The sequence below is a fragment of the Protopterus annectens genome, chromosome 1.part1, assembly GCF_019279795.1.
Source record: "Protopterus annectens isolate FY-2018-M chromosome 1.part1, PAN1.0, whole genome shotgun sequence".
NCBI lineage: Eukaryota > Metazoa > Chordata > Ceratodontiformes > Protopteridae > Protopterus > Protopterus annectens.
In genome coordinates this window covers 1203492176-1203564264 of record NC_056726.1, presented here as the reverse complement: position 1 = coordinate 1203564264, position 72089 = coordinate 1203492176, and positions in this window count along the sequence as shown.

Here is a 72089-nt window from a genome sequence, read left to right as displayed (position 1 = left end):
ATGTTTCAGTGCTACCTTCTCTTGTTTACTTACATTTATATACCTGCTATGTTGGAGATGTTTCAGTGCTACCTTCTCTTGCTTAGTTACATTTACATACCTGTTATGTTGGAGATGTTTCAGTGCTACCTTCTTTGTTTAGTTACATTTACATACCTGTTATTTTGGAGATGTTTCAGTGCTGCCTTCTCTTGTTTAGTTACATTTACATACCTGTTATGTTGGAGATGTTTTAGTGCTGCCTTTTCTTGTTTAGTTACATTTACATACCTGTTATGTTGGAGATGTTTCAGTGCTACCTTCTCTTGTTTAGTTACATTTACATACCTGTTATGTTGGAGATGTTTCAGTGCTACCTTCTCGTTTAGTTACATTTATATACCTGTTATGTTGGAGATGTTTCACTGCTACCTTCTCTTGTTTAGTTACATTTCCATACCTGTTATGTTGGAGATGTTTCAGTGCTGCCTTCTCTTGTTTAGTTACATTTACATACCTGTTATGTTGGAGATGTTTCAGTGCTACCTTCTCTTGTTTAGTTAGATTTACATACCTGTTATGCTGGAGATGTTTCAGTGCTACCTTCTCTTGTTTAGTTAGATTTACATGCCTATTATGTTGGAGATGTTTCAGTGCTACCTTCTCTTGTTTAATTACATTTACATGCCTGTTATGTTGGAGATGTTTCAGTGCTACATTCTCTCCTTTAGTTACATTTACATACCTGTTATGTTGGAGATGTTTCAGTGCTGCCTTCTCTTGTTTAGTTACATTTACATACCTGTTATGCTGGAGATGTTTCAGTGCTACCTTCTCTTGTTTAGTTACATTTACATACCTGTTATGTTGGAGATGTTTCAGTGCTACCTTCTCTTGTTTAGTTAGATTTACATGCCTGTTATGTTGGAAATGTTTCAGTGCTACCTTCTCTTGTTTAATTACATTTACATGCCTGCTATGTTGGAGATGTTTCAGTGCTACATTCTCTTGTTTAGTTAAATTTACATACCTGTTATGTAGGAAATGTTTCAGTGCTACCTTCTCATTTAGTTACATTTATATACCTGTTATGTTGGAGATGTTTCACTGCTACCTTCTCTTGTTTAGTTACATTTCCATACCTGTTATGTTGGAGATGTTTCAGTGCTACTTTCTCTTGTTTAGTTACATTTACATACCTGTTATGTTGGAGAAGTTTCAGTGCTACCTTCTCTTGTTTAGTTAGATTTACATACCTGTTATGTTGGAGACGTTTCAGTGCTACCTTCTCTTGTTTAGTTAGAGTTACATACCTGTTATGTTGGAGACGTTTCAGTGCTACCTTCTCTTGTTTAGTTACATTTACATACCTGTTATGTTGGAGATGTTTCAGTGCTACCTTCTCTTGTTTACTTACATTTATATACCTGCTATGTTGGAGATGTTTCAGTGCTACCTTCTCTTGCTTAGTTACATTTACATACCTGTTATGTTGGAGATGTTTCAGTGCTACCTTCTTTTGTTTAGTTACATTTACATACCTGTTATTTTGGAGATGTTTCAGTGCTGCCTTCTCTTGTTTAGTTACATTTACATACCTGTTATGTTGGAGATGTTTTAGTGCTGCCTTTTCTTGTTTAGTTACATTTACATACCTGTTATGTTGGAGATGTTTCAGTGCTACCTTCTCTTGTTTAGTTACATTTACATACCTGTTATGTTGGAGATGTTTCAGTGCTACCTTCTCGTTTAGTTACATTTATATACCTGTTATGTTGGAGATGTTTCACTGCTACCTTCTCTTGTTTAGTTACATTTCCATACCTGTTATGTTGGAGATGTTTCAGTGCTGCCTTCTCTTGTTTAGTTACATTTACATACCTGTTATGTTGGAGATGTTTCAGTGCTACCTTCTCTTGTTTAGTTAGATTTACATACCTGTTATGCTGGAGATGTTTCAGTGCTACCTTCTCTTGTTTAGTTAGATTTACATGCCTATTATGTTGGAGATGTTTCAGTGCTACCTTCTCTTGTTTAATTACGTTTACATGCCTGTTATGTTGGAGATGTTTCAGTGCTACATTCTCTCCTTTAGTTACATTTACATACCTGTTATGTTGGAGATGTTTCAGTGCTGCCTTCTCTTGTTTAGTTACATTTACATACCTGTTATGCTGGAGATGTTTCAGTGCTACCTTCTCTTGTTTAGTTACATTTACATACCTGTTATGTTGGAGATGTTTCAGTGCTACCTTCTCTTGTTTAGTTAGATTTACATGCCTGTTATGTTGGAAATGTTTCAGTGCTACCTTCTCTTGTTTAATTACATTTACATGCCTGCTATGTTGGAGATGTTTCAGTGCTACATTCTCTTGTTTAGTTAAATTTACATACCTGTTATGTTGGAGATGTTTCAGTGCTGCCTTCTCCTGTTTAGTTACATTTACATACCTGTTATGCTGGAGATGTTTCAGTGCTACCTTCTCTTGTTTAGTTACATTTACATACCTGTTATGTTGGAGATGTTTCAGTGCTACCTTCTCTTGTTTAGTTACATTTACATACCTGTTATGTTGGAGATGTTTCAGTGCTGCCTTCTCTTGTTTAGTTACATTTACATACCTGTTATGTTGGAGATGTTTCAGTGCTACCTTCTCTTGTTCATTTAAATTTACATACCTGTTATGTTGGAGATGTGTCAGTGCTACCTTCTCATCTTTAGTTACATTTACATACCTGTTATGTTGGAGATGTTTCAGTGCTACCTTCTCTTGTTTAGTTACATTTACATACCTGTTATTTTGGAGATGTTTCAGTGCTACCTTCTCTTGTTTAGTTACATTTACATACCTGTTATGTTGGAGATGTTTCAGTGCTGCCTTCTCTTGTTTAGTTACATTTACATACCTGTTATGTTGGAGATGTTTCAGTGCTGCCTTCTCTTGTTTAGTTACATTTACATACCTGTTATGTTGGAGATGTTTCAGTTCTACCTTCTCATGTTTAGTTACATTTACATACCTGTTATGTTGGAGATGTTTCAGTGCTACCTTCGCTTGTTTAGCTAGATTTACATACCTGTTATGTTGGAGATATTTCAGTGCTACCTTCTCTTGTTTAGATAGATTTACATACCTGTTATGTTTGGAGATGTTTCAGTGCTACCTTCTCTTGTTTAGTAAGATTTACATGCCTATTATGTTGGAGATGTTTCAGTGCTACCTTCTCTTGTTTAGTTACATTTACATACCTGTTATTTTGGAGATGTTTCAGTGCTACCTTCTCTTGTTTAGTTACATTTACATACCTGTTATGTTGGAGATTTTTCAGTGCTACCTTCTCTTGTTTAGTTACATTTCCATACCTGTTATGTTGGAGATGTTTCAGTGCTGCCTTCTCTTGTTTAGTTACATTTACATACCTGTTATGTTGGAGATGTTTCAGTGCTACCTTCTCTTGTTCATTTACATTTACATACCTGTTATGTTGGAGATGTGTCAGTGCTACCTTCTCATCTTTAGTTACATTTACATACCTGTTATGTTGGAGATGTTTCAGTGCAACCTTATCTTGTTTAGCTAGATTTACATACCTGTTATGTTTGGAGATGTTTCAGTGCTACCTTCTCTTGTTTAGTTAGATTTACATGCCTATTATGTTGGAGATATTTCAGTGCTACCTTCTCTTGTTTAATTACATTTACATGCCTGTTATGTTGGAGATGTTTCAGTGCAACATTCTCTTGTTTAGTTACATTTACATACCTGTTATGTTGGAGATGTTTCAGTGCTGCCTTCTCTTGTTTAGTTACATTTACATACCTGTTATGCTGGAGATGTTTCAGTGCTACCTTCTCTTGTTTAGTTACATTTACATACCTGTTATGTTGGAGATTTTTCAGTGCTACCTTCTCTTGTTTAGTTACATTTACATACCTGTTATGTTGGAGATGTGTGAGTGCTACCTTCTCTTGTTTAGTTACACTTACATACCTCTTATGTTGGAGATGTTTCAGTGCTACCTTCTCTTGTTTAGTTACATTTACATACCTGTTATGTTGGAGATTTTTCAGTGCTACCTTCTCTTGTTTAGTTAGATTTACATGCCTGTTATGTTGGAGATGTGTCAGTGCTACCTTCTCTTGTTTAGTTACATTTACATACCTGTTATGTTGGAGATGTTTCAGTGCTACCTTCTCTTGTTTAGTTACATTTACATACCTGTTATGTTGGAGATTTTTCAGTGCTACCTTCTCTTGTTTTGTTACATTTACATACCTGTTATGCTGGAGATGTTTCAGTGCTACCTTCTCTTGTTTAATTACATTTACATGCCTGCTATGTTGGAGATGTTTCAGTGCTACATTCTCTTGTTTAGTTAAATTTACATACCAGTTATGTTGGAGATGTTTCAGTGCTGCCTTCTCCTGTTTAGTTACATTTACATACCTGTTATGCTGGAGATGTTTCAGTGCTACCTTCTCTTGTTTAGTTACATTTAAATACTTGTTATGTTGGAGATGTTTCAGTGCTGCCTTCTCTTGTTTAGTTACATTTACATACCTGTTATGTTGGAGATGTGTCAGTGCTACCTTCTCTTGTTTAGTTACATTTACATACCTGTTATATTGGAAATTTTTCAGTGTACCTTCTCTTGTTTAGTTACATTTACATACCTGTTATATTGGAGATGTTTCAGTGCTACCTTCTCTTGTTTAGTTACATTTACATACCTGTTATGTTGGAGATGCTTCAGTGCTACCTTCTCTTGTTTAATTACATTTACATGCCTGTTATGTTGGAGATGTTTCAGTGCTACCTTCTCTTATTTAGTTACATTTACATACCTGTTATGTTGGAGATGTTTCAGTGCTACCTTCTCTTGTTCAGTTACATTTACATACCTGTTATGTTGGGGATGTTCCAGTGGTACCTTCTCTTGTTTACTTACATTTACATACCTGTTATGTCGGAGATGTTTCAGTGCTACCTTTTCTTGTTTACTTACATTTACATACCTGTTATGTTGGAAATGTTTCAGTGCTACCTTCTCTTGTTTACTTACATTTACATACCTGTTATGTTGGAGATGTTTCAGTGCTACCCTCTCGTTTACTTACATTTACATACCTGTTATGTTGCTCTTTATTCCTAGACATATATTTCATCTTCACATATTTTTCCAAAAGCTTCTAAGATGGGATGATTTACAGGTGTATAATTACTAGGCTTTTTATATTGATGAATATTACTAACCATGTCCATGGGAAATGTCAATTTCAGCATAACATTCCTAAGAAAAACTTTTAAGTCAATCAATGTGTCTGGTAAATCAGGTGACTGCGCTGGTATAAATGAAAGTACCTTCTCTAGAACTGAGATCTCTGTTTTCTCTAATTGTCTATGCAATATATTCCAAACAATATATTGATTTAGTTCTGCTGCCACATCCTTTTCAAGGTTGGATACTCCATGTTGTCCAACTGCTCCTTCCTTTTCATCCTGTTTCGACTCCTGGATCGAAATGTTTGTCTCCCTCTTTCTTGTCGAATTGGTAGTGGAAAAATTGGATATGTTTGTTGTCCATTATTGGTGGTATCTTTCCTTCTCACTACTGGTTGGCCAGGTGGTATATCACTGGACTGCTGTGTTTCAGGATTAGGTTGACTTCCATTACTCATTGTCATTTGAAGTGATAGATCAATATTCTCTTGCATTATAGGAACAGGATTTTGTACATCACTATCTGGAACTTTATTATATGTTCCCACTGGTTTAACAGTCAAAATTCTCTCTTATTTTGAGACTCTGAACTACGTTCATTCTCATTTACATTTGCATTCTGTTCAGGTCTATTATTTCTCTGAGGTCTAGGCCATGAAAAGACATTACCACCCTTAAAATCGGCTATGTCTCTATCTAAGTTCTTCCTTTTTTGTTCTGTTAATCTACGTTCATACACACTCACATTATCCATGGCAGTTCCCATAAATTTATCAACATGTATAGCTGGAAATTGGGTATATAGTGCTTCTTGCTGCTGTTCTATGCTCTGTATAAGTTCTAGTTCATGAGGTTTAAAGAACTCATTCATGAGCTTCAAGTAGCTAAAGCTTGTTTCCATGTTAATCTTCTGCCACTGGCTTAGTAGCTCAGGGTATTGTGCCCCATATGTTGGCATTTTTAGTATTCGTAAGCCACGAGGTATTACTTTATAGTGTATACATGCTTCAAAATGGAATCTTTGTAGCTGTAATCTTTTAAGCTTAAATACATCATTCTCAATTGTATTTACAAGCATTCTCAGTTTGTAATAATCAACATTAACATCTTCTTGATAGGATGATGTATCAATCGATTTACATTCCACCATCAGAGGATTAGTAGTATTATTTAACATACCCAATAGTCTTGGATGTTGTTTATTCTCTCTCGACCTTAATGGATTATAATCCAGTTCAACATTACTTTCAGCATTTAGTTCCGCCATGCTCCTACTGATTATAACAAGTACAAAAACAGAATAATCCAAGAAAGAATGTTCCCTAGTAGGCAAACAGTCTCTGTTGTACTATGTAGACAAAGCAAAAAACAGCAATGGTACACTGAAGCACGACTTGTATCACCATTCAGTAAAATAAAATCACATTTATTTTTAGATAGGTAAGCACTTTCACCACCAAATGTGGCTTCATCAGACCATTTACAAATAAAAATGCATAAACAGCCAAACTTTTCCATTTATATATAACACCTCACCCTCATTAAATTCAAATATGTGGTGGAACAAGGAAGTACAGGAGAGTATACAGAGAAAGAGGTTGGTAAAGAAGAAGTGGGATTGCCAGAGAGATGAAGAAAGTAGACAGGAGTATTAGGAGATGAGGTGCATGGCAAAGAGAGAGGTGGCGAAGGCTAAGGATAAGGCGTATGAAGAGTTGTATGAAAGGTTGGACACTAAGGAGGGAGAAAAGGACCTGTACCGATTGGCTAGACAGAGGGACCGAGCTAGGAAATATGTGCAGCAGGTAAAGATGATAAAGGATAATGAGGGAAACATACTCACAAGTGAGGAGAGTGTGTTGAGCAGATGGAAAGAGTACTTTGAGGGGTTGATGAATGAAGAGAATGAGAGGGAGAGAAGGTTGGATGATGTGGGGATAGTGAATCATGAAGTGCAGTGGATTAGCAAGGAGGAAGTAAGGATAGCTATGAAGAGGATGAAGAATGGAAAGGCTGTTGGTTCAGATGACATATCTGTGGAAGCATGGAGGTGTTTAGGTGAAATGGCAGTGGAGTTTTTAACCAGATTGCTTTATGAAATTTTAGAAAGTGAGAGGATGCCTGAGGAATGGAGAAAAAGTGTTTTGGTACCGATTTTTAAGAAGCTGTAGTAACTACAGAGGGATTAAATTGATCAGTCACAGCATGAAGTTATGGGAAAGAGTAGTGGAAGCTAGGTTAAGAAGGGACGTGAAGATTACTGCTCAGCAGTATGGTTTCATGCCAGGAAAGAGCACTACAGATGCGATGTTTGCTCTGAGAGTGTTGATGGAGAAGTACAGAGAAGGTCAGAAGGAGTTGCATTGTGTTTTTGTAGACTTAGAGAAAGCATATGGCAGGGTGCCTAGAGAGGAGTTGTGGTACTGTATGAGGAAGTTGGGAGTGTCAGAGAAGTATGTACGAGGGTAGTGTGACAGCAGTGAGGTCTGCGGTAGGAGTGATGGATGTGTTTAAGGTGGAGATGGGATTACATCAAGGATCAGATCTGAGCCCTTTCTTATTTGCAATGGTGATGGACAGGTTGACAGACGAGATCAGACAGGAGTCCCTGTGGACTATGATGTTTGCAGATGACATTGTGATCTGTAGTAAGAGTAGGGAACAGGTGAAGGAGATCCTGGAGAGATGGAGATATGCTCTAGAGAGAAGAGGAATGAAGGTCAGCAGGACTAAAAACAAGTAATCTCCGTGGTATCCCCAAACTCTCAAAACAACCACTAAAGTGTAGTAGGTCTAAAAACAAAACAGTGTAAGAAACTTCTCTGTGTGGAAGATTTTCAGTCCATATATTTCTAGTTAATCACTGTATATTAATCAGATCAGACAATAGTAGTAGAAGTAGTGAACGTAAACTTGTCAAGTCAAAAAGTAATAATAGAAAATATATAATTCTACAGCATTACTAAGTATTCGAAAGTAATCCAAGCAAGGCAGGCAGTCTGTTTCCAGTCGAAAATCCTTTATTAAGTACACAGACAAGCGATCCAAGTAAAACAAAAATAGAGTAATAATTTCCTCACAAGCTTTCTAAATATATATATACTTTTTATCAGGCATGGGAGTGGTTTATTGTGCTGTAAAACAAAGTGTTATTGGTACACATGTTAAATTCACATCCCTTCCCCATCAGTGTGACGTTTGAGCTGGTCCTGCCCTACCTAGTAGCTGTCATAATAATATATAGCCCTAATGTACTTTAATGGTACATCTTATTTAACCAAATTATTAAGTAGATTATTAAGTCTGTGATTTTATACAAGGCAATATACTACATGGCTAGAAATATATCAACCTTAGTTCATTTTGCGATCAAAAATGATATATAAATATATACATATACATTTTGCATGTAAAAATCAGTTTCTATTTTCATAACCTATTGTTAACAAAGATCGCTTTCGTCCTTCTAGACTTCTTCAGGTCGGTGTACAAGAACCCTAAAAACCTATATAATTGTATAATTAGTTAGTATTGTTATTACCATCATTTTGAATAAAGTGGAAAAAAGAGAACCAGAAACAATATATATAAAAAAATATATATATATATATATATATATGTATGATGATGGAAACAAAATATACACTTAAATTTCAAATGATTTAAAATGGTATTTAAAACCAATTTGTAGAAGAAAATAAAACAAAATACAATTAGTCATGTAAACAATGTGGCAATTTTCTAAGTTCCAGTGCACTTTTAATTGAACAGTAGTAGTTTAGTCCAGGCTTTCTAAAAGAGTTCAGCTTTAATTGCCACATAATTTCATGTTTCTCCAGAATATTCAGGATGTCTCCTTCAAGATCATCCATGTCTATGCGATCCAGGATCTGGAACTTAAAACCTGTGTGTCTTTTATGAAGAGAAAGGTGTTTGGCTAGTGCACTATTTTTACATCCAGAGCGGATTTCTGACAGATGACATGAAATCCTTCGCGTGAGTTTATTTACAGTCTTGCCCAGATAGAATGCATCACATTCACTGCACTGTGCCCTGTAAATTACTTTTTTAATGTTACAGTCACCCCCTGCACTGGTTTTAATGATCTTCTTTAAATAAGGGCAATAAAAACTATCACCTTGCTGTATAAATTTACAAAATGTACAATTAGTTTCACATCTTTTAGTGCTTTTCTCACATGGTCTAGGTTTAAATTCAACAAAACTTCTAATATTCCTGGCCTTCCTATAAACAAATGATGGGGCTTCACCTAAGATGTTAATCAGAAAAGGGTTTCCTGTGACAATGTCCCAGTTTTCTTCAATAATATTTTTGGTACTGTGATAATCCAAAGTGTATGTCAGGATGCAGCTATTTTTGCATTTGTTATTCTCTGTGGGATTACTATAGCAATAACCCACGCCTGGGTGTGGGTAATGCTGGATTTACCCACGGTTGGCGTGGTTTGGTCCTGAGGGCGAAGCCCGAGGGACCAAACAAAGACAACCGTGGGTAAATCCAGCATTACCCACACCCAGAAGTGGTTATTATTATTAATGACATTATTTAAGAAAATAAATAATTAGTTTTCTTAAATAATGGCATTGTATAATGCCTCTTTGCTGCCCTTCCACAGCTGTCTGGTGTTCCGCGGCAGTTCTGATGTACTGCGCATGCCTCGCAGTACATCAGAGTTGGGCAAAAGCAACGGAGAACGCAAGATCTCCGTTGCTTTTTACTGTCTCGCTATGTTAAATTGGTTTAACATAGCGAGACAGCTTTAAAATAAGCAACGGAGATCTCCATTGCTTATTTTAAAGCTGTCTCGCTATGTTAAACCCATTTAACATAGCGAGACAGGTTAAAAAAAAAAAGCAACGGAGATCTGCGTTGCTTTTTTTAAACCTGTGTCGCTATGTTAAACTCATTTAACATAGCAAGACAGTTTTATAACGGAAAAAGTCCGGGCGACCGGACCTTTTTCCGTTAGTATATTGAGGGATTTACAACGGGCACGCTGGTTGGGCTGGCCAGTCAGCGTGCACGTTTTTTAGGAGGCATTGTATAATTAACATTTTTCTACTGGGGAGGTTGAGTGAAGATGCTTCAGTCCTTTTCAGTTCTATAATGGGTTCCAGGATTTTTTTTAACATCTGACTTTCATAGCCTCTCACTAGAAAATCATTCTCTAAGTTGTTCAGGTTTCTCAAAAATGGTTCCATCTCTGTGGTAATTCGAGCTAATCTATAGCCTTGGGATTTCACTACATTATACTTGTTTTTTGTAGGATGTAGACTTTTACTGTGGAGTAATAAGTTAACCCTCATTGGTTTTCTGAATAGATCAGTGGTGATTCTGTTATTGTTGGTGTCCTTGGAAATCTGCATATCTAAGAAAGTGGTTGAAGTACAGCTATGGGAAGAGGTAAACTTAAGGAAGGGGTTGTTTGATTGAGGTAAGTGATAAAATCTCCAAGCTGCAAGGTGTCACCTTCCCACACAATAAAGATATCGTCAATAAAACGTAAATAGCATGTGATATGCTGCATGTAGACTGTGTTGTTTAACACAAAGTCCTCCTCCCATTTGCCCAGGGCTATGTTAGCTATGCTGGGAACCATGGCAGCCCACATTGCTATACCAGTTTTTTGTTTGTAGTGTTTGCCATTGAAAGTAAAGAAATTGAAGTTCAGTACAAGATTAATGAGCTTGCTTAACTTTTGCAGTTGTGCCTGTGTACCCTGATTATGTTTCTTAAAAGACTCCATAGCTGCTGTTATACAGTAATTGTGAGGGAGCACTGTGTACAAGGTTTCCACATCAATAGTTACCAAAATACTGTCAGCTTCCACTGTAATGTTTTTTATTTTCTTCAAAAAATCCATTGAATCTCTTATGTATGACTTATTCTTTTCTGCTAGAGGTTTCAGCAAGTAATCAAGGTAAATGGCTATGGCTTCAGTAAGGGAACCTCCACTTGCTACCACCGGTTTATAAGGTGGGTCTTCTCTGTTCTTGTGTGGCTTTGGTATTCCAAAAAAGTAAGGCAAACGTGGGCATGGGCTCCATAAATAATTATAAAGATTTTCAGTGATAAGTTTTTCTTCCCATAATGTGGTGAGATTAGTGTTCCATAAATCATATGCTCTTTTTATGTCATCCATGGCAAATAACTCATAAAATCTGTTATCCTCCAGCATGTTCTCTATCTTTTGGTTGTAGATAGTGGTATCAGTCACAAGTATACCTCCTCCCTTGTCTGCCTTCATTACACGCCTGGATTTATCATTGCCTAGCTCAAGTAATGCTTTTCTTTCTCCCTGTGTTAAGTTATAAAGTTTTTTCTTTGGAGGTTTTTTAAGCAGTTTCCTGATATCCATCTCACATTTCACTTTGAAAGCAGCTAGTGTTTGATGTAGTGGTGGACAATAGCTGCTAGGCCTTTTTATAGTTTCATCAATAGGCTTATTTTCAGTGTCATTACTTTTGCCATGAAACTGTACCCTTAAGTTGAGCTTCCTCACAAACATTTTAAGGTCTATCAGTACTTGAGCAGCCTCACTCCTGCAGCTTTGTACAAAAGTAAGTCCTTTGGACAACACACTTTTTTCCTCTTCAGTCAGTGCTTTAACAGAGTGGTTCCAGATAAGTGGAGCACCTGTTATTGTGGTACCTGTTGTTGTTGTTGTTACTGTACCTGTTATTGTGGCTGTTTCCTCTGTCTGAGCCTGGGACCCGGGTTGTAGTCAGGGTTCCAGTCGGGATTGCCCAGGTATTGTATTTCCCTCACCCCTGTCCACTGTTTGGTTCTCCTGTCTCCCTGGGAGTTTGTGGATAGAGTATGAGACCTCTGGAATTCCTCCTCTGCTTTCTGGAATCTCGGTGGGTTGTAGTAGTATTCCTCACTGTGGCTGTGGTATGGGGGGACCTGGTAAGAGGGACAAGCTCTGGGGCTCTGGTGGTGGTCATCGTTCTTGTCCTGGTACTGGTGCTGGCTTTGGTATTCGTGTGGTGGTTGATGTCTGTGCTGTCGATATTGGTCTTTCCGAAGAAATTGGTCTCTGTGATGGTGCTGCTGCTCCTGGTAGCTGGATTGTCTGTGGTCCCGGTTGTCCTGGTAGTCCTGTAATTCGTCCTGTAGAACTCTTTGTCGGTTCTGGTTGCCGCTGTGGCTTAAGTTCCTGTCCTGATCCTTCTGTGATGTCAAAGGCTTCTGCGGAGTGTTGATAGCCAGAGGGGATTGGGATTGTGGGGAATGAGATGTTGGAGGGGCAGTCTCCTGGTGGTCCTGTATTGTGCCCCTGTCTGGTTTTGTGCGAGGATCTCCACTGGGAAAATCCCGTTGAAGTCTGCTGGCATGGTTATATTTTCCCTTATATCCCCTGTAATAACTAAAACCTTGTTTGTTGTTGGTTCTCCTGTTGTTGTTGATATTATTATTGTACCTCCTAGTAAGTCTCCCAGGATCATCTTTGTCCAGTTGATCTCATTTCATTTTATTAATCTTTCTTTCTTTAATGGACTGCTCATATCCTCTCACTCTTTCTTTAAGTAGCTCAAATTTAGCATCTAGGTCATTGTGGTTCTCATTTTCCAATGTAGTTTTTAAAGATGTGATGTCAGCCTTTGTAGCTTCCTGCACACTAAGGTTGTTCCTTACTAGCAGACAAATAAGTTTGTAGCTGGCATCCTCTAAAATATCTTGCCATTCCTTAGAAAGTGAATCATCCATATTTTTCCACATTGGTCTTTTGTTCAATCTAAGTCCCCGGGGTAGTCTCTTCTTATCTATGCTTTGTTGTAAATAAATGTGTTCCCAGTAGAGAAAGTATAATGTATAACCTGACTTAGACTGTGCTAACTTAAAGGGTATGTAGAGACATCCATGGGAACAGGATGTAGTAATTGCCTTGGAGCAGGATATGACATCGTAGGATGTGATGTTGCAACACAGAAATGATGCTCTCTATAAATGTGAGTGATGCATTTTAAATAACATTTTAACGTCTGAGGAAGCGACTTGAATGTCGCGAAAGCGCTTACGTACAAATAAAAAGGTATTTTTTATAAGTGAACCGTTATTCATTGCCTACTAGCGTTGAAGTTGTAAATTCATTGCTGGACATTGAGCACTGCTTTTGCCTCACGGCTTGGTTCTATAGCTGGCATTAGTTGCTACGTTTGACTTGGGGATATTACGCACTTTGGATTTGTTTGCTACACGATCTGGCGACCTGGTAAACCTGGTATCCATTATCATTTTCTGTTTGGGACATTACTTCTGCTGTTTCCTGTTTGTTTGGGTGCATTTTTTGGTCATTTTTCTTGCTGCGGGGATGGATACCACTCTCAACAATTGCTCTACTGGATTGAAAAACGGCAGTTCAGGTACGAGCCTTACAAAAGAACCGAGAGGTTTACAATGTGATTTGAGTGGAGAGAATGTTGATGGAGTTACCAACACACGACGTGCGACTGGCAGAGGATCCATAGATGGTTTTTCTCTTTTCTTTGAAAGTACAGAGAACCCATTGCTATCAGCGGATGACTTACCTGTCAACATTGAGGACACGGGAATGGAGAACGCAGTATTGGTAAGACAATTAAAGAGAAACATTGAGAACGACTTATTTAAATATAAACGTCTTGTCTTACAGAGACAGCATCTGGAGGCCAGTTTATTTTTTAATGTGATACCGCGTGGCCTCCGCATTCTAAATATGCCCACTTATGGGGATTCTCACCCCGATTTACTTGCTAAATGGCAACTAATTAATTTGCAAGCCAGCAGGGCTCATATGAATTTAATAATTGAATATTTTAAACCAATTGAAGATGATCTCATGACGACCATCAGTCAACATGAGAGTCGTTTAGCTGACATTATAGGCACTGATTTAACTAACGTGTTTTTATATGAACTTATGGATAAGGTCTCTAGGTTCAGTAATGTCCTGTTAAATCAGAAAAAGAAAAAACTGAGCAGGGACAAACAAGATTTTAGGTTAAATCATGTATTTGTATGGCCTAGAGCCATCAACACTGATACCTCCAGTAACATGCCACCTGGACGACGAATGGTTGAACAAACAGGTGCAGCACGCAATGAAATCACAGGAGATGACAGTGAAAAGATCATTGCTGCCACCAACCCAATTGGGCAAGGAGGCCCCTCTGTTTCAGGAAATAACAGCAACCCTACAGCAGTAGTTGGGTCTGAGGAGACTGAGACAGTTGTGACTGGAAGGGTTTCCACTGTGGACAGCACGCCCCACTCTGTGACGTCTGTGTACTTTACCCCTGCGCAGGCTCCGGTTGTGGATACACTGACCAATACCAATCGAGGAGCGCCAACGGTCAGAAGAAAGATACATCTGGAGAGGTTACATACTACGGACAAGCGGGATTTTCCGGAAGTTCCCCTGCCCATACGGACAGGGAGGAAACGATCTCTCGATTATGGAACAGAGAGGGAACCGAAGAGGAGAGACAATCAGGTGGAGACATCTGTTTTCACATGGAAGAGATGGACAAATCAACATTAGTTTGGAATATTTCCAAACACTGTCTGACGAGAAATGAAATAAGGGTCCTTGAGAGAGGCCTCACCTTCATTCCAAGCACGAAATTGGACATCAGTGATATTATGATATCCCTGAGACTTTTTGTTAGAAATGTGGGCCTAAAGCTGATGTTTGACCCGCAGAGTTCTACAAATGAACATTGTTTTAAGAGAAAGAGTCTGTATAACCCTCCTTTAACCTCTTGCCTTGACACCTTCATCAAAGGCATTGAGAATCAACTATATCAAGGATTGGGTTATGATTCCATCAAAAGTGAAGAGAATTTATCTAATACTGAGAAAGAAGCATTGACAAATCTTAGAATGAATGACACAATTGTAATCAGACCAGCGGACAAAGGAGGCCGCCTTGTGGTCATGGACAAGTCCTTCTATGTGGACAGCATGCAGGATATGTTGAACTCTTTATCCTATGAGAAGATCGATTTGGAATCTGTGAACAGATGTCGCTTTACCATTTCGAACACCCTAGATGAATGTGTAAAGATGGGTGTACTGACAAAGGAGTTGTACGATTACTTTCGTGTAGAGCAACCGCTACTACCTAGTATCAATGGTCTACCCAAGGTTCACAAGGATCAGAATAGACCACCAATGAGACCCATTGTGGCTGGGGCGGGATGGCTAACTGAGCCAATCTCCGTGTACTTGGATCATAGACTTAAAGTGATACTATCTGAGTATCAACATGTCCTTAAGGATACCGGTCAGTTCCTGAAAGACTTGTACAACTGCCTTGAAAACATCGACAATAAGTCCAACATAGTGATGACGACCATGGATGTCGTCTCACTGTTCACCTGTATACCTAACATGGACGGCGTACAGATGGTTAGGAGCTTGTTATCACAGAGTCTGAATGAGACTGAAACTGATTTTCTATGTCTGCTACTGGAACTGGTGCTTGAGAACAATCTATTTACATTCAATGAATGCATTTATAAACAGGTCACAGGGGCTGCCATGGGCACCAGCTGCGCGAATTCATACGCGAATCTGGTCATGGCAGCCTGGGAGAAAGATATTCTTTTGTCCAATGATAACATCATATTTTATAGGCGATTCGTTGATGACTTGTTTATTCTTTGGCGAGGTGACACATCCTCATTGATCATGCTTCATGAGACCATGAATGGTTCGTCAAGCTTCTTGCAATTCACGATGGAACACTCAGACACCTCTATAGACTATCTGGATACTACCATTATTAAATCTGAAGACGAGTTCTCCACTAAGATACACAGGAAGACGTGTTATGTCCCATCTTATCTTTCTACGGACAGCATGCACGATCCTAGAGTTTTTCTGAACATAGTAAAAGGCCAGGCACTTAGGCTTTCACGCCTTTGTTCGAATGACATGGTATTTGAAAAGGAATTGGAGAACCTGAGAGAGAGCTTTGTTTGTAGAGGATATGATCCGGACACTGTGGACAAACAATGCCATCTGGCCTTTAACCTCAGACGGAGTCGAGGTAAACCGTTCTTTGGGAATGGACAACAAGTGATGAGGGACAGATCCAACCAAGCGAAATTGGTTCCAGTTATTCTACCTCTGGGAACAAATACAGGGTATGTACAAAAGTTGTCAATGACAATTGGAATTGTTTGATGGCGGACCCTGAAACCAGGAACATTGTGGGCAACTGTCCTCACTATGTTTTCAAAAATTGTAACAACCTGAAGCAAATATTGTGCTTTCCCAACTTATCCAATTCTGCACACAATAAGGCCCAAGCCTGGCAGTTGGGTACAAAAGGTGTGGATCTTGTGCTCAGTGCGCCTACATTGACACTTCAAGATTCTTCAGATGCCCCAATGATGGGAAACTGTGGGAGATCGTCACTCAGCTGACTGTAACACCAGGAATGTCATCTATGTGGCGATTGTACAACCTGCTATTCCTTCTATGTTGGGAAGACCAACAGGTCGTTAAGGGAAAGAATACGGGACCATCAGTATGCCTATGCCAGGAATGAAAAGTATAGTGCCATCTCCAAACATATGCTTGAATCGGGTACAGCACACCTTTCTTTTCAAGCATTACAAGTCATCTATCCAAAGATGAGAGGAGGTGACATTGTTAATTTAACCAAGAGATGGAGCTAAAATGGATTTTCAGACTGGGTGCGCATAGGTGCCTAGGTCTAAATGATTCTACTTCCATCAAACCTGTACTTAAGGCTAGACCTGTACATTAGAGGCAGAACTCTCTTCTCACAAGTGAACATTGGTGAAAGTGAACTGTTCTTTTCATCATCCTTATGATAACCACTACGACAACTTCTATGACAATGTCTGGGGCATTAATCGTCGTTGTAAAGAAGGGCAGATTTGTAGAACAGACTCGTCCAAAGTTAACATTGTACCATGGGAATTGATTCTCTGATAATGTATTATTCCTTCCCTTGATGCAGCTGGCGTTATCTGCTGTAACTGGGTATGCCCTTTACTGGAAAGATCAGTACATGAGCTGGATGTACTTCTCTTAAATGTACGTGAAATGACCTTTCTCCATGATTATGTCTGCATTATTAGCTGCTATTGGATATATATTTTACTCTAGTCACTATAATGTCTGACTCCAGGCAGGACTTATTGGAATTATCTTAGTGTAATTTGTCTTATACATTTTTTGAGTATTGGGTTTGGTTCCCGATTTGATAGTTTGTGTGCTTCGTTGCCCAAGAGTCCTGTTGAATGACATGAATGTATACTATGATGATCAAAGTATAATTCTACATATATATATATTTTTATCAACATTTATATTCCTGTACCAACTGTAAGGGATGACGGACGCACTATAATTGATGTAACACTGTTATTTAATTCAATGACCTGTCTGGCCCATGCACACAAACATTCTGTTTCAACCTCGCATGCACGCTACATGAATCCACCAAACAGGGACCATTTTACTGAGTGGTGTGTCTGAACCAGACATAGTTGTTCTAATTTCATATGTACGTAACCTGTATCCACTAAACAGGGAACATTCCACAGTGTGGTGCCATTGAACCAGAAATAGGTTCCCTTCTCCCCCCCCCCCCGCCTCTTGTAGGCTTGGATGCTGGACATATGCTGGATATGGTTCGGATATTGCTGATACCGAACAGTTCTAATAGTTTTTAACAGCTTCCAACATCTAAATCTTAGGCAATAGACATTATTGTTTGATGTTTTTGTCAATCTAATGGATTGGACCAATTTGTTGCTTATATATTCATATATTCTTACTTTATTTTTATTATTTTTATTTTTATGTATATTTTATATTCTGTGTTTGTATAATAGATCGTGTTTAATTATGAACGTAATCGGTTGGCACATTATAAGCGCCAAATTGTACTGTGATATTTTAAAGTATAATGTATAACCTGACTTAGACTGTGCTAACTTAAAGGGTATGTAGAGACATCCATGGGAACAGGATGTAGTAATTGCCTTGGAGCAGGATATGACATCGTAGGATGTGATGTTGCAACACAGGAAATGATGCTCTCTATAAATGTGAGTGATGCATTTTAAATAATATTTTAACGTCTGAGGAAGCGACTTGAATGTCGCGAAAGCGCTTACGTACAAATAAAAAGGTATATTTTTTATAAGTGAACCGTTATTCATTGCCTACTAGCGTTGAAGTTGTAAATTCATTGCTGGACATTGAGCACTGCTTTTGCCTCACGGCTTGGTTCTATAGCTGGCATTAGTTGCTACGTTTGACTTGGGGATATTACGCACTTTGGATTTGTTTGCTACACGATCTGGCGACCTGGTAAACCTGGTATCCATTATCATTTTCTGTTTGGGACATTACTTCTGCTGTTTCCTGTTTGTTTGGGTGCATTTTTTGGTCATTTTTCTTGCTGCGGGGATGGATACCACTCTCAACAATTGCTCTACTGGATTGAAAAATGGCAGTTCAGGTACGAGCCTTACAAAAGAACCGAGAGGTTTACAATGTGATTTGAGTGGAGAGAATGTTGATGGAGTTACCAACACACGACGTGCGACTGGCAGAGGATCCATAGATGGTTTTTCTCTTTTCTTTGAAAGTACAGAGAACCCATTGCTATCAGCGGATGACTTACCTGTCAACATTGAGGACACGGGAATGGAGAACGCAGTATTGGTAAGACAATTAAAGAGAAACATTGAGAACGACTTATTTAAATATAAACGTCTTGTCTTACAGAGACAGCATCTGGAGGCCAGTTTATTTTTTAATGTGATACCGCGTGGCCTCCGCATTCTAAATATGCCCACTTATGGGGATTCTCACCCCGATTTACTTGCTAAATGGCAACTAATTAATTTGCAAGCCAGCAGGGCTCATATGAATTTAATAATTGAATATTTTAAACCAATTGAAGATGATCTCATGACGACCATCAGTCAACATGAGAGTCGTTTAGCTGACATTATAGGCACTGATTTAACTAACGTGTTTTATATGAACTTATGGATAAGGTCTCTAGGTTCAGTAATGTCCTGTTAAATCAGAAAAAGAAAAAACTGAGCAGGGACAAACAAGATTTTAGGTTAAATCATGTATTTGTATGGCCTAGAGCCATCAACACTGATACCTCCAGTAACATGCCACCTGGACGACGAATGGTTGAACAAACGGGTGCAGCACGCAATGAAATCACAGGAGATGACAGTGAAAAGATCATTGCTGCCACCAACCCAATTGGGCAAGGAGGCCCCTCTGTTTCAGGAAATAACAGCAACCCTACAGCAGTAGTTGGGTCTGAGGAGACTGAGACAGTTGTGACTGGAAGGGTTTCCACTGTGGACAGCACGCCCACTCTGTGACGTCTGTGTACTTTACCCCTGCGCAGGCTCCGGTTGTGGATACACTGACCAATACCAATCGAGGAGTGCCAACGGTCAGAAGAAAGATACATCTGGAGAGGTTACATACTACGGACAAGCGGGATTTTCGAGTTCCCCTGCCCATACGGACAGGGAGGAAACGATCTCTCGATTATGGAACAGAGAGGGAACCGAAGAGGAGAGACAATCAGGCGGAGACATCTGTTTTCACACGGAAGAGATGGACAAATCAACATTAGTTTGGAATATTTCCAAACACTGTCTGACGAGAAATGAAATAAGGGTCCTTGAGAGAGGCCTCACCTTCATTCCAAGCACGAAATTGGACATCAGTGATATTATGATATCCCTGAGACTTTTTGTTAGAAATGTGGGCCTAAAGCTGATGTTTGACCCGCAGAGTTCTACAAATGAACATTGTTTTAAGAGAAAGAGTCTGTATAACCCTCCTTTAACCTCTTGCCTTGACACCTTCATCAAAGGCATTGAGAATCAACTATATCAAGGATTGGGTTATGATTCCATCAAAAGTGAAGAGAATTTATCTAATACTGAGAAAGAAGCATTGACAAATCTTAGAATGAATGACACAATTGTAATCAGACCAGCGGACAAAGGAGGCCGCCTTGTGGTCATGGACAAGACCTTCTATGTGGACAGCATGCAGGATATGTTGAACTCTTTATCCTATGAGAAGATCGATTTGGAATCTGTGAACAGATGTCGCTTTACCATTTCGAACACCCTAGATGAATGTGTAAAGATGGGTGTACTGACAAAGGAGTTGTACGATTACTTTCGTGTAGAGCAACCGCTACTACCTAGTATCAATGGTCTACCCAAGGTTCACAAGGATCAGAATAGACCACCAATGAGACCCATTGTGGCTGGGGCGGGATGGCTAACTGAGCCAATCTCCGTGTACTTGGATCATAGACTTAAAGTGATACTATCTGAGTATCAACATGTCCTTAAGGATACCGGTCAGTTCCTGAAAGACTTGTACAACTGCCTTGAAAACATCGACAATAAGTCCAACATAGTGATGACGACCATGGATGTCGTCTCACTGTTCACCTGTACACCTAACATGGACGGCGTACAGATGGTTAGGAGCTTGTTATCACAGAGTCTGAATGAGACTGAAACTGATTTTCTATGTCTGCTACTGGAACTGGTGCTTGAGAACAATCTATTTACATTCAATGAATGCATTTATAAACAGGTCACAGGGGCTGCCATGGGTACCAGCTGCGCGAATTCATACGCGAATCTGGTCATGGCAGCCTGGGAGAAAGATATTCTTTTGTCCAATGATAACATCATATTTTATAGGCGATTCGTTGATGACTTGTTTATTCTTTGGCGAGGTGACACATCCTCATTGATCATGCTTCATGAGACCATGAATGGTTCGTCAAGCTTCTTGCAATTCACGATGGAACACTCAGACACCTCTATAGACTATCTGGATACTACCATTATTAAATCTGAAGACGAGTTCTCCACTAAGATACACAGGAAGACGTGTTATGTCCCATCTTATCTTTCTACGGACAGCATGCACGATCCTAGAGTTTTCGAACATAGTAAAGGCCAGGCACTTAGGCTTTCACGCCTTTGTTCGAATGACATGGTATTTGAAAAGGAATTGGAGAACCTGAGAGAGAGCTTTGTTTGTAGAGGATATGATCCGGACACTGTGGACAAACAATGCCATCTGGCCTTTAACCTCAGACGGAGTCGAGGTAAACCGTTCTTTGGGAATGGACAACAAGTGATGAGGGACAGATCCAACCAAGCGAAATTGGTTCCAGTTATTCTACCTCTGGGAACAAATACAGGGTATGTACAAAAAGTTGTCAATGACAATTGGAATTGTTTGATGGCGGACCCTGAAACCAGGAACATTGTGGGCAACTGTCCTCACTATGTTTTCAAAAATTGTAACAACCTGAAGCAAATATTGTGCTTTCCCAACTTATCCAATTCTGCACACAATAAGGCCCAAGCCTGGCAGTTGGGTACAAAAAGGTGTGGATCTTGTGCTCAGTGCGCCTACATTGACACTTCAAGATTCTTCAGATGCCCCAATGATGGGAAACTGTGGGAGATCGTCACTCAGCTGACTGTAACACCAGGAATGTCATCTATGTGGCGTGTGTACAACCTGCTATTCCTTCTATGTTGGGAAGACCAACAGGTCGTTAAGGAAAGAATACGGGACCATCAGTATGCCTATGCCAGGAATGAAAAGTATAGTGCCATCTCCAAACATATGCTTGAATCGGGGGTACAGCACACCTTTCTTTTTCAAGCATTACAAGTCATCTATCCAAAGATGAGAGGAGGTGACATTGTTAATTTAACCGAAGAGATGGAGCTAAAATGGATTTTCAGACTGGGTGCGCATAGGTGCCTAGGTCTAAATGATTCTACTTCCATCAAACCTGTACTTAAGGCTAGACCTGTACATTAGAGGCAGAACTCTCTTCTCACAAGTGAACATTGGTGAAAGTGAACTGTTCTTTTCATCATCCTTATGATAACCACTACGACAACTTCTATGACAATGTCTGGGGCATTAATCGTCGTTGTAAAGAAGGGCAGATTTGTAGAACAGACTCGTCCAAAGTTAACATTGTACCATGGGAATTGATTCTCTGATAATGTATTATTCCTTCCCTTGATGCAGCTGGCGTTATCTGCTGTAACTGGGTATGCCCCTTTACTGGAAAGATCAGTACATGAGCTGGATGTACTTCTCTTAAATGTACGTGAAATGACCTTTCTCCATGATTATGTCTGCATTATTAGCTGCTATTGGATATATATTTTACTCTAGTCACTATAATGTCTGACTCCAGGCAGGACTTATTGGAATTATCTTAGTGTAATTTGTCTTATACATTTTTTGAGTATTGGGTTTGGTTCCCGATTTGATAGTTTGTGTGCTTCGTTGCCCAAGAGTCCTGTTGAATGACATGAATGTATACTATGATGATCAAAGTATAATTCTACATATATATATATTTTTATCAACATTTATATTCCTGTACCAACTGTAAGGGATGACGGACGCACTATAATTGATGTAACACTGTTATTTAATTCAATGACCTGTCTGGCCCATGCACACAAACATTCTGTTTCAACCTCGCATGCACGCTACATGAATCCACCAAACAGGGACCATTTTACTGAGTGGTGTGTCTGAACCAGACATAGTTGTTCTAATTTCGTATGTACGTAACCTGTATCCACTAAACAGGGAACATTCCACAGTGTGGTGCCATTGAACCAGAAATAGGTTCCCTTCTTCCCCCCCCCCGCCTCTTGTAGGCTTAGATGCTGGACATATGCTGGATATGGTTCGGATATTGCTGATACCGAACAGTTCTAATAGTCTTAACAGCTTCCAACATCTAAATCTTAGGCAATAGACATTATTGTTTGATGTTTTTGTCAATCTAATGGATTGGACCAATTTGTTGCTTATATATTCATATATTCTTACTTTATTTTTATTATTTTTATTTTTATTTTTATGTATATTTTATATTCTGTGTTTGTATAATAGATCGTGTTTAATTATGAACGTAATCGGTTGGCACATTATAAGCGCCAAATTGTACTGTGATATTTTAAAGTATAATGTATAACCTGACTTAGACTGTGCTAACTTAAAGGGTATGTAGAGACATCCATGGGAACAGGATGTAGTAATTGCCTTGGAGCAGGATATGACATCGTAGGATGTGATGTTGCAACACAGGAAATGATGCTCTCTATAAATGTGAGTGATGCATTTTAAATAACATTTTAACGTCTGAGGAAGCGACTTGAATGTCGCGAAAGCGCTTACGTACAAATAAAAAGGTATATTTTTTATAAGTGAACCGTTATTCATTGCCTACTAGCGTTGAAGTTGTAAATTCATTGCTGGACATTGAGCACTGCTTTTGCCTCACGGCTTGGTTCTATAGCTGGCATTAGTTGCTACGTTTGACTTGGGGATATTACGCACTTTGGATTTGTTTGCTACACGATCTGGCGACCTGGTAAACCTGGTATCCATTATCATTTTCTGTTTGGGACATTACTTCTGATATATATATATATATATATATATATATATATATATATATATATATATATGATGATGGAAACAAAATACACACTGAAATTTCAAATGATTTAAAATGGTATTTAAAACCAATGTGTAGAAGAAAATAAAATAAAATACAATTAGTCATGTAAACAATGTGGCAATTTTCTGAGTTCCAGTGCACTTTTAATTGAACAGTAGTAGTTTAGTCCAGGCTTTCTAAAAGAGTTCAGCTTTAATTACCACATGAGTTCATGCTTCTCCAGAATATTCGGGATGTCTCCTTCAAGATCACCCATGTCTATGCGATCCAGGATCTGGAACTTAAAACCTGTGTGTCTTTTATGAAGAGAAAGGTGTTTGGCTAGTGCATTATTTTTACATCCAGAGCGGATTTCTGACAGATGACATGAAATCCTTCGCTTGAGTTTATTTACAGTCTTGCCCACATAGAATGCATCACATTCATTGCACTGTGCCCTGTCAATTACTTTTTTAGTGTTACAGTCACCTCCTGCACTGGTTTTAATGATCTTCTTTAAATAAGGGCAATAAAAACTATCACCTTGCTGTATAAATATACAAAATGTAAAATTAGTTTCACATCTTTTAGTGCTTTTCTCACATGGTCTAGGTTTAAATTCAACAAAACTTCTAATATTCCTGGCCTTCCTATAAACAAATGATGGGGCTTCACCTAAGATGTTAATCAGAAAAGGGTTTCCTGTGACAATGTCCCAGTTTTCTTCAATAATAGTTTTGATAATGTGATAATCCAAAGTGTATGTCAGAATGCAGCTGTTTTTGCATTTGTTATTCTCTGTGGGATTACTTAACATTTTTCTAACTGGGGAGGTTGAGTGAAGGTGCTTCAGTCCTTTTCAGTTCTATAATGAGTTCCAGGATGTTTTTTAACATCTAACTTTCATAGCCTCTCACTAGAAAATCATTCTCTAAATTGTTCAGGTTTCTCAAAAATGGTTCCATCTCTGTGGTAATTTGAGCTAATCTATAGCCTTGGGATTTCACTACATTATACTTGTTTTTTGTAGGATGTTGACTTTTACTGTGGAGTAATAAGTTAACCCTCGTTGGTTTTCTGAAAAGATCAGTGGTGATTCTGTTATTGTTGGTGTCCTTGGAAATCTGCATATCTAAGAAAGTGGTTGAAGTACAGTTATAGGAAGAGGTAAACTTCAGGAAAGGGGTTGTTTCTCATACCGCTTGCTCAGAGGTGACCTGTGCCTGACATATAAGGCCATGTCAAACCCAGATTTGATGAATATGCTTCACCTCAAAAAATCTAGATCCCTCAGAACCACAAGGGCGGGAGACTTAAACCTTGACACGGTTATAAATAGAACGTGCTGGAGGGACAGATTCATCACCCAGAGACTCCCTATGCTGTGGAACAAAATCCCGGTACATGTGAGGCAGAGCACCTCGCTGGCTTTGTTCAAGAGGAATCTTGACCAATGGATGGGAGATCGCAGATATACCCCAGGGATTACTTCAGTGTCACTGCTTGACAGAGGCACAGAAAAATGATAGGCATAGTTTTTATTCAAACTAAAGGGGTGGCGAAAGCCACATAACTATGGGCTAGGCTTATAAATGCCCTTGGGCAGATAGCCTAGTATGAACCTATGAACCTATGAACCTATGATAAAATCTCCAAGCTGCAAGGTGTCACCTTCCCACACAATAAAGACATCATCAATAAAACGTAAATAGCATGTGATATGCCGCAAACACGTGCAACACATAGCTCACAAAGCCAGTGTGCCGAACAGTCACAGCCCTTAAGGCTAAACAACACACCTGATACACTTGTAATAGGTGACTCTATCGTCAGGCACACTGACGTCCCGCTCACCAGGCTGAACAAGGAGAAGGTCACGGTGAGCTGCCTGTCGGGCGCTAGGATCCGCCACATAACACAAGCAGTCAGATCACTGCAAGGCAAGTACAAATATGACTCGGTCATTGCCCATGCTGGTGTGAATGACCTGAGACGTACCTCCCTGGACTACATGAAAAGAGACATAGAGGAGCTCTCTGAGCATGTTGCCCAGGCCTGTATGACCCTGACCTTGAGTAGCATCTTACCCTCACCAAGAATGATGCCACAATATGAAGACAAGATGATCAATTTCAACAATTGGCTTAAGTATTGGTGTCATTCAAAGGGGATCCAGTGCCTGTCAGCCTGGGATGACATGCTCGACAAGCCACGATACTTCACTAGGGACAGCTTGCACCTGTCACCCCTGGGCTTTTGGATATTGGCAAAGGCTCTTGCTTCCCCCATAGTGCCTTTTTTAGGCAAGGCTCAAAAGACAAACCCACCTCTATAGGTATCACAAGGGATAAGAAACTAAGAGTAATGCTACTCAATGCCAGAAGTCTAAACCTCAAGATGCATGCACTCGAAACTCTCCTTAGCATGGAGAGCATCGATATCTGTGCAGTAACAGAAACCTGGTTCAGGGCTCCCGAGAGCACCCCAGCACTACCAGGTTATACCTCATACCATGCTTTTCGGCCCCAAAACTTGGACCGAACCACAAAAGGAGGGGGAGTATCAATATTCGTCAAAGATACCCACTCCTCCAGGTTGGTGGCACAGCACGAAGCATCAGAGACTATTCATGTGCAACTAACAGTGAGTAAAACTGCCTTCCAGTTTATAACCTGCTACAGACCACCCTCCCAAACCCAGAAACCCCACTCGGCCTTCCTGAGAACACTGGAAAATATGAAGGTCTCTCCAAACACCATGATATTGGGCGACTTCAATTACCCAAACATAGACTGGGAGCATTACTCTAGCTCCAACACCCTAGCCCAAAGGTTCCTAGAATTTATAAACTCAAATGCTATGGAACAACTTGTTACCACTCCCACAAGAGGGGAAAACATACTGGACCTGATCATCACCAACATGGGGACTCTATGCTCCAGACCAGAAGTGTATCCCTCACTGGTAAGATCAGACCATAAACTAATCTCACTGGATATTCACATCCCGACCCCATCCCCTGCCCAGAAAACCACAGTGAAAAACTTCTCTAAAGCAAATTTCACACTCCTCAAAACCGAGGTGGAATCCTTCAAAGCCCCCGAGCCTGTGGAAAATACAGCCTAGACCGCAGAATCCTTTATAAATGCATTCTATGAACACCTTCAGGAATGCATGGATCATGTAATCCCAAATAAAAGCAAGACCCAATCCTCAAAAGGCAGACGTCCTGTCTGGTGGACCCCAGCCATAAACAAACTATACAATAGAAGGAGGAAGCTACTACATGATAGAGTAAAATCCCAAAAAGGGAAGGCATCTCTGATCAGTATTAGCAAAAAACTACGGGCACTCATAAAATCGTCTAAGGCCAGCTTCGAGAGAAAAATTGCACAGGACACTAAGGATAACCACAAGGCTTTTTTTAGTTATGTTAGGAACCTGGGTGGGAATTCCCAGATATGCTCAGAATTACTCCAAAATGACAAAAAATACATCGAACCCACAGACATTGCCAACATCCTAGCTGACAGGTTCAGCGCAAACTTCTCCCCCCCCTCCCCATCAAAAGGGCAAATATCTATCCCAGCAAAGTGCTGCCCCCCTGACATCTCAGATGCTCAGGTAAGAGCCGCCCTCTCCAAAGCAAAAAACACAGCATCAATGGGACCAGACCGTGTCCCGGGCTGCATCCTACATGAACTCCAAGAAGAGCTAAACCCAAACATAAAACTACAGTTCAATCTCAGCCTTACTACAGGATATGTACCCAAAGAGTGGCATACAGCAACAGTGGTCCCTTTCCACAAAGGTGGTGCCTCAACGGATCCTGGAAACTATTGCCCCATAAGCCTGACTAGCTTGGTCTGCAAAGCTATGGAAAGGATCATCATGGACCTCATAAATAAAGATATTGGGGACCTACAGACACTGGATCCTACCCAGTTCGGCTTTGTTAAAGGCAGATCCTGCCTCTTAAACCTGGTTGATTTCTTTGAAACAGTCACCAAGGCCATTGACGAGGGGAAGGTGGTCCACACAGCCTACCTGGACCTCGCAAAAGCCTTCGATACAATACCCCACTCGGGCATTATAGATAAGCTCACCAGCTTAAATATAAACCCCTATGTCACTAGATGGGTTGCAAACTGGCTCAAGGACAGAACCCACATGGTTAGAATTGCTGGAGCCATGTCAGACTCCAAACCAGTTACAAGTGGTGTCCCACAAGGCTCAGTCCTGGGACCTCTCTTGTTCGGTACATATATCTCTGAGGTACAGGCCAACACGGAAGGACTGTGGCTGACCAAGTTCGCAGATGACTGCAAACTGGGCGCCATAATCGACTCTCCAGCCGACACAAGCATCCTCCAAAAGGGCCTCATAGAAACAGACAACTGGTGCCAGAGCCATGGCCTCAAGCTAAATGCCAAAAAGTGTATAGTCATCCCCTTTGGCAAAAACAAAGTGCCCACAAATTACCACATAGGTGGTAATCCATTAAGTACAGAAGAAGTAATTAGGGACCTGGGGACCCAAGTTGATAGCAATCTCTCATTTGACAACCACGTGGCCAAAGTGGTTAGAAAAACATTTTATATAGCCCACCTAATCATGAGGGGATTCACATCTAGATCAGGGGAGGTCATCGTGCCTCTTTACTCATCCCTCATCAGGCCCATAATTGAGTACAATGCCCCTTTTGGGATGTACCTTACCAAACACCTGCAGCAACTGGAAAGACCCCAAAAGTACCTCACCAAGAGGATCAAAGGGCTCAAACAGATGCCATATACTGCCCGGTTAAAGAAACTCCAGCTCTACTCAGTGGCATAACGCCTGCTCAGAGGCGATCTGTGCCTGACGTATAAAGCCATGTCCAACCCGGAATTAATGGACATGCTGCACCTCAGAAAATCCAAATACCATTGAGCTACGCGCTCGAGAGACTTGAACCTCAGCACTGAAATAAATAGGACATGCTGGAGGGACAGATTCATAACCCAGAGGCTCCCTTCACTCTGGAATAAAATCCCAGTCCAGGTTAGGCAGAGTCTCTCATTGACTCTCTTCAAGAGGAATCTTGATAAGTGGATGGGAGATCGTAGGTTTACCCCGGGTATCACTTCTGTGTCACTGTTAGACAGAGGCACAGTATACTAACCTCGAAAAAGGGCATAGCAAAATTAATTTAAAATGGGTGGCGAAAGCCAAACACACTCTGGCTATGCTTATAATTGCCCTAGGGCAGATAGCCTAGTATGAACCTATGAACCTATGTAGTCTGTGTTGTTTAACACAAAGTCCTCCCCCCATTTGCCCACTACATCAAACACTAGCTGCTTTCGAAGTGAAATGTGTGATGGATATCAGGAAACTGCTTAAAAAACCTCCAAAGAAAAAACTTATAACTTAACACAGGGAGAAAGAAAAGCATTGCTTGAGCTAGGCAATGATAAATCCAGGCGTGTAATGAAGGCAGACAAGGGAGGAGGTATACTTGTGACTGATACCACTAGCTACAACCAAAAGATAGAGAACATGCTGGAGGATAACAGATTTTATGAGTTATTTGCCATGGATGACATAAAAAGAGCATATGATTTATGGAAAACTAATCTCACCACATTATGGGAAGAAAAACTTATCACTGAAAATCTTTATAATTATTTATGGAGCCCATGCCCACGTTTACCTTACTTTTTTGGAATATCAAAGCCACACAAGAACAGAGAAGACCCACCTTATAGACCGGTGGTAGCAAGTGGAGGTTCCCTTACTGAAGCCACAGCCATTTACCTTGATTACTTGCTGAAACCTCTAGCAGAAAATAATAAGCCATACATAAGAGATTCAATGGATTTTTTGAAGAAAATAAAAAACATTACAGTGGAAGCTGACAGTATTTTGGTAACTATTGATGTGGAATCCTTGTACACAGTGCTCCCTCACAATTACTGTATAACAGCAGCTATGGAGTCTTTTAAGAAACATAATCAGGGTACACAGGCACAAATGCAAAAGTTAAGCAAGCTCATTAATCTTGTACTGGACTTCAATTTCTTTACTTTCAATGGCAAACACTACAAAAAAAACTGGTATAGCAATGTGGGCTGCCATGGCTCCCAGCATAGCTAACATAGCCCTGGGCAAATGGGAGGAGGACTTTGTGTTAAACAACACAGACTACATGCAGCATATCACATGCTATTTACGTTTTATTGACAATGTCTTTATTGTGTGGGAAGGTGACACCTTGCAGCTTGGAAATTTTATCACTTACCTCAATCAAACAACCCCCTTCCTGAAGTTTACCTCTTCCCATAGCTGTACTTCAACCACTTCTTAGATATGCAGATTTCCAAGGACACCAACAATAACAGAATCACCACTGATCTATTCAGAAAACTAACGAGGGTTAACTTATTACTCCACAGTAAAAGTCTACATCCTACAAAAACCAAGTATAATGTAGTGAAATCCCAAGGCTATAGATTAGCTCGAATTACCACAGAGATGGATCCATTTTTGAGAAACCTGAACAACTTAGAGAATGATTTTCTAGTGAGAGGCTATGGAAGTCAGATGTTAAAAAACATCCTGGAAGCCATTATAGAACTGAAAAGGACTGAAGCCCCTTCACTCAACCTCCCCAGTAGAAAAATGTTAAGTAATCCCACAGAGAATAACAAATGCAAAAAATAGCTGCATCCTGACATACACTTTGGATTAGCACAGTATCAAAAATATTATTGAAGAAAACTGGGACATTGTCACAGGAAACCCTTTTCTGATTAACATCTTAGGTGAAGCCCCATCATTTGTTTATAGGAAGGCCAGGAATATTAGAAGTTTTGTTGAATTTAAACCTAGACCATGTGAGAAAAGCACTAAAAGATGTGAAACTAATTGTACATTTTGTATATTTATACAGCAAGGTGATAGTTTTTATTGCCCTTATTTAAAGAAGATCATTAAAACCAGTGCAGGGGGGTGACTGTAACACTAAAAAAGTAATTGACAGGGCACAGTGCAATGAATGTGATGCATTCTATGTGGGCAAGACTGTAAATAAACTCAAGCGAAGGATTTCATGTCATCTGTCAGAAATCCGCTCTGGATGTAAAAATAATGCACTGGCCAAACACCTTTCTCTTCATAAAAGACACACAGGTTTTAAGTTCCAGATCCTGGATCGCATAGACATGGGTGATCTTGAAGGAGACATCCCGAATATTCTGGAGAAACATGAACTCATGTGGCAATTAAAGCTGAACTCTTTTAGAAAGCCTGGACTAAACTACTACTGTTCAATTAAAAGTGCACTGGAACTTAGAAAATTGCCACATTGTTTACATGACTAATTGTATTTTATTTTATTTTCTTCTACAAAATTAATTTTTACATGCAAAATGTATATGTATATATTTATATATAATTTTTGATCGCAAAATTAACTAAGGTTGATATATTTCCAGCCATGTAGTATATTGCTTTGTATGAAATCACAGACTTAATAATCTACTTAATAATTTGGTTAAATAAGATGTACCATTAAAGTACATTAGGGCTATATATTATTATGACAGCTACTAGGTAGGGCAGGACCAGCTCGAATGTCACACTGATGGGGGAAGGGATGTGAATTTAACATGTGTACCAATAACACTTTGTTTTACAGCACAATAAACCACTCCCATGCCTGATAAAAAGTATATATATATTTAGAAAGCTTGTAAGGAAATTATTACTCTATTTTTGTTTTACTTGGATCGCTTGTCTGTGTACTTAATAAAGGATTTTCGACTGGAAACAGACTGCCTGCCTTGCTTGGATTACTTTCGAATACTTAGTAATGCTGTAGAATTATATATTTTCTATTATTACTTTTTGACTTGACGAGTTTACGTTCGCTACTTCTACTACTATTGTCTGATCTGATTAATATACAGTGATTAACTAGAAATATATGGACTGAAAATCTTCCACACAGAGACGTTTCTTACACTGTTAAGGTCAGCAGGACTAAGACAGAATATATGTGTGTGAATGAGAGGGAGGATAGAGGAATGGTAAGGATGCAAGGAGTAGAGGTGGCGAAGGTGGATGAGTTTAAATACTTGGGGTCAATAGTTCAGAGTAATGGTGAGTGTGGAAGAGAGGTGAAGAAGTCAGTACAGGCAGGATGGAGTGGGTGGAGAAGAGTATCAGGAGTGATTTAGGTTCATAGGTTCATAGGTTAGTACTAAGCTTACTGCCCTTGCGAGCCATTTTAAGCCTAGCCAGTTATCCCCTGTGAGACTCAAACCCTGCACTTTGTGCTTGTAAAGCAAACACCTTAACCATTAGGCCACTGTGACAGATGAGTACCTGTAAGAGTGAAAGGGAAGGTCTACAATAAGGTAGTGAGACCAGGTATGTTATATGGGTTGGAGGCAGTGGCATTGACAAAAAGGCAGGAGTTAGAGCTGGATGTGGCACAGTTAAAGATGTTAAGATTTGCACTGTGTGTGACAAGGGTGGACAGGATCAGGAATAAGTATTTTAGAGGGTCAGTCCAGGTTGGAAGGTTTGCAGACAAAGCCAGACAGGCAAGATTACGTTGGTTTGGACATGTGCTGAGGAGGGATGCTGAGTATATTGGGAAAAAGATGCTAAGGATGAAGCTACCAGGTAACAGGAAAAGAGGAAGGCCTAAGATAAGGTTTATGGATGTGGTGAGAGAGGACATGGAGGTGGTTGGTGTGACAGAGCAGGATGCAGAGGACAGGAAGAAATGGAAACAGATGATCCGTTGTGGCGACCCCTAATGGGGACAGCCGAAAGATGATGATGTTGTAACAAATCATTTCATCAAGAAATGCCCCCTAGTTACTTGGCGTCATGAATCATCAGTGTAAACAAATTAAAACAGCAACAAACTAACTATTTAGTTGCTTATGCATAGATCACATCACAATAATAAAATGCACTTTGTAATAGTGGAGATTTATCACATAATAAAATTATTTAAACACTCCAATATTCATTCCACTTTAAAAAAAAAAAAAAAAATATATATATATATATATATATATATATATATATATATATATATATATATATATGTATATTATATGTCTGGTCCTTAGCAGCATATCTTATATTATACATATATAGACCAACTAGCTAGCTAGTTGCCTGATTGTATACAGATCGCCACACAGTAATAAAATTTATATCATAGTGATAGAATTTTACCACTTGGTAAAATTAATTGAAAAGTCAAGCACTTGCTCGACCCCAAAACACAGGTCATTCAAATCAGCACATCATTATTTATGCATTCATAGTCTAAGTCGCATTATACACATCTGAATATGCCCCTCCAAATCGGCCCTTAGATATAGCTAGGTCCTTTGAAGTGATAGATGTAATACCATCGAACATGATACAATATAACTGTTCAACTTATAGCACTTATATGCTGTCAGAAGTCAATCAGGGATAATTTCTACTTCACATCGTTTAGATAGACAGTTAAATATGTACCATATATCTTCTTAAACATAGATGAAAGGCAAACCTTTTTATGCATGCCCATACTGCGTTCTATATTGCAGCTAAATATCTACTTATCAGGTTCACATTTATGATAAATCCTCCTTTCAGCGTGAATGCATAAGCACTCACTCTACTATTTACTTCACAAAAGCGCTCCTAGTCGTGACGTCATCATGCTATATCTCCATTTTTTTTAAAATCATGGCCATATAAATAGCTCCTTATCAGCTACTTCGAACTTACATTTCCCATGATATATAAACTAAATAGCATCATATATACCTAGTGCAAAGTCGTCATATTTATATACTTTACATTTTTTTACAAGGCCCCAAAACTTGGACCGAACCACAAATGGAGGGGGTGTATCGATATTCATCAAAGATACCCACACCTCCAGGTTGGTGGCAAAGCACGAAGCATCATAGACTATCCATGTGCAACTAACAGTGGGTAAAACTGCCTTCCAGTTTATAGCCTGCTACAGACCACCCTCCCAAACCCAGGAACCCCACTCGGCCTTCCTGAGAACACTGGAAAATATGAAGGTCTCTCCAAACACCATTATATTGGGCGACTTCAACTACCCAAACATAGACTGGGAGCATTACTCTAGCTCCAACACCCTAGCCCAAAGGTTCCTAGAATTTATAAACTCAAATGCTATGGAACAACTTGTTACCACTCCCACAAGAGGGGAAAACATACTGGACCTGATCATCACCAACATGGGGACTCTATGCTCCAGACCAGAAGTGTATCCCTCACTGGTAAGATCAGACCATAAAGTAATCTCACTGGATATTCACATCCCGACCCCACCCCCTGCCCAGAAAACCGCAAATTTCACACTCCTCAAAACTGAGGTGGAATCCTTCAAAGCCCCTGGGCCTGTGGAAAATACGGCCCAGACCGCAGAATCCTTTATAAACGCATTCTATGAAGACCTTCAGGAATGCATGGATCATGCGATCCCAAATAAAACCAAGACCCAATCCTTCAAAGGCAGACGTCCTGTCTGGTGGACCCCAGCCATAAACAAACTATACAATAGAAGGAGGAAGCTACTAAATGATAGAGCAAAATCCCAAAAAGGGAAGGCATCACTGATCAGTATTAGCAAAAAACTACGGGCATTCATAAAATTGTCTAAGGCCAGCTTCGAGAGAAAAATTGCACAGGACACTAAGGATAATCACAAGGCTTTCTTTAGTTATGTTAGGAACCTGGGTGGTAATTCCCAGATATGCTCAGAATTAGTCCAAAATGACAAAAATACGAACCCACAGACATTGCCAACATCCTAGCTGACAGGTTCAGCGCAAACTTCTCCCCCCCCCTCCCCACCAAAAGGGCAAATATCTATCCCAGCAGAGTGCTGCCCCCCTGACATCTCAAATGCTCAGGTAAGAGCTGCCCTCTCCAAAGCAAAAAACACAGCATCAATGGGACCAGACAGTGTCCCGGGCTGCGTCCTACATGAACTCCAAGAAGAGCTAAACCCAAACATAAAACTACTGTTCAGTCTCAGCCTTACTACAGGATATGTGCCCAAAGAGTGGCGTACAGCAACAGTGGTCCCTCTCCATAAAGGTGGTGCCTCAACAGATCCTGGAAACTATCGCCCCATAAACCTGACTAGCTTGGTCTGCAAAGCTATGGAAAGGATCATCATGGACCTCATAAATAAAGATATTGGGGACCTACAGACACTGGATCCTACCCAGTTCTGCTTTGTTAAGGGCAGATCCTGCCTCTTAAACCTGGTTGATTTCTTTGAAACAGTCACCAAGGCCATTGACGAGGGGAAGGTGGTCCACACAGCCTACCTGGACCTCGCAAAAGCCTTTGATACAATACCCCACTCGGGCATTGTAGATAAGATCACCAGCTTAAATATAAACCCCTATGTCACTAGATGGATTGCAAACTGGCTCAAGGACAGAACCCACATGGTTAGAATTGCTGGAGCCATGTCAGACTCCAAACCAGTTACATGTGGTGTCCCACAAGGCTCAGTCCTGGGACCTCTCTTGTTCGGTATATATTTCTCGGAGGTACAGGCCAACACGGAAGGACTGTGGCTGACCAAGTTCGCAGATGACTGCAAACTGGGCGCCATAATCGACTCTCCAGCCGACACAAGCATCCTCCAAAAGGGCCTCATAGAAACAGACAACTGGTGCCAGAGCCATGGCCTCAAGCTAAATGCCAAAAGTGTATAGTCATCCCCTTTGGCAAAAACAAAGTGCCCACAAATTACCACATAGGTGGTAATTCATTAAGTACAGAAGAAATAATTAGGGACCTGGGGACCCAAGTTGATAGCAATCTCTCATTTGACAACCACGTGGCCAAAGTGGTTAGAAAAACATTTTATATAGCCCACCTAATCATGAAGGGATTCACATCTAGATCAGGGGAGGTCATCGTGCCTCTTTCCTCATCCCTCATCAGGCCCATAATTGAGTACAATGCCCCTTTTAGGATGTACCTTACCAGACACCTGCAGCTACTGGAAAGACCCCAAAAGTACCTCACCAAGAGGATCAAAGGGCTCAAACAGATGCCATATGCTGCCCGGTTAAAGAAACTCCAGCTCTACTCAGTGGCATACCGCCTGTTCAGAGGCGATCTGTGCCTAACGTATAAAGCCATGTCCAACCCAGAATTAATGGACATGCTGCACCTCAGAAAATCCAAATCCCATCGAGCTACGCGCTCGAGTGACTTGAACCTCAGCACTGAAATAAATAGAACATGCTGGAGGGACAGATTCATAACCCAGAGGCTCCCTTCACTCTGGAATAAAATCCCAGTCCAGGTTAGGCAGAGTCCCTCATTGACTCTCTTCAAGAGGAATCTTGATGAGTGGATGGGAGATCGTAGGTTTACCCCGGGTATCACTTTTGTGTCACTGTTAGACAGAGGCACAGTATACTAACCTCGAAAAAGGGCATAGCAAAATAAATTTAAAATGGGTGGTGAAAGCCAAACACATTCTGGCTAGGCTTATAAATGCCCTAGGGCAGATAGCCTAGTATGAACCTATGAACCTATGAAAAATAAACAATTCCATTATATGTTCCACATATATGGTACTATATAAGACTAATACAACTATTCACCACTGTATAATACGCCCATAGAAATATGTTATTATGACATCCAACCAATTAGCTGTTGATATGGGCATATATCTACTTCTTCAGATTAAATTCATCTATTATACACTTTTAAAAAGTAACAATAGGGAATGGCAAATAATAAACAATAAATGCAACCCTAATAACCAAATTGCATTTCATATGAAGATGTTTTATAACTAACCAAAATATCCATTCTCCATTATGTATACCATCACTTTATATCAGTTTGTTGCTGTTTTAATTTGTTTACACTGACGATTCATGACGCCAAGTAACTAGGGGGCGTTTCGTGATGAAATGATTTTATACAACAAATATTTGAATTTAATGAGTGGGAGGTGTTATATATAAATGGAAAAGTTTGGCTGTTTATGCATTTTTATTTGTAAATGGTCTGATGAAGCCACATTTGGTGGTGAACGTGCTTACCTATCTGAAAATAAATGTGATTTTATTTTACTGAATAATGATACAAGTCGTGCTTCAGTGTACCATTGCTGTTTTTTGCTGCTTTGTCTACATAGTACAACGGAGATAGTTTGCCTACTGGGGAACATTCATTCTTGCATTCAATAAATTATTTGTGCAGTGCAGTTTGGATAGTCATCAAGACTCTCTCATATTCATGATGAATAAATGATGTAAACTAACAGAATGTTGTTAGATTACAATGATGGATACTAGAACCATTAAAAAGTGTGTGGCAGTGACTGACTTGTAAAAAATTAGTGGACTATCTGTTTTGTGGTTTTAGAAAAAGAGTATCTAGTGCTGTTCTTTAACACTTCCTATATTCTAGCTTTAAATGCACCTGGACTTTGAACTATTACCTCCAGTGAGTGATTTGTGCCAATGTGTATTGAATCTGTGGCTTTCAGGGGCAAGGCTTAGCCTATCAGATGAGGCCATATTCAAATACCGACAAAGAAAGTTGGCAGACCTAAGAGTTTGTAAGGAACACAGATCCTATGTTTCCCACACTGAACTGTCATGCAGCTGCCTGTGAACCAGTGCTCTAGACTAATGATTCACGTGTTGAAGGTAACGTGGCATCATGCTGTTAGTGTACTGACTTCAGAGGAACCTTTATCCCAAGGTTTTCTCAGTGAACGGCACCTGTTCGAGAAGGCTATCCCAGTTAACAAAATGTAAATATATGCAAACATTTTTTTTTCAGTTTTTAAATGAGGTTCCTTTACAGAGTTAATACAAAAATGCATTGTTGCTGCAAAACTGGTACAATAGTAAAAATAAAATCCAATTAATTTACAACAGTCAGAGTGCAATTCACAACTGCAGTATTCTTTCATACAGGACTTTTCAAAGAAAAACCCTAGAACTTTCCACAGGTTTTATCACACAGGTAGTAAGCCCATTAAGTTCTCAAAAAAAAAAACAAGTTATGTACTTACCATAATGTTCCATCTGTGTTGCCCACTTTTATTTTTCCTCAACCATTGGGATTTGGCCATTACTTTAACTCACGGCCAACTGAAACTCTAGAGCTCCTACCTACCCACAATGCACCAACACCTAACATACCTCAGATCTCGTTTGACACTTTTCACATGTAGACGTGGTCAGCTTGCTCTCGAGCATTTCTAGAGATAAGTGATATATTTTGTTGTTTCTTAAATATTGTATGTTTGCATAATCTTGTTACCATTACTGGTATTCTTTCTCCGTAAAAACTTTCTACCCTACTTTTATACATTTTACTGTACTCTTTAATACCATTGGTGGTATCCCTTTTTTCCATTCTACTTTTCCTCATTATCTTAAAAATTTTTTTTTTTAAATAAAAAATATATATATATATATATATATATATATATATATATATATATATATAAATATATATACATACATATATATATATATATATATATATATATATATATATATATATATATATGTGTGTGTATACACACATACTATATATATATATATATATATATATATATATATATATATATATGTATGTATGTATGTATGTATATACTCTTTATATATTCTGATACTGTTAGCAAGTTACTCCTCTTTGCAAAATGTCTGAGAATGGATTTAAAAATGCAAGAAGTGCAGCCATAAGTTGCCTTATACTGACACCCATGACCTTTGTGTTTAGAAAGAGTAATTCAATGGTGTCCTTGTTGAGACGCGTAAGTGATGAAGTGGCATATGTTTTTTATGGAGGTTGATTTTTTTTTGGAGGCTGTTGCAGTGATGGATAAAATGTACTGTAATTCTGCAGGTAGTATTTCTTTGCCCGTGGCATGGCTGCTCGTGCAGGTGTTATCAGATAAATGGAGAGGATTCCGGCCCTCAAGGGTAGAAAGATAATTATTCCGCATATTTTTAGTGTGCTTATGGAAATTAACTGTTAGGTCTAGCCATGTCCCCAGGTTTGAGAGATTAAGTATTTTCTCTGGGGGACTTTAATAAGTCTGGGATGTGGAAGTGGCTTGAGCTAGCTTTTTGTGTGTTTTAAAGAGCATAGATTTGTTTTTTGATAGGTTTACTAGTAGCTTGTGTTGGAAAAGCTATTTGTTGAGAATGTACAGGTCATTCTAGAGTTGAGTTTGCATGTTGGAGTGTGACTTGTTTGACCTGAAGATGACCATTTCATCAGTGCATAAAATGATTGGTATATGAGGCAGGTCATAAATGAGTTTATTAATGAATATAGAGTAAAAGGCTGATACAAGAATGGAATCCTGTGGGGAAACCTTTAAGGAGTGATGTAGAGCTAGAGAACAAAGATCACCTTGCCTTTGTAGGATCTGTTTGAAAGGAAGTCTTTGAACCAGTGGAGGCAGTCTTCAATTTTGTCAGTTTCAGTCAGCCTATCTAGTAGCAGTTAATAGTCTGTAATGGCAAATGCTTTTGTTAAATCTATGAAAACTGCCCTAGTAAGGTTTCCTTTGTCTATGTTGTTACAACGTCACTGTAAGAAGACTTATCTATTTATTAAGAGATGTGGTTTATTTTCTGATAACTTTCACTGTGATTTAATTTTAAGCCATCATTTTTTTGGGTTCATACCAGTCCCTCCCATTTGAACATGAAAGGTATGCCAACAGATTGCATCCAAAAACAAAGAGGCATAAGCAGAGGCACAGACTCTAGGTGGTGGATATTGAGGGAAAAGTTATGTAGACCAGATGCTTTAGGCATTAACTGTGGTGCGCAATATCTTTTAGGTAAGAAAATATGGACCACAAGCTGCACACCATGTGAGGGTTAGCCACTTGGTAGTGTACAAATCGGCTATACATGATTTAGATGTGTTGACTAATGCCACTAAAAAAAGGGTATAGGTATCCTTAAGTGGTAAGTGGGTTAAAGCCCCGACCTACTCTGACCTATGCCAAGGATCCATGCAAATGGTAAAAAAGGGCTACACACTCGTATTTGTCAGTGTTTGCCAGCCATAAAACCAAGCAGCACAGGGTCAATAAACTGCTGGCCATCTGATGCCCATAGCTCTTTTAAGTGACATTTGGACATAAAACTATTCAACCTACTAAAACTGAACTAAAGATAATTTATTTATTGCAGTTTGATAATTGGGTAAATTATCCTTTTTAGCCATGACCTGGGTTAACTGGAGCACTAGTACACAAATTAGTAGAGAAAAGACTTGAACAACCGTTCAGGATTAAAAGTTTTAAGATATTAATGTGATAATGTACACAAAAAGGACTGACAGTAATCAGCATTATACATTGTTCATAAACCAGTAATATATAGAGTATGTATAACTTTTTACAAGTTTTTCCTTTTGAAGAATATACAGTTTTTAATTTGTTTTAAGAAATGAGGAAGTTGTAATGGAATTTTGTTGACATGGTAGACTTATCATTTATCTTCAAAGCAAGTGCAGTTACTCCTGCTGACCTTGGAGCTTTCTTTGACTACTGTTGTAGCTGATTGTGGCCAGAAGTGGTTTATGCTTTGGCTGACTGTTTCACTGGTAATGACTTTGCAATTTATGATTTTATGCCAATGTCCTTTCCTCACAAGGAATTAGAATTGCTATATTGAATATAGCTTCACTGACAAGATGCAGCTTGAAAGTGGATGAAATGATCGTAAGGAGGGGATAGGATATTCTGTGTATCCAGGAGACAGGGTGGAAGGTCATCACAGAAAAGTTGTATGGCTTTAGATTCAGAGTCTACTGTTCAAGAAACAACAGATTAGAACCGGTGAGAATTGTGATGAGGATCTTCTGAAGAGAATGTGATGTCATCAGGATCAATAACAGACTGGTGGTAGACTTCAGTGTAAAGACAGGGCCTCTTCATGATATCAGACTATGCTTTATAGCAGGGCTGTGATGATGAGGAAAAGCAATCCATTCAGACAGCAGTTGCAGGACCTGTTAGATGCAGCGGGACAAAATGAGCTGGTTTTTGATAAAAGGAGACTTGAATGCTCATACTGGGACATACAGAACAGGATATGAGAATTGTCTGGGTCAGCATAGATGGGACAACAGGAATAAAGAAGGAGGGGCCATTCTCAACTTTTAACAGGCAAAATGCTTAGTGAGTGTCAAGACGTCTTTGTACAAACAGAGGTGGGGCTAGCTATTTTGGTGCCCAGTTTAGCACTCTCAAAGCCGAGGAGCAAAAAAAAAAAAACAAAAAATTATCCTCCTCTTGTTGGACTTCAGTAGCATTAAAAAATAAACAAACAAAAAAATAACTTTCTTTTTAAACTATTGCAAATTTCTTGCTACAAATGCAAATAGTTGCTACAATTTATGCCACCCACTGAGTGCTGAAGTGCTTCAGATCTGACTGCAAATGTAATACTGCCATTCATTTCTGAATGCTGCTAATGCACCGAAGACCAGTTAGCATCTGCTGATCATGCTCCGTAACATCTTGTGCTCTGGGCGGCTGTCTTTTTTGTCCCTCTCCAGCTATGCCTTTGCTGCAAGAGATACAGTCACAAAACATCATACAAGAGTAGTCAGTGTGCAACCCAGGTAGACTTTTTCTTAGTAAGGAAAAGACATTGGGGAAAAAACAGAAATTGCAAAGTCATCCCCAGTGAAACATCTGCTTCCAGCATAAACCACTGGTGGCTGCAATCAGCTGCAAGCAATGTTCAAAGGAAGCTGAACTGAATGAACTCTGGGGGCACTGCTTCTTAATCTTTATCTTTTTTTGTTACCTAGATTTTTACCTAAATTGGTCTGAACTTTAGCCTACTGCTGTCAAACTGCCAAGTGGCTTTTCTCGACTAGTTTTGAGTTGTCTACCATTTCAGAGGCACAACTAAAGCCTATAAGAGTGCATCAGGCTGATTTTTTTTTTGTCCAGAGGAACTCATCCTAGATGTAAAATACTGGACTGATGTGATTATTGATCTCATTTATTTGTTTGCTAAATGGGTAAATTAACTTATTTTTCACAGATAATTTTCAGATGTGATCTAGGTCACAGAGTAAATGCAGTGCACATGCACGTTTGTGCACATAATTTAGTCTAGCCAGTCAACCATCACTTCTGGAGGTGGGTGAAAATTAGAGGTGTCCTTCTATTTCACTATTGCAGTATTCATTACATTAGGGATCCCCTGCCAAGGGCAGCCCGATATCCAGCCAGTATACCAACGCATTTAAGTTGCTTTAAGGTACATCATATATCACACGTATGCTCCTTGTGTAGCATAGTTCTTAAAGGTGACATCTGGATGTACCATCCTCAGAACTTCTTTGTCACAAATCTGAACTCCATTGCTTCATCATCAGTCTGAATGCCTGTTCTGTTAATGGTTCACCAAGCCGTTACAGATAAATGCCCCATTGGGGTTATTTTTTCCTTATCCTTTTTATTGTTGCTTGTGGGGTTTCATGCCATCCAGGAAGGGTAAATGCCAGTGTAGGAGACAGATTCACCATAAAGACTACCGTGACCACTGTCTTTTTTTCCTTTGGTGCCTCTCATGACCATACGTCCTGTTCCATTAGTTCACAGGTTCATAGGTTCATAGGTAGGTACTAGGCTATTGACCCAAGGGCCTACATAAGCCTAGCCAACAAGGTTCCCTGGCTTACGCCATCCAAGAAAGTTATTTCCCTGTGCCACTGTCGAGCAGACACACAGAAGTGATCCCCGCGGTGTATTTCCTATTTCCCATCCACTCATCAAGATTTTTCTTGAAGAGTGCTAATGAAGAACTTCCCTCCAGCATGTCCTGTTTATTGTGGTGACAAGATTTAGGTCCCTAGAGCGTGCAGCTCGGAGGGATTGGGATTTCTTTAGGTGTAGCATGTCCAACAGCTCTGGGTTTGACATAGCTTTATATATTAGGCAGATATCACCTCAGAGTAGGTGATATGCTATGGAGTAAAGCTGGAGTTTTTTGAGGTGGTCAGTGTAGGGCATTTGTTTGAGGCCAGTAATCCTCTTTTTGAGATACTTCTGTGGCCTTTCCAGCTGCTGCAGATGTCTTGTGAGGTACATTCCAAAAGGGGCGTTGTACTCTATAATGGGTCTAAAGAGTGTTGAGTAGAGGGGAACAATTACCTCTTTTTTTCCTGGATGAGAACCCTTTTATGATGAGGTGTGCCATGTAGAAGGACTTCCTGACTACTGTGGTGATGTGACTATCAAAGGAGAGACTACTGTCCACCTGGATCCCAAGGTCTCATCACACATTCGGTTTTAAGTAGATTGCTGCCTATGTGGTAGTTCATGGGTACAGAGTTTTTACCAAAGGGGATGACATTAAACTTTTTGGCATTGAGCTTGAGGCCATGGCTCTGACACCAGGCATCTGTCTCAGCGAGGCCCTTCTGTAGGATGTCCACATCATTTGGGGACTTGACTATGGCTCCTAGTTTGCAGTCATCTGTGAACTTCATTAGCCAGAGGCCTTCTGTGTTAGCCTGTACTTCAGAGAAGTAGATACCAAACAGGAGAGGTCCCAGGACGGAACCCTGTTGTACTCCACTTGTCACTGCTTTGAAGTCAGATTTGGAGTCTGCAACTTTTACAGTGTGGGTTCTGTCAGTGAGCCAGTTGGTAACCCATCTTGTGGCGTAGGGATTTATACCTAGTTTAGTGAGTTTAGCTATAATTCCAGAATGGGGGATGGTGTCGAAAGCCTTGGCAAGGTCAAGATAGGCTGTGTGAACCACCTTACCATCATCTATGGCTTTGGTGACTGCCTCAAAGAAGTCAATCAGGTTCAGGAGGCATGATCTGCCTTTCACAAACCCGAAATGGGTGGGATCCAGATTTTGAAGGTTACCAATGTCTTTGTTTATGAGTTCCATGATGATACGTTCCATGACCTTGCAGACCAGGCTCATCAGGCCAATAGGTTGATAGTTCCCGGGATCAGTGGTGGCTCCCCCTTTGTGGAGTGGGATAACTGTTGCTGTGTGCCATTCAGTGGGCACAAAGCCTGATGCAAGGCTATTATTGAACATGGTGCTTAAGTAGGGAGCCTGGGACTCTGCATTCTTCCTGTATAGATATGGGCTCTTTAGGGGGTGGGGGGTAAAGTTAGCACTGAACCTATCTGCCAGGATGTTGGCAATATCAGCTGGTTCTGTAAATTTTGTGCCATTGTGCTGTAACTCAGAGCAGATCTGGGTGTTGCCATCAAGATTCTTGACATAGCTATAGAATGCTTTGTGGTTGTCCTTAGAATTAGTGCTGATTTTGTTTTCATAGCTAGCTTTGGAGGATCTTATAAGGGATCTCAGCTTCTTACTGAGGCTGACCAGGGAGCTCCTCCACTCATGGGATTTTACTCTCTTTTGCAACAGTTTCTTCCTTCTGTTGTGCAGTTTGTTTATGGCAGGGGACCACCAGATTGGCTTCCTTTTTTTGGAGGATAGCATCTTGGTTCTGTTTGGGATAGCATGATCCATGCACTCGTGTAAGTGCTTATAGAGTGCATTTGTGCAGGATTCAGCAGTTGTAACTGTATTGTCCATCTGCATGGGTGTCATGAAGTTCACCACTTCTGTCTTAAGAAGCATGAAGTTGGCTTTGGAGAAATGTTTTACCATGGTTTCCTTAATTGGGGAGGGGTGGGGGAGGGATGTGGATATCAAGGGTGATTAGCTTATGTGGATCGGACCAACGAGGAGTTGACTTCAGGTGTGGAACACCGGTTACTCATGTTGGTAATGACTAGGTATAGGATATTGTTGCCCCTAGTGGGGGTGTGGATAAGTTGATCCAGGGCATTGGAGTTTATGAATTCCAGAAAGCGTTGAGCTAAGGAGTTGGTACATGAGTAGTTTTCCCAGTTAATGGTGGGGTAGTTGAAGTCACCCATTATTAGGGTGTTTGGTTGAACCCTAATATTTTCCAGTACATCAATAAAAGAGGAATGGGAATCCTGGGGCATGGTAGCGGATCTGTAGCAAGCTACAATTTGGATTGCAGTTTTGCCCAGAGTTAGTTGCACTTGGATAACCTCGGATGCATTATGCTGAGCAACTAGCCTGGAGGTGTGGATATCCTTAATGAATATAGACAGACCTCCGCCTTTGGTGTTTTGGTCCAGGTTACATGGCTGAAAAGTGCGGTATTAGTTATAGCCTGGTAGTGCAGGGGTGCTCTCTGGAGCTTTGAACCAGGTCTCAGTCACTGCACAGATATCGATGTTCTATACTTTAAGGAGTGCCTTGAGTGAGTAGCATTACCCTCAATTTGTGCTTGCCTGTTCCTGTTACGGTGGTGAATTTGTTATTTGATCCTTGCCTAAAAAAGGCACTATAGGGGCAGCAAGAGCCTTAGCCAGTATTCGGAATCCCAGGGGCGACAGGTGCAGGCCATCTGTGGCAAAGCATGGTGGTCTGTCGACCATGTCATCCCAAGCAGACAGATACTGGATCCCCTTAGAATGACACCAGAAGCTTAGCCAATTGTTGAAGTCAATCATTTTGTCCTTGTACTGCGGTATCATTCTGGGCGATGGCAGAATGCTACTCAGGGCTAGGGTCATACCTGCCTGGGCTACAAGATCGGAGATCTCTTCTATGTCTCTTTTCATGTAGTCCAGGGAGGTATGTCTCAGGTCATGGACAATGACAGAGTAATATTTGTACTTGTTGTGGAGTGACCTGAGTGCATGGGTTATGTGGCGGAATGTGGCACCCGACAGGCAGCTGACAGTAACCTTCTCCTTGTTTAGCCTGGTGAGTGGGACATCAGTGTGCCCGACTATAGAGTCACCTATGACTAGTGTGTTGGGTACGTTGTTTTGCCTTATTGGCTGTGGTTGAGTGGCACACTGAGTCTTTGGGCTATGTGTGATTTGGGTTGTGCTGGGGGATGGAGGTTGCTTGTGTTTCTGCTTTGGAGGTCTCTGTTGCTTAGACAGATTACTATTGAGAGCCTCTGTGAATGTTTTTGTGTTACTAGGTGTGGATTTTGGTGGTGTAGATTTAGTGAGACTATGTGATGAGTGTGGTGTGGTGCAAATGTTTACCTCCTCCTCATGACTGTCAAGTTCAGTCTTGGTTGGAGAGAGCTTTACCTCCAGTTTGGCTAGATAAGTGCATCTCTCACAAGTTGTAGTCTTGGGTGGTAGGAGGAGAGGGCTGTCTGTGTACATGAGGCAATTTCTACATTGCCTCAAGATGTCCAGATTCATCAGATAGACAGAAGAGAAGACTGGGAGCTGGCCCTTGGACATGCCTGAATAAAAATCTATTTTCCTCTAGATGAGTGAGGAAAGTGAGTACAAGAGCTGTTTTTCTCTAAGCAAGTGAGAAAGGTAAGTACAAAAAACTGTTTTCCTCTAGGTAATGAGGAAGGTTGAGTGCTATAGTAATTAGTAGCTTATTTAGTGCTTACAAGTTCTGAACAAGTGCTGAGCACGAATAAGCAAATTTAAGTGCTAAAACTAAGAATCTGTATCTGCACTAGACGAGTTACAGGACAGAAACAAGTGCAAATGCAGGCTTTCAAATCAGAAAGTTGAGAGATGGAAGAGATTGCCCAAACGGCCAATAACTACAATTTCTGGGCCAGAACCACTCCTTATGTGGTAGACAGGTTACCTAGTGCTTACCACTCCCACTGATAAGTTAGATGGCTTCCCTCCAACACAGAAAGGTTTTGGGGGGCTCAGAAGCTTACACACAGTCCTGGAAACAGCAAATCTGTATCTGGAAAAAGAAGTTATGTCTTACCATAACGTTCCATCTGTATTGTTGATCCTCATTCAGTCATCACATATGGGTATCGGTTCCGAGCTTGGAAACGAGCTGGCCATTTTCCAAGCTCGTGTCAGCCCCAAACTCTCGAGCCAAACTCTTAGTCAGGCTTATGTACCTAAAACCCGTCAGAGTACACTATCTTCTTTGGTGCTTTATCTTGAAAATCAGCATCTTAAGCTTCTTGTGAAAGACATGATGGAGGGTACTTCCTGCTCTGTGGGACAGCCACCAGTGAAAAACAAAGCCAAGAAGTCTAGGCTGGAATATTCTGCTGTTCAGTTTACACCAGACATCTCTCCCAAGGGGAGTGAAGGCCTGGAGATTTGCTTGGCTTTGTCATTGGATTCCTCTGCCATGACTGGGTTGAAGGCCAGCAGGCATCTGACTTTAAGGACGTCTGAAGAGGCTTTGTAGACCTCCATTTTGAATGCTCGGGGGAACCACTGCTGATTATTTCTGAGGGGCCTAGGGTTGTTCCTCAGATATTTGTCATTGAAGAAGTCTGTACTACCATTACTGAATGCCATCCTGGGTCAGAGCCTTTGAAATTTTATAAGGCAGACATCCCGCTGAAGAAAAAGCAAAGAACTAAACATATGCCTCCTGCTCCTAAGGATCCACAGAGACAATGACAGGCCTTCACGCATGGTTTGTTTAGTGCTTAGATGGTATTGAAACCTCCTCAGGGAGTTTCTGTTCCAACCCCCCCTTGGTCCTCTAGTCCTCTAAAAAGACCCAGTGAACAGGATTCCTCTGAGGAGGAGCTGGATTTGGATGAGGAATCCCTTGCTTACTCTTCTAAGATTCCTTCTCCTTTGGAATATAAGCCAGAGGAAGAGGAATCTAGCATTCCTGATACTCCCTTTGAAGAGATTTATTTTGGGAATACAATCTCCAGGATGATGGAGTTCTCTCCTCTCTTCTCACACAACTTACTCTTACTGCGCACCTCATTTGTCTTCTTCACAATCCTATCTTCTCCAGTCCATCTCCTAGTGCCCTCTGTCCTTTCCTTTATCCTTTTCCTTTTCAATTTGTCATAAAATTCCTCCCTGTAACCTTGCAAATATCTGGCATGTTTCTTCCATTGAAATTTCTGGCATGCATATTCTTTGAATTCTTCTGTAAGATATTCATATTAATCATTTCCCTGGAGCTTTTCTCCCCTGGCATTTGCTGAAAATGGGATCCTAGGACCCCAGTCAGACTTTCCTGGTAAACAAATATCAGATAAAATAAATTAAATTAAATGGGATTGTGCTCAGGTCTCTGAGGTACATAAAAGATACTATGAGTTGCTGCAGATGGACTCTCCTAAACTTTCTGCTGTTCTTCCTGTTTTGGTTGCCTTGTTGGACACATTTTCCAATGCTTCTAAAGCTCCAGACTCTCAGCCCCCTGGTCACAGGAAATCTGATAGATTCTATAGGGTGCCTGAGGACTGTAAATTTTTGTACAAGTGTCCTGCTGCTGACTCCTCGTTGGTGTCTGTATCCTCTGACAAGTCATCCCAATTGCTTCCTTCTCCCAAGTTACTACCCCCGATAAAGATAGCAGGACCATGGGATGTCTAGGCAAGAAGGTTTACATCTCTGTTACCTTGGCTTTTAGGGTTGTTAATTATCAGACCCTTATGTCCAGGTATTTGTTGGCTCTCCTACCCCAGGCTTGTCAGGTTATAACTGATTTTCCAGACCCAGAGGGAAAAACTTCTGCTCTTTACCTGTTTGGGACTTCCTCTCAGTGATGAGGAGGTATTCTTCACTTCGGCGTCAACCTTTGCCTGATGATATTAAGGCTAAGTTGATGGATACCCTCTTGATAAACACTTGTTTGGTGAAGCTGCAGCTGATATGTTTATGTCTCTTCCAAATAAAGGCAAGGCTTTACAGGAACTCAAGCATGTGTTTGTTTCTCCTGTGCTTAAATGTCAGAGAAACTACCCCAATAAGCCAGCCTTTGTTCGCAGGCAATCTTGCCCTACTCCTAAGGGCAAAAATGGTGGCAAGCGGGCTCCTCCTGCTAAGGATACTCAGATTTCAGGGACTCATAAGTCTTTCTTTCCAGATAAACCAGGTGCTGTCTGATTATCTGTCTCTTCCCAGCCACGTTCCTCTTTCTATTCGCCTTTCTCTCTCTCTTCTTGTTTGGCTTCAGATTACTCAGGATTTCTGGGTCCTGTCCATTATTCGCCAGGGTTATTTCATGGTTTGGAAATCTCTTCCCCCTTTTATGGGTATTCCTCAGCCCCTTCAGGAACAACTCTTCTTCTTTCCAGAGGTGCTTTGGGACCTTTTGACTCGGGGTACTATTCAAAAGCTAACTGTCCCAAAGGGGGAGGCGGTTTAACTCTAGGGTGTTTCTGGTACCCAGAAAAGAGGGTACGTGGAGATCAATTCTAGACCTCTTTCATCTAAACACTTCTGAAGATGCCCTTCTTTCCAATGTTGTCCCTTCAGACTTTGTTTCCTTTTTTGCTTCCTCAGGCTTATATGGTGTCTCTGGCTCTCAAGGATGCTTATCTCTATATTCCGATCCATCCCCTTTTCTGGAAGTTTTTGTGTTTTTCTGTTGCTTCCTGGCATTTTCACTTCTCTGCTTTACTGTTTGGCCTTCCTCCTGCCCCAAGGGTATTCACCAAATGCCTAGCTTCTGTGATTGCTTTTTCCAGGATTCATAGGATCCACGTATTGCCTTATTTGGACAACATCCTGTTTCAAATTCCTCTCCAGAGATCCTGTTGCAAAATATTAATTTTGCCATTTTCCTTCTGCAAAGCTTGGGGTTTACAATAAACTTCAAAAAGTCATTTCTGACTCCTTCTCAGGACCATGTTTTTCCCTTCTGCAAAACTTGGGGTTCACAATAAACTTCAAGAAGTGTTTTCAGACTCCTTCTCAAGACCATGTTTTTCTGAGGTGCAGGATTCAGACGGTGCCTATGCTGGCATCTCTGCCTCCTCACAAGGTTTTGACTCTCATTTCCTTCTTTCAAACTCTTCTTCCTCTGGCCTCTGTTATAGCCAGTGAGTTTCTGAGAGCTCTGTGATTCATGGCATCACCATCCTTATGCTCCCTCTGGCCAACCTCCAGCTGAGAAAGTTTCATTAGTTACTGAAGTCAAGTTTGGTTTCAATGTGCACATCCCCTAGAATTCGTAATTCCTCTTCTACCTTGACTCATTAAGGAACTTCACTGTTGGATTCAGCAGTTGTCTCTGAATCCAGAGGTCCCTTTTTATTTACCTCTTCCCGCTCAGGAGCTATTCATGGATGCTTCAGATGTGGGATGGGGAGCAGCTTTTGGTTCCCTAAAGGTACAGGGGTGTGGTCGCCTCTTGAATTAAAAGAGCACATCAGTGTCAAAGAGATGAGAGCTCTTCTGCTGGTGCTTCAGGCTTTTCATCCTCTTTTCTCCCCAGGACCTCTCAAATTATTTACAGACAATACCACAGTGATGTGGTATGTAAACAAATGGGGGGGGGGGCAAGATCTTATCTTCATTGCCAGTTGGCACTCCTGGTGTGGGATCTTGCTGTCCAGTATCAGGTGAGTCTTCAGGCAGTTTACATCTCCTCAGGCCAAAACATTATGGCAGATGCTCTGAGCAGGTCCTTAATGCAATTCCATGAATGGATGCTTCACATGGATGTGTTTCCAGACTTTGTCCACCAATGGGGTACTCCTCAAATAGAATATATTTGCCTCCCCTCTGAACAGACAACTTCCTCTATTTTGTGCCAGAGTCCCAGGTCCTCTGGTGTGGAAGGTGATGCCCTCTCTTTTTCTTGGAAGGGGATGTTTCTTAATGCTTTCCCTCCCCTTCCCCTCATTCCAAAATTCCTGTAAAAATTCAACAGGATGCTCCCAAAATCTTGTTGGTGACTCCCTTTTGGCCAAGACAGCATTGGTTCTCTCTTCTTCTGCATTTAGCTAAGGACAATCATTGCAAGTTACCTCACAGGGTGGACTTACTCACAAAAGACAAGGGATCTCTCATCCATCCCCACCTGTCCACTCTTCAGTTGACAATGTGGGTGATAGGATTTTGATTCCACATAGACACCTTTTTTTCTGAGGATGTGCTTAGTGCCTTGAAGGAGGCCAGGAAACCCTGTATTAGGGAATCCTACTTATCCAAATGGAAGAGATTTTCCGCTTTGTGTCTTTCTTGTAACCTGGATCCATTTTCTGTGGATGTACCTTTGGTTCTCTATTATCTGTGTGAATTGCTCAGTGCTGGGTTGGCTTATTCTTCTGTTAAGGCCACTTATTAGCTGTCTCTGCTTGTCTGCTTTATCTCCTCCTTTAGCTTATAGATTTGATGCTAAACAATTCCTAAAAGGCATCCTTCATATTATGCCTCCCAGGAAGCCTTTTCATCCTTCCTGGGATCTTAATTTTGTTTTGGAAAAAACTGACTCAGGCTCCTTTTGAGCCTGCAGCTTCAGCTTCCTTGCAACATTGCTCTTGGAAGATTGTTCTTTTGTTAGCCCTTACTTCTGCCAGATGGGTGTCCGAGTTTCAAGCCATTATGGCTTCTCCTCCTTTTTTGGTGCTTCATAAGAACAGGATATCCTTGCATATTAATCCTTCTTTTATGCCCATGCTGGTGAATGAGTTGTCCCTTAATCAGTCTATTAATTTGCCCACGCTTTTCCCTTTTCCGCAATCCGACAGTGAGAAGGTGCTGCACACATTAGATGTGCACAGACAACTCAGATTTTATTTGGATAAGACTAAGACTATCAGGATATCTGATCTGCTGTTTCCTTTCATTCCATGTCCTTGGGATTAGCTGTATCCAAGCAAACTATTTATTCTTGGATCTCAAAAGCGATTTCTTTTTGTTATTCCTTTCACAGTAACAGCCTTCCTTATTCTGTTAAGGCTCATTCTACTAGGGTTGTGGCCTCTCCTGGTGCTTCTTTCAAGGGTTTGGATACTAGCTCTATTCTTGAGGCAGCTACCTGGACTTGTGTGCATACATTTACCAAGCACTACAAATTGGGTGGAATGTTCAAAGCTAGAGCTGGTTTTGCTAGGGCCAATTCTTCATGGCTTCCTGGAGGGCTCTGCTGGTCTTTCCTCCTTCCAAGTTTCTTCCTGAGTTTTTGCACTCTCCCTAATGTAATCAATACTGCAACAGTGAAATGGAAGGACATAGTACATTTGTGTAAAAAAATTACTATAACTGTAGATGTTATTCTCTTCATTTAGAGTATTCACTCCCTCCCTGCACCCCCTGGTCCATTTCTCTTCTGGATGTACCGATTACATTTTCTTTTCTTGTTAAACTATGTTGGAGCTTTTCTCCTCGGGCCTCCACTGGAAAAGGGCTACTAAACTCAGTCAGACAAACCCGGTCAACAAATGTAAAATAAATAAATAAATAAAAATTTCCTTGGACTGGCATTCCTACTGGGGCTCTCAGTTCTGAGGATGGTACATCTGGATGCCATCTTTATGCCCTGAGCTACACAAGAAGCATACCTGTAATGTATGGTGTACCTTAAAGCAACCTAATGGCTTTGGTATACTGGCTGGACGTTGGGCTGTTCTTGTCAGGGGATTCCTAATGTAATAAATACTGCAACAGTGAAGAGAAGGACATATACCATTATGGTACGATTTTACACAACTGTACTTTCTCAAGGAAAATGCTTGCAAAAATGGGAAACGTAATCTCTGCATACACAGTGGCATTGGTTTGGAAGGGGAAACATGCAGTTTCCACACAGACAGTGACACTGGTTTGGAAGGGGAAACATGCAGTCTCTGCACTGACAGTGACATAGGTTTCGACTGATCTCTAGATCTGTGAGGAAGAAACCTGAAGCCACTTCCCTGCCCACTGCGATCCTAAAACAAATTGGGTGTCCACTATTCATTTTATATCTTGCAGAGTTTTCTAAAACATTGTTCAAGACACCTTTCAAATAATTTACTATGCTTGGACAACAGACTTATAATCCTTTTTATATTTTTTCCCTGCCATTTATATTTGGTGACCATGGAACCAATTTTTTTTCGTATGGGACCTGTGTTTGGCTCAAGTGTTTGCTAATGATAGGACATGATACATTTATCTCTCAATTATTGTGGTTTGTCTGTGATTGGTTAATGTTTTTTTTTTTCTAAGACGGTCCTTTTCCACATCTCTACTTATAGGAGTAGACTCTTTAGAATTTATCTGCATCTTTCTTCAGATGTAACAATGTTTTCTATAAATTGCTTTCAAATACTGTTAGAAAGTTTGAGGAATATTTTTTCCTTTATCTTGTCTGTTTTTACTAGCCTGGTTAGAATCTATGATTGTCTTCCTTTTACTTCCTGTTTCTGTTAGGTATCTAAAGAAGGATTTCTTTGCACATTGCGTATCTACTATTAATTCTATTTTCTGTTTTCATAATTATTATTGTTTATTAATTTGCTTACATGAATCCTACATTCTTCCTTCAGGTACTGTCTTTTATTCTTCATTATATATTTTGCATACTCTGTTTTCCCCTGATGCTTTTAATTTAATTTTTAGGTAGTCTTTACATTTTAAGATTTTGTTCCTTACAATATAAATCTTCATACATTTAATTATGCTTTCCTTTAACATGTTGCATAGTTCTAAGTAATAGATTTCTCATAATGCTTATCCTTTGTCCACCTTTTAAGTTCTTATTTTGCTTGCTCACTATATTGTTGTATATTTAATTACATTATGACTGAGGGCTTCATTTTCTGTATTATTATTATTATTATTTTCTGAACTTTTGGTGATACTTCTATGTAGATATAATCACAGTGAAGCTTACTTCAGTCACTGGTGTGTTGTAAAATAAAGTGACATGCTTTCCGTAGAGGGAACATTTCTTATTTGTTGGTAATGGTGGCATTTATGCAAGATTTAAATGAAATGAGCTATTTGTAATCTCCTTTACAGGATGTCAATTCAACATCATGTACCGTAAAACTTCTTATAATCATACTTTGCTGAATGTGTGTTGCCATGCAGAATATCTGATAGTGTGCCCATTTGATTGATAGAAATAATAAGATGTCTGTAAGATACAGGGATTCTCATTCTGTCCCCTTTCTCTTAGTGTCACAACAACATTCACTGTTAAATGTTTTATGTCAGTTCTTCTGAGTACACAGTTTTAGCATTTTCTTTGAGAAACACAGCCACTCTGTCAGCCTTATATGTCTTTCCTTGGACTTTGCAGCGGTCAGTATTTGTTGATATAAAAAATTCATTCCTCTTCAGCAAAACATCTGTTAATGCAACCATATCTGTTTTTGTTACTTTTCAGCATGAATTCCCTTTCCCACCATATCTATCAACCTCTTAGAGCAAGAGATCTGGACAAAGCCTCCCTCTCTACTCCTCATATGTAAATATTGTAAATAGCATGTAACCTTACACCTTCTTTTCATACAGTCAAACCTGCTACTTGAAGGAAACTACTAAATCTATTGTACCTTCCTTCCTGAATGATGTTTTTTGAAGTATACTGCGTGTATTTGCTTTTTTTTACTAACTGTATTCAATGTATGTTATTCCAAATGTATATATTTTATTACTATCTTTTACACTATGTAACTTAGATTGTATTTGCTTTGCTTTTGGAGCTTTTCTCCCCGGGCCTCCACTGAAAATGGGTACGTTCTGGCCCAGTGGACTTCCCCGGTAATCAAACTGGAAATAAATAAATAAATAAATAAATGTGTGTGTGTGTGTGTGTGTGTGTGTGTGTGTGTGTGTGTGTGTGTGTGTGCAAAGGCTCAAAAATTGTAACACTTTTTAAATATTGCTCTTATAAAATTAGAAAATAACAGGTTTTGCATTAGCATGAATTTTTTCTGAAGAATATGAAGTTTTAAATTCAATTGTCTGCCATTATTTTGTGACTTCAGTCCTTAATGATTTGTCAGTAATTTGCCAGAAAACTACAATTTTATGAGAAATTGACCAAACATATGAGGAAAAAAATCTGGACATTGTGAGAAAATCTGTACAGTTGAGAGTTCTGATGCCCACCCTTTTCTCATCCTAGTAAATCTTACTAGGTTGGCGTGCAAGCAGCTGATTTATTTCTAGATTCATCTTGCTATACTATTTCAATGTACTTTTTCCTAAACCTGGAGTATGGGATCATTAGAACTTGTGAGAGCAGGCAAATTCCCCACCAGAACTACAATACTGGCTTGTGAAAAGTAGATTTGGTCCATTTCTCTGTGGTGAATTTTGCCTTAAAGGCCTCACTGTTATCTACAAAACCCATATTACTCAGAATGGTAGCATTTGTTGGGTAACCATTAATTATTACATTTCTGATAAAGTGTTTCTTCACTGAGTGTTGACAAGATTGATAATACTAAGATGTTCTTTGCCTTTTTATCTTGTGCAGGCTGTTAACCCTTGATTGCTGTTTAACTCCTCCTTACTATGAAGTTTATAATTTATGCCAATATGCAGTGCTCATTCCTGTACTTGTTTGTGCTTTCCTAAATTCTTTGTATTGCATTGCAGACTCCAACTCTTTCTCCTGATAGTGATGTTACTATTAATGCTTCCTTTCTTCTGTTGTAAAGTCAGGTATTGTTCACTTTATTCTACAGTCCCCAAAGTGAAGTATTGACTGTCTTTTATCTATGTATATCTGCGTTACAAACAGGGTCAGTGGTGCAACATGGAGCACACTCGCCTTTGGTGCTGGAATATCAAAAGCTGTAGGCTCTATTCCTACCTCAGCTGATTGGATTAATGTTCCAGTACTGACAGTGCAGTGTAGCAGTAAGGGGTGGTGCAGCCCTGAGTGCACCACCCTTCAGAAGAGATGTTAAATCAGGGTCTCACCTGCCTTATTTGGTGGGAGCATGGGGAATGTAAAAGATCCCACAGTGCTTATTCAAAAAAAGAGTAGGAGAAGTTCTCCAGTGCCCTGGACAAATTTCCCCTAGTCATATAAAGATCACCCTGGGTCTTACCTGAAAAGAGGCTATTAGTCTAGTATGACTAACCTAGTCAGCAAAGGATAAATAAAAAACTAATAATAAATTAATGGTACCTATTTATTTTCTGTCTCTGTTCTGTGCTCTAATTGTAGATTTTTTAAGAAGCAATATTTTATTAACAGATCCCAATCATACAGCTCCTCTAATTCTCATCTATGCAATCCACATGGGGTTGGGAGGGTGGCCTAATGGTTAAGGTGTTTGCCTTACAAACACAAGGTGCAGGGTTTGAATCTCACAAGGGATAACTGGCTAGGCTTAAAATGGCTCGCAAGGGCAGTTAGCCTAGTACTAACCTATGAACCTATGATGCATAACAATTCTCCATGTCTGTTTATTCCCCTTATTCCATACCAGTGCAGCCCATCCTCAGCAGTTATAAATAAGTTTGCATCTCATTCCATTTCTTTATAACATGCACTATTTATTGCTTTCTGAAATCCATCCACTAAAAATTCATTATTCAATACATCTTCTACAAAAAAAAGATCCATAGGTTCATAGGTAAATACTAGGCTAGCTGCCTTTGGGAGCTGTTTTAAGCCTAGTGAATTTCCCCTTTTCAAAGGCGAGAATCCATCCCTGTACATTGTCTCTGTGAGGTAAACACCTTAACCCTTATGCCAACCTCCAACTTCTTAACTATGATAAAATTATACCAACACTTATTGTAAGGATAACAACCCACCTCCGCTATCCTCTTCCCATTCCTTTTGTCCATTCCTTCATTGTACTTCCTTTGGAGAAACCCTATTGTGCTTCCTTATAGAGTGGCCTTTATCAGCCATATGAATTGATTTCTGGGTCTATATCATATGAGCGAATCGCACAAATTGCGAACGCTCATAATATCGATAATACTGGACCTCGAACTTCCTATTGTGTGGGGCGGAGCCCCCCACACCCCCTGCTAAATATATATTCCAACTCCGAGATCGTACTACAGTAAGGAAAGGGCAAATATCCCATTCTTCACTGTACTGCAATCTCAGAAAAAGCACTTTGAGGTCTGGTACATTCGATATTATGAGCATTCGCAATTTGTGTGATTTGCTCATATGATATAGACCCTTGATTTCCTTCTCATCCCAATACTTTCATGTTACAAGACTCCACAATGACAGATTAGCCCTTTCCCCTTCTTTCAACTAACTCATGTTTTCATTTACTCCGTTTCTTCCTACATCTTTCCCCTTATTTCCCTTCAGTCACTGCTCTCTCCTCCTCTGTGAGCTGACATCACTTCTTTACTTCCTTCACTTCTAGTGGTTCTTTTTTCTTACATTTTTTGTTAGTTTTTTCTTCCCAATCATCATTATTAATCCTATCCCTCTTCTTCTTTGTAGGTAGCCCGTTCTTATGCCCTAATAGAAAAGTTTTTCATGTCCCTTACCTCAGAGTACACCCCCCCATATCATCTGTTGTAGTTGACCTTTGAAGCCTGATAGTTTTTCACATTCCTGAAAATATGTGACCAGGAACCTCTCTCTTCCAGACATCTCCAACATGTCTCCTCTCCACTAACAAATATCTCTGACAATCACATTGTATTTAAAAATACAGGTAGAGGCATTTCCACATGAAGATTTTAAATCTATGGGCCTTTGACAACTATCTAGGCAGCTTCAAAAATTCTCTCCCATTCATCAACTTCTGCTTTCTCTTGCTTTTCCTTTGCCCACCCCTTTCCCTTCCCCTCTGTCCTTCCCTTTCATCACCTTTTAGACGTCTTTCCCAATGTTCATCACTCCTCTTATTTTTCCCTCTCACACCATTTAATATCTATCTCCTTAAAAAGTTCTGGAATTTCTTTTTGCCCCTTGAAATTCCATTAATTTATCCTCTAATGTACTGTAACTCCTTGGCATTTCCATTCCAGGTTGCCTTCCAGCTCAGAATCTTCACTTATCCTCTTGCATCTTCATTTGCTCTCTCGCTCTCTCTCGCTCTCTCTCTCTCTCTCTCTCTCTCCTACTAAGACAAATATTGCACCTTATCCTGCTTCCTCCCCCATCTCCACATTGCTGATTAACTATCCTTGTCATGTTTTAAACCCTCTATTGGTATCATTCTTCCTCGACATGCTTTAAGCCCCTGTTTTTGCCATTGTTCATTAAGCAACCTCTGGGCTTCTTTGTTCCACAGCAAACGCAAACATCTTGGTGGGGTTTCCTTTATATCATCCACTATATTCCTCCCCCTCAGCCTTTGTCTCCTTAATCACGTATTTCCAGTCCACAGCATATTTAACATCTACCAGTCTTAGTATATCTGACACTATACAAGCTCCTACAGCTGTCATTAAGACAGGGGTTCCCAATCCTACCTCCTCAATGACTCAGTGACAGTTGGCCAACCAATCCACTGTTGGCCTCTCTCTATCCCAGACATAGTCCCTGCACAGTTGTTTTACTTTCTTTAATATATCCACTCCCGATAACTCTCAGATGGCTTGCCCTGCATATATAAATTGCTGAAGTAGGAACATCTGCATTATCTTTATTCTTTGACCTATATCCAATTTTATGGCCTCACACTTTTGTACCTGCTTCTTAACCTTCTTAAATATTTTATTAAATAACCTTTCTGGTGACTTCCTTACAGTGTCTCCCAGCCAAATACCAAGATATTTTATCTCTTTATTCTACATCCTGTCCCACTCATCTGTAGTTAACATGGAGAAACTAAACAGTTCGTCTTTCATCCTTTTTATTGACTACTATGGCCTACACATTCTCTTGGTTTATATTATATCCTGATATTCTCCCAAAGCTTTCCACTATCTCCCATAAGTTTGACATATCCCTTTCCTATTGTATCAGGGTTACCAGTACATCATCCGCATAAAGGAGAAATTTTCTTCTCTTTCTCCCCCCACCTACATCCTCATATGTCTGAGTTCCTTACTGTCTCCTACAATGGTTTGATACACATCGCAAACAGTAGGGGTGACAGTGGAAACCCTTTTCTTGTCCCTCTTTTAGTCTTTGTTTTACCTACTAATCTAGCCTTTATTTTCACCTTTGCAGATGTCTCTTTGTATGAGTTCTTCAATATCTCTAGCTATCTATTCTCTCACTAAGCCCCAGTTTTCAGCTACCTCAAATAGGTACCACCATCCCAGACTATCAAACACCTTTCTTGCTTCCAGTGAGACCAATGCCAGTTATTTTCTGGAGTCCTAAGCATTCTGTGTTAACAGTAACATTCTTATCAGGTTTTCTTTCATCCAACACCATCTGGCACATCTTGTTTGGTCCCCATGGATTAATTATGGCAATATCTTCCACCCTCTATTTGCTTGTATTTGTATGAAACACTTATAGTTACAATTAAGGAAAGCAATCATCCTATATGCAGCCGGGTAAAGGGTGTCCTTGCTCTCTTTATTTATCACCACAATTGCAGCCTCTCCTCATGATTCATAGATTCGTAGGTGTTTACTAGGCTAATGACCACAAGGCCCTTCCAAAGAAGACTCCCGTTTCATAATCCTGTTAAACAGTAAGATCCATCTTTCTCCTATCTCCCCCTCCTTCCACAGCTCCCACACCTTCATAGGCAGCCCATGAGATCCTGTGGACTTCCCTTTGGCCATCCTGTCCTATGCTCCAAACACCTCTGCTCTAGATATTGGACTTATTAACAAACACTTGTCCTCCTTGACCAATTGCTTTCATTCCAGGCATGTCCATTCTTGTACTTGTCTCTTACCCCTCTTGTCTGCGAAGCTTCCAGTGAATACAGCGATTAATAATATCCCTTATATTTATGTAATATTTCCTCCAGTGTCTGGCCTATTCTCCCTCCCTTTTACAAGCTTATCTTATATATTCCCCTTTCTATTTCTTGTTGTCTCAGCCTTACTGCCAATGGTTTGGTAGTCTTAGGACTTGCATTAAATTATTATCTTTCCACTGCTACTGTTTCTCAGATTCTGTTATCCTCCCTGTTTTGTATAATCTGTTTTAATTCCCCCTCTTGCTCTCTCTCTCTCTCTCTCTGTCTCCCTGCTATTATGATCTCCTTGTTTCTCCCCTCTTAATACAGCTTCTAACTCTTCCATCATTTTTCTTTTGCTATCACTCTGTGGCTCTGCCTGTCTCTTAGGTACATTTGAACTTCCTGATTGAACTGCTCCTTCTTTTTCTCCCAGCTCTCCCCAGACTCATCTTTACCTTCTCCCAGAGTTTTTTTTTCCAAGAGCAAAGTCACCCACCCTTCTCCTCTTTCATTGGGATATAACTTTATCTCCTCGGGTGACTTTCTAGGTTCATCTCTTACTGCCCTTTAAGTTGTAGGCCTATCACAGCATGATCTGTTAATGTGAGCAGCTGTATGTTCTCTTGTTACACCATTCCCTGATGCTCCTTCTTTACTTACCCTCTATTTATGCATGGATAAGAATTATATATGGTAGAGTAATATGTAAACCCTTGTCCAGTCTGCCTTCCTCCCTCTATTCCCTCAGACATCTGTCCAGCCCATCATTCTCAAATAACTTCTTAGAAATCTTCCTTCTTCAGTTAATCTTGAAGTTCTCAAGCCTCTATCAACCTCTTCCAACTTGCTGTTATGTTCCAGTCCTCTTTACACACCCCTTTCCTCCTTGAAATCTTACTATCTCTATTAATATTCATCTCAACACCTTTATCAATGTCTTTGGTGGGATATGTATTGTCACTACTGAACATTTGTTTCTTTCTTTTCTCCCTTTAATCCCTACATGTCTTTCTGGTCTTCTGACTTTCCAAGACAAACAATAACGTCTTCTTTAATAATACTGTAGTCCATCTCTATTGCTTTTTCTTCCACAAAGCACTGGCTACTAACGTATATCCTCCCCCTAATAGCTTCATATGCTCTTCCATCATTAGACGTGTATCTTGTACTGCCAAAATCTGGGCCTTAGTTTTCCTCCAGAGTCTTGAAATTCTATCCCTTTTGGCTCTACTAACAAGGCTGCTCACATTCCATGATTTAATGCATAATAAAGTTTAACCATGTATATTTTTATTCTGTATCCACCTTTCCCACATTATTTCTCTCTTTCCCATGCTTTCATTTCCTAGTCAATCATTTACCCTTCTCTGAATTTATTTTATTTCCTTTCTCTACTCCATGTGCACAGTCCTTTCCCTTCCTCCTGCGTCACAATAACAATATTCCCATATGCACTTTACACTTCTTCCTACAGAGTTCCTATCTCTCTGTTTTGAATGGCCATTCCTCTGTCCCTTCTTTCTGTCATAACTATGACAGTGCATTCACTTGCATTAGGGTCAGCCTCCTGCTCTGCAGGTTATTCCCCTCCCCCATGGTGCACATACTTTTCAGATCCCTCATCTGCCCTACCTTCCCTCACTTCAGTATATCACTTCATGTTTTTGTGTCTGCCTGTATCTGCTGAACATACACCTTTCTAGCAGACTTCTCCCACTCATCATGCATTTTCACACTGCTCACTCCTTCCCTTCCTATATCTTTACCAATCTGCAGATAATATTGTAATCATTGCTTCTCTGTGCTTTCTTTCCCTACATCACTAGATCTGTCAGTCTTTCATCATGTATTCCCCACGTATACAACATCATCTATACTGCACATAGCAACATCTTTCCCTTCAGCAATAATGATGATTCTGCACATTCCTGTCAATGCACTTCTTTAAATATGTATTGTCTAACCCACTCAATGTTCTCTCCTTTCCTCTTTGGGACCCTTAAATGTTCTAAATAACCCTTTCATCTCTACCTAACTCTTCTTGCACTCTCTTATTTTTCGCTCTTTATTTGCTTTCCTTCACTCTGTCCCAATCTCATTTTCCTTTCTCTACTATCCTCTGCCTTTTGCCCCTCACATCTTTATCATCATTGGTGGATCTAAATCCCTAACCCAACATGATTCCAGTTTCAATGGAAGGAGTCTTTCCTTTCTCACTCTTGCTCAGTCCTGCCTGTAGTCTAACCTTCCTCACACTCCCAGCCCCCTCCTTTACCTTGCTGTATCAAGTGTTTAATCCTTGGGCTCCTAGTCCCTAATAACATACATTCTAAGGGCTCCAAGATATATAGACGCATTAAAAGATCTCATTCCTGCTTGATTATGGAGGATATATGCACAGACATTAGCAGTACATTGTGAGAAACTTCCTCTATTCTGTAATTTCAAACTCTGATGTCATTACACCTGATGCTTCATCACTCCTATTATACACATATCCTTTAACTAAGTCTGATGGATTTCCCCTTTGGCTTTCAACTCATCAAAAAAGCTTTTTCCTTCATTGGCCTTCTTCTGAGATATCAACTCACCCACCTCAGATAAAGTAACAAATAAAACTATTATTAACTATTAGTTAACTAACAGATCAAGGTGAAGAAACAAGAAGACATGTCTGTCTACTGAGTCAATCAGCTGCATGTTATTACCTCAGCGATCTTTCCTGTATTACCAGCCAACAAGGCCAAATGGCCAGAGTAACAATATTGGGTTCTTTCATACAGTCTGTGTCCTTTTCTTTGCTTTTTGTGACATTTTCTTACTAGCTTTTTTCTCTAAGCTGCTGTTGCTTAAGAAACATAGGCTTGATTGGGAGTTGGTATAATACTTAAGGTGTTTGACTCACATGCAGAAGGTACAGTGTTTAACTCTTACCGTAGTAATTATCTATGAACTTATGAAATCATGAATCTAAGAAAAAGGAAAATTAAAAAAAGAAATTGGGATCCCACCTGTGTCCCTGCTGGACAGGGGAAACAGGTACTGACTTTGAGGGAGCATGGGCGAAATTCTTGGCTAGGCTTATAAGGGCCTCTGGGCTAATAGCCAAGCATCATCATATGAGCCTATAGGGAAAAGTCTCCTTCCCACCTTTCAATTGCCCTTCTTTCTAGAATATCTTCAGACTGAATTTGTAGGAGACGGGACTCTCCCTTAGCTTGCTCCATTCCTGTGCTTACAGGTTTCTACAGCTGTAGGATTACCTCAATGGGTCTGTGAATGATCTCACTGCTGTTTGTAAAGATATCCTGATCATCTCCAGACACAGCATTCTCCATCTGATACCTCTGTGTTTGCAGGTTTGTACTGTCTGGGCAAAAAACACTTTTCTTCCTTCTGGTATCAAATGTGAAATCTTGGTCAGCAAACACTATGTCTCCACCAATCATCACATTCTTTATTGGCTCTCAAAGCTTTTTTTATAACTTTCTCCCCTATCTCAAAAGTTTGGAATCTGATGACCACAGGCCTTCGTCTCTTAGGGGTCTCCTTTTGTGGGCACCATGCTATTCTGTGGTCTCTCTCGATTTTTAAATCAGTATCCTCTAATCCCACCCATTGAGCCAGAAGAGCCATCATTGCTTTAATACAATCTTACAATTAAAATTTGTAGGGGCTAATGGACAATTTTATTTTCTTTCTTCTGAATCTGCCCTCTAGGTCTACGCATTTGAATTCAAGGCAGTCCAATCAGGCTTCCACAGCCTCTGCCCTGACTTTCAGTTCCTCATTTTTCTCCACCAGTGCCTGAATGATGCCAGAATACTCTTTTAGCCCCTGCTACATGTCTTCTAGCCTCTCTTCTTGCTGCAACAGATTGTCTATTATTTTTTTTTATTTCTATTATCTCTTGTCATATGGTGAACAGAGTAACTCAAGACTCTAAGACGGGACTTATTGCTTCCATCAGCCCTTTAGCACTGGTTCTACTCTTTGTAGATGGATTATTTCTGCTTACTTTAGTGTTTATTCATCTCACTGGCTAAATTCCTTTACAGTTTTTTCCTTTCCTAGCACCGATCATTTATTTATACTTAAGTGACCGCTACATTCCACTGAGCTTAGCAAGTCTGCAAATTCTAAGGGTGCATCCACACCAGAAATCTGATATTTTTTATCTGTTTGTGTATATATTGGGTTTTCTGACTTCTCTGTGTACCGTGTTCATTTTCTGTTCTGTTTCCTGATTTGTCTCCCCTTATCTTACTTATTATCTAGGAAACAACGGAAAATTGAACTGACAAAAAGAAAATCTTAGACCAGGAGCCCTTTCCGCTAGAACACAGCTTTATTTACTTGAAGTGCGATTAGTAGCAGTACACTTTTCGTCAAGCGATATTCCTGACTTCTTCAGAAGTTAGCAAACACTAAGCCACTAATTAAGGTGGCTTAAATACCATTCCGACAGTCAGCAATTCCTCCATAATTAAAAACAATTGAAAATAATTAAAAATAATTAAAAATAATTGAAGATAGTTAAAGAAAATAAATGACTCGTCTCTAAACGAGAAACAGGCACCTACACTACTTACACAAATCATAACTAAACCCGTAGGTTGAACCACGAGGGGAACAAATGAAAATACACATATTCACAATTGCTTTAACCTACGACTATCATCTTAACAAGATACATATACTAAAAAAATGCATTTGGTGAATTCTTAACACCATTACTTTAAAAATATGTTAAGATGTAAAAAGGTTGTTATTCAACGGACGGTTACCTAGGTTTTTTTTTTTTTTTTTTTTTTTTTTTACCCTGCTGGTACAATGACCACTACGGGTCCCCGTTAACTGTGTGGACCGGTATGACAATATGGAATGGGATTAAAAAACTTAATCTAAAAGTGTCCATCCAAAACTCTCTCACATAGCTTCTCATGTAGCCCTGTCGTTATTATTATTGTCATTATTTTTATCTAATTTTTTATAATTTTTTATAATAATTGTCATTATTTTATCTAATTTTTTATAATAAGAATGATTGCCAAAATGATCAATAAATTAATATGACTACAATATTAAAATAATTTATAAGTTATATTAAAATATATGGTAATGTATTCTAGATAGAAACTAATCCATAAGTGTATCTATAGACCTATAATTGAACAACCTACTGAAATATAAATTCAAATTAATAAAATAAATAGTTTAATATAAAGTATTATTCTTAAGATCCAGATATAATCTAATATTAAGATGGTGACTGAAAAGCAAGTTGATGTTAATGGGATCTATATTTCAGACCTCACTACCTAGGGGCCTTATTTCTCTAAGTTTTTCAATCTCAGAATGCATGCTATGGAACTTATCTCATTTAACCCTGGCCACTGGTTTGCGTTCACTTGTAGTTGCCAAAGGAGTTCTTTCCTTTCTAGTTTCAGTTGGTCATAACCACCCCTGATATCCCTAATTTGTTGATCTATGACCCTGAACCTAAACTCATGGCCTATATTATCGTTGTGGTGCCTTGCTAGTGCATTACTCTGTTTGTTGTTCTTGATGTTATATATGTGCTCATAAATCCTTTCTTTCAGTTTCCTATCGGTTTTCCCGATATAGAAAGCTGGGCACTGAGTGCACCTTGCAAGGTACACCACCTGCCTACTATTACAATTGGCCTTGATATTGGTCCTGAATTTTTACTCACCAATTTCAAAATTCCGTCCCTCATCAATAAATTGGCAATATCTACACATATTACATTTAGATGTACCAGGTTGAGTAGGGGGAGGTTGCCTAGTCCCTTCTAATATTTCTTTCAAATTGTTGCCCCGTCTATAAACCACCTCAGGTCTATCTGGTAGTAGTTGTCGGAATTCCCCATCACCTAGTAGGAGATTCCAGTTTTTCAAAATGGTATTATGAATTTGATAGGAATCAATATTAAATATACAACAGAAACCCCAAGAAAAAGCAGTTTCAATGGTCTCTCTACAATCCTGTGTTATTACTTCAATCTGACTCTCACAATTGTTACTCAATAGGGGGACATATATTCTCGAAGTTCTTTTAAGTTTAACTTCTTCAACAATTTCATGTAAGAAGTCAATTGGATATCCTCTCCTTAGGAAGGATTGTGTCAAGACAGCACATTCCTCCAAAAATTCCATATCATTGGTGATCATCCTAGCTGCCCTGACCATTTGGCCTTTTACCACTGATTTCTTTTGGTATCTGGGATGGCAGCTAGAGTAATGTAGAAGGGAATTAGAGTAAGTTTCCTTACGATAGATCTTAGACACCCATGTTTTATTTTCATAGTCCTTCCTTAAGTCCACATCTAAATAATCTATCCTATCTTTATTATATTTATATGTGAACAAAAGAAACTCAATTGAGTCATTAAGATTAACCATCAAGTCATGAATTTCCACATCGGTTCCTTGGTACAGCAAGAATATGTCGTCCAGGAACCTAGTGTAGAAAATTATCTTGTCGTAAGGAACACCCCCATTTAAAACAAACGATCTCTCCCAAAATGCCATGACCAAATTGACAATGCTCCCACCACATGGGGAGCCCATGGCTACCCCAATTTCTTGATGGTATAAATCGTTGTTAAATGTCACATAGTTATAGGAGAGGACCATATCTATTAGTTCCCCTACCAACTGTACCTCTTCGGTGGGTGCCTCCAATAGTCTTAACATTGCTGTTACCCATTTGATTGCGATATTATGGGGAATGGAGGAGTAAAGGTCCTTCACATCTACAGTTACCAATTGGCAATCTGGATGAAAACCTATTATATTAATTGATTTTAAGAAGGACCATGAATCCTTCGTGATTTGTTTCTCCCTTTTTACATATTTTTGAAGAATCCTAACACCTTGGCACAGGTGTAGGTAATGCTGTTTCTCCCATCCACTAGGGGCCTCATAGGTGGATTATCTATACTTTTATGGATTTTGGGGATTCCAAATAGAACTGGGGTCCTAGGTGTGGGCTGTTGCATGTAAGTATATGTTTCCCTATTGATTCTGGCCTCAATATAGAGTTCCTCAATGAACGCCTTAACCTTCTGATGAGCTCCATGCATCTCATTGAGGGATGTTCTAGAGTAGACATCACTATTCAAGATATCCCCCATTTTAGTGTTATAATCACTACAGGTCATAATAGTGATACCGCCCCCTTTGTCGGGCTTCATCAAACGTAGAGGTGCCTCTTTAAGGAGCATTAATTCATATCTTTCATCCTTTTGTTATATTGTGTGTATTGTAGCCATACCTAGGTTTCTGTTTCTTAAGATTCCTTAGGTCTAGTTCAGTCACTCTCTCAAAGGTGGCTAATGTAGGGTGCAATGGGGGGTTGAAAACACTTGATACATAAAATTCTGATCTAATGTTCATATCATTACCCATCAATGCCAACAGATTGAGTTTCATCGTGAATAACTTTAAATCAATTAAAGTATGTGCTAAGTTAAAATGTGAAGAAGGTACAAAGGTATAACCCTTAGCCAACAATTCAATGACATTGGTGCCAATATCAAAATCGGTGTAATTAAACACCTTAAAGTCCCCATCTTTGTTCAATAGAATCTTACAATTCCAATGTCCATTAGTGGAATCACTAGTGTTGACCTTGTGATTTACCACCTCTTCCTCCTGGCCCCCTTCCTCCTGTTGTTCTGTGTGCGTTTGTTGGAGGCTCCTGTTTGAAAATTTTGAGGGTGATGTATACCCTCAGAGGTCCCAACCTGGTCAGCTCCATTATTGTCACTGTAGTTGTTATTCTGATTTGCTGTCCTTGCACTCCTCCTGTTATTATTGTTAATATTGGTTGATCCATTATAGCATATATCATCCTCCCATTGTACCTCACCTTGGTTATGGGCATCACTTTGTGCTACCCCTGTGTCCCATCCATTCTGGTTCACTTCCCCAGATGGTACAGGAATAGTAGTGGCAAAGGCTGGTGGTTTTGGATAAGCCTTCCCATTCTTATAATCCTTAACATCTCTATTGATTTTCTTACTTTTATTCAAGTTCAACCTAGCAATATGTTCATCAATACTGGCAAAACATCTATCGTATTCAAACTGATACCTCTGATAGTCACTGTCACCTTTAATAGTCCGATCCAGTTCATCTATTTCACTCAATAATAGGTCAATTGCAATTTGGTATTGATCACACAGCAGTCCTAACAGTTCTAAACCGTGCCTGTCGAATAGATTAATCAGAGCAGTGTGGAAGGAAGATCCCTCCACAAGTCCCGCTGGAAACTGCCAGTGTCTAAGACCTTTAGGCACTATTTTAAGTCTCATACATTCACGGAAGTATGCGACTTCAAGTTGCAACTTCCGGACTTTAAACAGTTTTGTATCAAACAAATTAAGCCTAGTTGTTAAATCGAGGCTTACCTTCGGTTCACTTTGCTGACTGTCGGAATGGTATTTAAGCCACCTTAATTAGTGGCTTAGTGTTTGCTAACTTCTGAAGAAGTCAGGAATATCGCTTGACGAAAAATGTACTGCTACTAATCGCACTTCAAGTAAATAAAGCTGTGTTCTAGCGGAAAGGGCTCCTGGTCTAAGATTTTCTTTTTGTTACTTATTATCTAACTTAATTGTGTTTCTTTCTGTTTGCTGTTATTTTTTATAAATACTTTAACTCTTCTTGTCATCTGTATTTTGCTTGTTTCTTGTTTATGTTTATCATTGTCCTTACTCGATACTTAATCCATATATGGCACTTATTTTATTGTCCATTGTTTGCCTAGTAAATGTTGACCAGTTTCTACTGCAACAAAAGGCTTCTTTCTTCTCATTCATTTCTCATAATTATTTTCTAATTCTTCTGCTTGCCTTATCGAGTTAGTTGTTATACCCAAATGAGTATTGTTCTGCCTTATTCTCCTATTTTTCCAGCACATAAATTGTTTGCATTTAGTACAGATGGAATACTAGGTTTTATTAATTCCATGCATTAGAAATATGGTACATTGTTTAAAATGCCCAGTGTCTACAATTTTCTGAATGAACTGTGCTGCTGTTCTGTTATTAATACTCTCTAGTTATAGTTTATTTAGTGCTAGTATCTAAGAATGTCATGTTTCTGTCTTTACTTTCTTGCTAAATATCCCCACAAGTCAGATGGAAAAGTCAGCTCTTGCTGAGAAAGTGAGTTTATTTCCCTATTTATTTTTCTGTTTGATTTTCACTAGTCAGACTTTATGTAAATTGGTTTCATGGAACTGAGCTTATAGATAGCTACACTTTGTTTTTACATACCAAATTAAGAGTGCTTGCAGTGCTGATTTAGTTATTTTAAAGGGATAATTTCATATTCCCAAGCACACGTTTCTCACTGTATTTCATTTGTAAATATCCTTTAGATGCTGAATACACAATTTATTTTGTAGGAAAAAAATATGATTATAATGTCTTTCAGTATTTAAGCTCACTAGTGTAGTTTATCTGTTCATACAGACACACCTACAAGGTGCAATAAAATACTTTGGGTAGTAATTTATACACAGCAGCAAAGTATTCTGGGCAATCAGAGGCAAGCAGTCACTTACCTTTGTGATTTTAGTTTTACATACTTATATTAATTTTTAATGTTAAGTATTTTTCATGCAACACACAATTGACTACAAGGATTCCTAATAATTATAACCCTCTAGTGCTGTAGTTAGTGCGGACATTTAGTAACCTATGCGCTAACATTGTTAGAGAGGTATTAAAATGTAATCAATCATGAGGTAAAAGCAGGATGTTGCAACTGCATGAAAATTCAGATAGACTGCCCTTAGCAACAAAATAAACATTAAAGCAACATGAGTTTAATGCCAAAAACTGTGATTTGATACTCTATGGAGTAATGGGGTTATTGCCAACTCAATAACATTCTTGCATTTTTGGTAAAAAAGTGATAAACAGATTTAACCAGTGAATGCAGTTTCCTCACCAATAGTTAAAAAAAGGTTTTGATCACTTTGCTTCTGTTTCTATTTGAAGTATTATACCATTTGGGTAATGGAATAGCTCATAACAATCACCAGTTCTATGTTTATTTACATATTCATTTGACAGCCTGCTTAGGGACTCTGACAGTTTATCACACTGGATTAAGGCTAGGAACTGTTAAAAAGCTTTGATGCATATTCCTAGTTTTTATTCTCCCAGTTTCCATTTGCTTATTGTTTTAGCCTGAGCAAATCACATAACCAAAAATGCCACCAGGCTCCCACTGAATGTCAGCCTCAGCTCAGTTGACCACCCCAATGAATAATAAAAAAAAAAAATCAGCAGTGACTCTCATTAGAGCAGAGGAGAAAATATAGATGAATACATTTTTTTCTTTTAAAGAATAGCAGGAACTGAGGCACTGAGCAAAACTCTGATCTGTGATATATAACCTTAAGTATCCTGTTTTTTTTGCTTATTTTTAATAGTTATTGCTTATTCTAAGATATTTATAGCACTTTCATTGTCTGCTGCATACTTTTTACTTTATTTTATAGCTATAAACGAATCTGCACAGTTGCACTAAAATTATCTGCCCCACAGGGCCTGATGAATAAGGTTTTTACTGTCACACCACTTGTAAATTTTTTCTACCTAGTTTCACTGTGTGTAAGGTATTAACTGGAAATTTTCTCCATTTGTTAAACATCTGTTTGTTGTTCTGATTTCCTGCCAAGGACTGTATCATATAACTGATTTGTTTAAAAGAATTCTCTAGACTCTCCTTGCTCCTTTATCTGTTTAAACCCTTTATTTAAAGGCTCACTGCAGGGTTTTTTTGCTGTGATAAACATTTCTGTAGAGTTTCCTGCCTAAGCAGTCTAGGTAGAAGCTGTACCATTGTCCATATTCAGGATTGTGTTTCTGGGCCTACTTGTTTGTTTGCAGAGGCTGTGTGTCTGAGCACATTTTCCAGGCCATTTTAGTTTAGCAAAAGCCATTTTATATTTCAGTGAAAGTGCAGTGTTTATGGTCATTGACTGATTGGGGTTACCTGGACTATGGCTTGGAGTAAGCACCTCATTGGTTCTTTCGAGCTTTTTTTGAAGCTGTTTCAGGCTTCAACCTTCTGTTACTTAAGAAGTTACCTTGTGAGTGTTTCTGCCATTTCGCACAGAGCTAATTGGAGGAGGGGCACTGAGCAAAACTCTGATCTGATCTGTGATATATAACCTTAAGTATGCTGTTTTTGCTTATTTTTACTAGTTATTACTTATACTAAGATATTTATAGCACTTTCATTGTCTGCTGCATACTTTTTACTGTATTTATAGCTATAAACTAATCTGCACAGTTGCACTAAAATTATCTGCCTCACAGGGCCTGATAAATAAGGTTTTTACTGTCACACTGTATAAATCTTTTCTAGCTAGTTTCAGTGTGTGTAAGGTGTTAATTGGAAATTTTCTCCATTTGTTAAACATCTCTTTGTTGTTCTGATTTCCTGCCAAGGAGTGTATCATGTAACTGATTTAGTTTCCCGCCTCCTTCTCTATTGGTATCCAGACCTCTCAACCAATCGGGGACAAATTTCAACAGAATCAGGGACAAGTCAAGAAAAAAATCAGGGATAATCAGGGACACCTTTAAAATATTAGTGCTGTTAACTTGAAACATTGACAGAATCAGAGCATATGAATTAATACGCATTTTCTGAAGTAAAAGAAGTTTATAACTCTTAATTATTGCCATTATTCATTAAGTGTAATTCACCATCTTTCCTCCAAAAGTCACTAGTTTTAGGAGGGATTAAGAGGGACAGAGCTAAAATTTGAGTCAAAATCAGGGACATCCCTGAAAATCAGGGACAGTTGAGAGGTATGTTGGTATCTTGCTATAGTTGGTGGCTTTGCAGTTGCCCACCCCTACTGCAAATTTGATCTGGGACACTCCCCCAGTCTAGTGTCATTAGGTTATTCTACTTAATACAGAGAGAACATTTGAGAAGACCAACCCACTTAGTTTCTTAACCTTGTATTATCTTCTGCGCCTCCTTTCTCCCTTTCCATTATACAAACAAAATCTAAGCTTGTTTCCTGCCTTTCCTGTAACTAGTCTAGTCCAGATACAGATTTGCTGTATCCAGGACTGTATGTAAGCTTCTGAGCCCCCAAAGCCTTTCTGTGTTGGAGGGAAGCCTTCTAGCTTATCAATGGGAGTGGTAAGCACTAGGTAGCCTATCTACCATGAGGAGTGGTTTCTGGCCCAGAAAGTGTAGTTTAGTGGCCGCTTGGGCAGTTTTTCCATCTCTTTCAACTTTCTGGTTTAAAAGCCCACATTTGCACTTGTTTCCTGCCTTTCCTGTAACTAGTCTAGTCCAGATACAGATTTGCTGTATCCAGGACTATTTGTAAGCTTCTGAGAGGTGCCAAAGTCTGCTCTTCAATTTTTCCCTTAGATCTGCTAGTTCTCTCCTTTCCTGCACTTTTACTAGCTTATTAGTCTAGAACTTTACAGACTTCTTGTAGCAATTATTGCACCACACAAAAGTGCTACCAGCACTAAATGTTCTACAAGGAAACAGCTCCAGTACTTATTATAAATGCCCACCCCTTCTTGCATGTCTATAGGTTAGTTCCCTGTACTTTCTCCTATTAACCTGGTGAACGTGGGCATCCTGAGTCAATGTAGCAACTGCCTCATGTACACTGACAACCCTCT